The sequence below is a fragment of the Brassica napus genome, chromosome A3, assembly GCF_020379485.1.
Source record: "Brassica napus cultivar Da-Ae chromosome A3, Da-Ae, whole genome shotgun sequence".
Lineage (NCBI taxonomy): Eukaryota > Viridiplantae > Streptophyta > Magnoliopsida > Brassicales > Brassicaceae > Brassica > Brassica napus.
Genome location: NC_063436.1, coordinates 38226080 through 38298168, shown reverse-complemented (window position 1 = coordinate 38298168; position 72089 = coordinate 38226080). Strand labels below are relative to the sequence as shown.

At 36.3% G+C, this 72089-nt stretch overlaps 3 protein-coding genes and 3 long non-coding RNA genes across 11 annotated transcripts; 4 read left to right on the top strand and 2 right to left on the bottom strand.

Moving 5' to 3' along the window:
- Positions 1-554: 554 nt before the first annotated feature.
- On the bottom strand, positions 555-2287 carry LOC106395461. The gene is made up of 2 exons (XM_013835912.3): positions 1615-2287; positions 555-1438 (listed from the first exon to the last, which is right to left on the bottom strand). The coding sequence occupies exons 1-2, from the start codon at positions 1672-1674 to the stop codon at positions 824-826; spliced, it is 675 nt and encodes a 224-aa protein (XP_013691366.2). The 5' UTR covers positions 1675-2287; the 3' UTR covers positions 555-823.
- A 3772-nt stretch (positions 2288-6059) lies between these two features.
- LOC125607305 lies at positions 6060-10838 on the top strand. The gene is made up of 2 exons (XM_048777234.1): positions 6060-8407; positions 8626-10838. The coding sequence occupies exon 1, from the start codon at positions 6156-6158 to the stop codon at positions 7275-7277; it is 1122 nt and encodes a 373-aa protein (XP_048633191.1). The 5' UTR covers positions 6060-6155; the 3' UTR covers positions 7278-8407; positions 8626-10838.
- Positions 10839-14360: 3522 nt separating this feature from the next.
- LOC125607304 lies at positions 14361-18625 on the top strand. Its single transcript, XR_007338472.1, has 4 exons — positions 14361-14794; positions 14931-16365; positions 16467-16586; positions 16680-18625. It is a non-coding gene; the product is annotated as an uncharacterized LOC125607304 (long non-coding RNA).
- A 3619-nt stretch (positions 18626-22244) lies between these two features.
- Positions 22245-23186, bottom strand: LOC106393184. Its single transcript, XR_002654164.2, has 3 exons — positions 22998-23186; positions 22703-22806; positions 22245-22618 (listed from the first exon to the last, which is right to left on the bottom strand). It is a non-coding gene; the product is annotated as an uncharacterized LOC106393184 (long non-coding RNA).
- A 19735-nt stretch (positions 23187-42921) lies between these two features.
- On the top strand, positions 42922-44993 carry LOC106391691. 6 transcript variants are annotated; one of them, XR_007338459.1, is made up of 6 exons: positions 42922-43370; positions 43460-43549; positions 43828-43893; positions 44194-44298; positions 44381-44532; positions 44734-44993. It is a non-coding gene; the product is annotated as an uncharacterized LOC106391691 (long non-coding RNA). The 6 variants fall into 6 exon arrangements; XR_001278598.3 differs by having other exon boundaries at positions 42979-43370; positions 44405-44532; XR_002654451.2 differs by having other exon boundaries at positions 42981-43370; positions 43474-43549; positions 44405-44532.
- An 8846-nt stretch (positions 44994-53839) lies between these two features.
- On the top strand, positions 53840-54619 carry LOC106393182. The gene has a single exon (XM_013833914.2). It carries the CDS (start codon positions 53840-53842, stop codon positions 54617-54619), a length of 780 nt encoding a protein of 259 aa, XP_013689368.1.
- Positions 54620-72089: the final 17470 nt, after the last annotated feature.

Below are 72089 nucleotides of genomic sequence, written 5' to 3'. Positions count from 1 at the left end.
GCGTCTCTATAACGTGTCATCACACAATTGACTTAGCTTTTTTTCTATTTATGTTTTAATTAAAATGTTAAACTATATTATTATTATATGTCTGGAGGTACTGCTTCAGAAATTTTAACGCTGCTGATGCTCTAATATAATACAACCAGGCCTGAGATTTTTGTTCATAACCAAATATCCAAACCGGAACCGACCCGAAATGGACCGGTTCAGTTCTGTTTCGGTCCTAGGCAATTTATCTGATGGGTATTAGTGTTAATTATCCATGGGTATCAGTTCGGTTCCGGTTTTTACCCGAAACCAAACGGATACCCGTTTAACCCGAATTATATGCTTAAAAACATAGATTTGTATCTTCTGAGGGTCGAATCCGGGTTGGATAAGCAAAGCGACAACTGTAATACCACTAGACTAGTTCAACTTCGTTGTATTTAATACATATTACTAATATATATACTATTTCTATTTACTTTTCCTTAAAAATAAAATAAATAAATAAAAAATTGGTATATAGTTATTTTATTTTGTAAATATTTATATAATTCACATAAGAAACGGATATCCGGAACCGACCCGAAACCGGTAGTTCCCGATCCGAAACCCGAACCGAAATCTACTAAGTACTCATTGGGTATAGAATTCATTTATCGAAAACTCGGACCCGATCGGATCATATCCGAACCCGAACCGAATATCCGAAGTCCCAGCCCTAAATACAACAATCAAATCTTCCAATAACAATTGCTTTCTGTACAAATCACTCTCATAAAAATATCAAACATATCATTACACACTTTGTCTATATTGTTTTATATTTCTTTTTTTACTTTCTAATAACATGTTCTTCTCCTGATCTTTGATCAATATGTTTGATCCATTTTCTCTTGTTGTTGTTATCATTCTTCCCAGAGCTTCTTGCTGCAGCCACATGAGCAATTTCTAGACCACCAGAAACCGGAAGAGTCACCGTTCTCACAACGTTCCGATCACTAAACGCTTTTGTCCAACTGAAACAAGACGTGCTTCTCCTGTAACCGCTTCTGCACACCACAACAGCTCCTCTGCTACCAAACGCAGCGTTTCTCAAAACGTTTGCTGCAAAATCCTTTTGATCCCAATCAATTACCAAGAAATCGATTCCTTGCAGCATCTGCATCGTGTTCTCGGAGTTTCCTTCTTCTTCCTCGTTCATAATGATTGTTTCAGGCAAGGTGGAGCAATATTGTTGTGTCATGGCTTGAAGATAAGCGGCTTCTGATATTGCGTTTGGTACAATACACATGTGTCTTGCGTTTGTGTGTTGGCTCGCTACATTTAAGCCAACACTTATGGCTATGGTTTCTCCTTCGGACCATGTTTCCACGATTAGAGTCGCGTTCCACCCCGCTGCCATAGCCGCTACTAGCTCCGCCGGTCCTGGCGTTCCAAGCTTCTCGCACTACACAAAAACAAATTAACCGAAAATCAACTTCATAAATTGTAAACAAATGGCTAAAACGTGCAAAAATCAAACATCTTCGCCTTGAAATCTCTAATGTCTTTTTTTTTTTAAAGTGCAAAAATCAAATATTTCGGAAACTCAGAAACATGATGAACAGAAGATATGAGTTTTACCGATTTAACGGTGTCGATGTAAGCCTTTGATGCTGTTTCCGGTGACCATATAAGTTTCATCTTCTTATTATTCTTTTTTCTTGTGTGTTTCTTTTAACTTTTTCGTTGGGTCACACAGAGTCTAGCGTAAAAACTACAAACAATGTCTGCTTTTATAATCTATGAAGCACGGGGACGGCGGTTTGGTTCACGTACCCGTACCGGAAACGTTTCCGGGACGGAAACACCATAGAAACAGCACGGGGACACTTCGGGGACGGGATAGTTCATTTATGGAATATTTGAAATATTTTTTTTTCAATATTATTGTATCTTAAGCTAATTCATTTACCTTTTCCAAAAAATAAAAAGAAGTAAAATTTTAACTGTATTTTTAACTTTCAATCTTGTTTCTAAGTTTATGAACTTTTATTAGATGAACCCAAGTTTGATTAAAAAAATGTTTAATTATTGTTTTTATTATTATTATTTAAAATAATATATTGAATTATTTTTTATGTTAAGATTTTGGTGTAATCTTTTCTTATTTTGTCCATTATGGATAGCATATATATATTTTTAATATATATATATTTGCCGTACCCGTACCCATAATTTTTTAGTTTTGCCGTTTCCCGTCCCCGCTTCCGTACCAGTATCTGTCCCCGTATCCGTCCCGGTGCAACATAGTTTATAATAATAGCACAAGCTACGCTACATAAAAAATCTTGTTTGGATACTTTTTTCGGCAACAAGTGTTCCGCGTAACGGTCAGAGAATGCCCCTCATACTTCTGGTTTTATTTTGTTTATAGCCTATATTTTCTTGAAATAGAAACTATCACCCTAAGCTTTCTTTTGTCTCCAGCAATCCTAAATAAGAAATCTAAACTAGTCTCCACTGAAACGTATTATATTATTTGATCAGATTACCATTTTAAAAACAAAATGTAATTCTGATATTTTTATTAATTATTACATTCGATCAAATTTAATATTTTCAAGTCTTACAAAAACTATTTTACTATATATAATATGAAAATGTAAAAAAATTTAAATACAATGGCAAAGTATGATTGGTACTAAATCATTTTATGTTAGTTTCTTATTTAGTTTTTGAAAACTCTATTCATTATTCGATTATTTGACCATTCAGTTATATCTTCAAAATATTTTAAAATAATTTTTTATTAATAAGAATCCAAAGTCAAAGTTCTATAATCTCTAATCTCTTCAGTCAAAAAAAAGTTCTCTAATCTTTAAATTTACAGTTGCAAGACAAATTACAATTCTATAATAATAAAGAACAAATGTCAACCAAAATCGGCATCGGTCCTTAACTAACAAAAAACGGCATTCTGCAGTTGTGACTTTTGAGTATCGACTAGTAACATCCAAAAATTTTGATATGAAATGGCAGATAACATATGGGTTGAATAGTTCTCAAAAAAAGAAAAAAAACATAGGGGTTGAATCCGTAAGAGACCATAAAACGTGGGGTCTATGATTAATTTGTACTTGAGATGATTTATTCTCTCTTTCTTTTTCTTGAAGATATGTTGTTTTGTTATTAGATCGTTGACATTAAACATTTTGTCCAGGAGAATCCAACGTGTGAGAGTTTTGGATTTGGATTGTAACGAAATTAGACTAATAATCTCTGGTTAGTAGTCGGAACCGACTTAAATTATCCCCTATATATTATTTGAGAAGCATTACAACTTCTTTTTGTAGCCACATGTCATCACTAGGTTGATTCTTAGAATCATTAGAGAAATATGTTGGTCCATCTAATTATATAATAAACTTTTTATTAAACTAACAATAAATTCATCATTAATGTACTTTATTATTTCCTTTAATAAAATTTACGGAATTACCTAATGTGGCTAAAATATATATGATAATTAATGATTTTGAATAATAAAGATTTGATAAAAAAAATTAGTGTATCTTCTATCATATTTGTTTAATTTAGAACTATTAAATAAATTAAACAACCACAATAACCATATAATAAAAATTTAGATTTTTCTGTATATGTTATATTTTGAATTTTTAAAAACGACTTTAAATTACTAAAACTGTTAAAAACCTCACATTCAAATTTTGTGATCCATGGTTTAAAATTTCTGTTATGAAGAAATACAAATGATTACAAAATTATATAAGTAAAAATCTAATTTAACTAATTATTTTAATATATATATATATATATATATATCGTTTTAAATTAAACTATAAACCATATAAAATACATAAATAATTTAGTTTCAAAATTTACTTTGAACAATTTTTTTGATAAAATTTTTGAACGAACATTGACAACTTATTTTTAAAAAATATAAATTACTAAAACTATTAATCCCACAATAAAAAATTTGTTATCAGTAATTTAATTTTTTTTAAAGATACAAATGATCAAAAAAATATATGAGTAGAAATCATCATTTAATAGACATTAATATTAAAAATATATTAAAATATACTATGTATGTTAGTATCATTTAAATTTAATTACATATCCTATCAAATATAAAAAAATATTTTTTGGATTAATAAAATTGATTTATATGTTCACACCAATTTAATTATATATCTAATAGTTAGTGACTTTTAATTATTCAATATATATTTATTATTTCATAATATGTAAAAATATTTAATACATAAAATAATTTTTATATATAATGTTCATCCCGCGCAATGCGCGGGTCTTAACCTAGTTATATTTAATAAAACAATCTTAGAAATTTACTTGCTTTGGTATAACAATAGCTATTAAGTATTAACTATCCCTAATTGAACTGACTCGGTACTATGTATATTAGTATTTCTAAGATGTATTCCATGTACTATACAGGTTGGTGGTGTTTATCCTTTTTATAACAATATTTGTTTTATATGATAAGGTTTTAGTTAATTAGGTTAAGTTAATGATAAATTTCCACCACGCACGTCCTTTGTTAAACCAGAATCAGACCGATTCTTCCGTCGCTGGTTTTGGATTTAGTCGGCAACTCGTTTTGGACATTTATTTTGCCAAAGAATCAACAAATTTGATCACATTCATACACAAACTTACAAACCGGTTAGGTCAGCTTCCAGTATATATTTTTAAGTTCTTGCCGCCACAAAATAGATATAATAAGTTCATCAAAAGAAAAAATTCGGTCAGATCAGAATCTAATAACATAAAGTAGAGAGGGACTCTCCTCTCCTTGCGCCAGCTCAACAAATAGAGAAAAGATGTTGTGACATGTGTCCAATCAGTGAAACGCAGTGCGGCGTTTAAGTAGCTGTCTCTGGGTTTCATTGTTTTGTTGGGCTTTACAGCATGCAGCCTATCACGTATTTTAGAACATAATGGTAACTAAACTCCCCGTTTAGTATTAGGTTTATGCTGAGTGCTTTGAGTCATCACCTCTGGTGCCCCCAACAGCACAAAGCATAATCTCCTATGGGCTCCATAATCGCCTATGCCTCTTTTTCATTAAATGGGCGTGAAATGACGGGAATGCCCCTGAAAGGTGGAATAAAAAAAAAATGAAAAAGAAAATTCGAATTTGGGGGGGGGGGATTTCGGTCTGGGTTTCGGTTTGGGTTTGGTGTGGGTTTCAGTCGAGTCAACGGTCTGGGTTTCATTAATTCAGTTCCATTGAAACCGAATCAATTCAATTGGATTTCTGGAAAAAAGAAAATTTAAAATTAAAAGAAAATAAAATCTCGCAGCTCGATGAGGAAAGCTCCTCTTCTACAGCTCCCACCCGAGAAGAAGCTCGTTATTGTCTCAGGTTCGCAGCTCCCTCACAGCAACTGCGTCTGTTATCGACGTCGATAGCTACTCTGGCGACGCCGTCGAACCGCAACGTTTCCATCGGCTAGCATTCTTTCGGATAGGTCGTAATGCAGGTTAGTTATTCTCACCTTACCGAGCTGCAAGATAGAAATTTGATTTAGAGTTTGTAATTGAAAGTGTTGAAACAGCATTGATTCTGGGATGATTTGGTTGATTTATATATGAAATTGTTATGCATTGGGGTGCGTGAATTGTCTTAATTGTGAGTAGCTTTGCCCGGAGATCTCTCCGATCAATCAATCGTACATACATTTGAGTTCTTGTTTAAGCATTAAGCATTATTTTGTATAACTAGGTATAACAAGTAGAACTGATAATTGTTGTAGAGTAGGTAAAACTTGGTAAAACTGTTGACAAGTCGGTAGAACTAAGAACTACGGGTATAACTAAAACTTTTTTATTTTGTTCTTGCAGGATACAATGATGAAATATGTGAGCGTCTATTTCAAATTCAAAGGGGAGATCTCTTGTGTAACCTTGAAGACAACAGTGGAGGATATAAGTTTGACAATGCTAGAAGAAAAGTTGTATAAAAAGCTTGCGTTGGATGAAAGTAACGTAAAACTGGCATTGAAGTGTATGCCGATGGTGTATGGATCTGAAGAACATCAAATTATTCGTGATGATGATGATCTGTTTGGTTTCCTAACAATCGTTGATAAAGACAACCGTAGATCTCTTTTGTTAGTGGAGGAGACGAGTAGATGATTTATCCGCTTGCGTTTGGTGTACTCGACGGTGAGAATAATGCTAGTTGGACATGGTTTTTCGAGATGCTCAAAACTGCTATACCAGACTCTTCTGAATTAGTATTTATGAGTGATAGAAACCAGAGCCTAATCGCGGCTGTAGCTAATGTGTTTCCACAATCTCACCATGGCCATTGTATATGGCACTTGTCTCAGAATGTGAGAGGGCATGCTTGTAACACAACCAAAGCCGTAGTCGCATGGAGATTTATGGAGTTGGCTAGGTGTTACACGGTGGCTGAGTTCGAGTCTGCTTACGCATCTTTTAAGGTGAGATTTCCTCCAGCATACAAGTATTTGGAGGAGCATACAGATAAATGCACATGGGCTCGGGTTTATTTCCCAGGTGTGAGATACAACTTGGACACTAGCAACAGTGTGGAGTCAATGAACAGCGTCTTTAGGGACGCCAGGAGATATGCTTTAATACCATTGTTGGATACAATCATCAAAAAGTTTTCAGACTGGTTCAATGAACATCAGAAGGACTCTGTGGCTGGGTCGATTGATACCAAACTGGTTCCTCTTGTCGAGATTCACTTGCATAACCTATGGAGCACAGCTGAGAAAACACCAGTGCGTGAGCTTAATAGTTATGAGCTTGAGTACGAGGTAACCGACACTGAAAACGGGAAGAATTATGTTGTGAACTTGATAGAGAAGAGCTGTAGCTGCAAGGTGTATGATTATGAAAAGTATCCTTGTCTGCACGGACTTGCTGCTTACTTATATTTCCTTGAGGTTGAAGCTGCTCCTGGTCGTCGACGTGATGTGAAGATAGAGTATCATGAGTTGTGCTCGAAATATTACTGGACAGAACTTCGGACATTGGCTTATTACAAGACCATTTATTCTGTGCTGGACAGGTGTGATTGGAATGTACCAGATCACATCAAAGAGCTTCAGATCATACCTCCGGATCGCCTCAAGAGGAAGGGAAGAAAAAATAATAAGAGGAATCCATCTGTTGGTGAACGACGTAAAAGGACACAAAACATAAGGCGACCAAGGCAAAATTTCGGTTTCAGTTGGCTGTTGTTTGGAATGCGTAGTAGTAATCCCAGTGAATCAAACTAGATCTTCTGGTATGGATTTTATTTCTCTTGTGTTGCTTTTGAAAATATTGGTAAAACTAAGTATATCTTTTGTGGCATAGACTCGAAAGTTTGAAAGTTTGAAGAATTCTATGTTTAAGCGATCTAACCATGTATTATCTAAGTTTAAGTGTTTGTTTTGCAACCTCTGTTTAAGCGTTTTGGCAGTTATGTTTAAGTGATATATTGGAAAACCGCGGAAAACTAGTATAACAAGGTGTAACTATGATAGAAATCAGCATGATCCGAAAATTGCCAACTACATAAATCTTAATAGAAACACGGTCACCAAATATTATATAGCAGATACTGCTTCTCAAAATACATTAGTGAAGATAACAAATATTTACAAACCTCATAATAAAAAAACTCATTGTTTCATTAAAAATATATCATCGTATATAGTCTTTCAAAGAGAACTTTGTTAATAAGATCAGCTTATAAAGAAGTATTCTATAGTTTTCATGATTTAAAATATGTTATTGCACTAATCATTTATGCTTACATGGTAATGCAGAAAAATGACAAGTAGAACTTTCTTTACAAATTAAAATTATACGTAAAACTAAAAAATGTTGAAATCACGAAAAGTAGAACTATGAAGAAAATTGGTAACACCAGAAACTTCAGTATAACTAAGAGCAAATATTTCGGAGGGAGAATAAAAAAATTTTCGCGCCTAAACGAGAAAAGCCAAAATTTCCAATTATTTTGGTCAAAAAGTAGATTCCCTCTGCTCTTTTATCTGTGTCTCATTTTTTCCTATCTTTTCCCAAACACTTTTTCACTTCCCCACCACTCTCTATTTCAACTCTCTCTCACTATTCATACACTCTCTCTTTATCCATTCTCTTTCTATATTCTCTGAAGATTCACGGTTTTACTCTTTCCCTTTTACTGAACATGACTCATCCGTATGAAGAGATGAAGGAGATGAAGAGGCTGAAGAAACATTACGACATGTTAGGGTTCGTTGCCGATGCCCAATATGGAATTCCCACCCGTTGCCCATGCGGTGGTGAAATAATGACGAATGTTTCTCCAACTCCGAAGTACAAATCAGATTTCGATACCTTGCCTGGGAGTAGGTACTTCACCTGCAAGAATTATGAGGTAATTTTTCTCCAACTAAGGGAAACTGATATAAACTCAAACTGAGTTTATACTATGGGTGAAACTGTGTTATACTCTAAGTGAAACTATGTTATACTCTGGATATTTATGGGTGAAACTGTGTTATACTCTGGATATCTATGGGTGAAACTGTGTTATCCTATGGCTGAAACTGTGTTATGGTGAAACTGACTTCCACTCTGGTTGAAACTGTGCAGGACGATGGGTTGCACTTTCGTCAGCCATGGGCTTTTGGTGTTCAGCAAGAAGTGGAGCGCTTAAGGGGGGAGGTGAAAGAGTTGGCTGAAGAGATTGCTAAGCTTAAGAGGCTCATTACCTCGACCTCCCATCCATGAGATTCTCAACCTCGCAAGTTCTGAGTTCATGTGCTAAAAACTTTGTCTTCCCTAACTATCTATTTTTCTTATTTCGGTTAACACAAGTCTTTGTTTGTTAAGAGAGAGGACTCTTGTTAAGACTTGTGTAAGTTTATGTGTTCAAACTTATGTTATGCTAAGCACTCTTATGTTTATCAATTGGTACTCTATGTTTAGACTTTCATCATCAACCATTATTCTAAAAAACTAATTTCCTACACATTCCAATGATGTGTACTCTCTTAAACTAATTTACTAGACTTTATCAATTGGTAATCTCCTAGACTCTCACTCGACCTACACAATAAAGTAAAAGCATCCACAACAAAGATTTCATAACATAGTTAAAAGTTCTAAATCCACATCACAAACAAGAAACACATCAAATGACATCGTTTGTCTACTTCATCAAAAACATAAAACAAAGTTCTAACACACCAAGCAAGTGAGGCATCTCTGCTTCACTTCTTCCTGCGTTTTTGTTTCTTTGCTTTCTCTTGTGCTGGTGCTTCTTCTTCTACTGCTTTAGCTTGTGCCTCCTTGACAAACTCCTCAAGCGGGACCAATCTCCCATCCAATTGGTCAACCTTCTTGTCAACTGTACTCATCAGTTTCAACGTTCTTTTCACCAACTTCATAACATCTCCCAGTTGAATTGACTGCTCACCTCCTTCTATTCCATCCCCTCCTGCAGCTTCACTCGCTTCTGCCTGTTTTTGGCGCGCAGCTACATCCTCGTCGTGCATGTCTTGAAAAAAGACCTTATAGCCTGCATCCAGACACTTCTCCCAACTGTCCACAGCTATATCAGATTCATCAACATCGTCTTCATTTTCCAAAATGTCATCCAAGAGCCTTTCTTCTTGTGGAGTTCTGGTCACAAACACAATTAATTTTGAATCTTAGCAACTTAGTGAGACCATTGTTCCGTTCCTAGTCCTAACTTAGTTCAACCATAGTTCCATTATCTAGTCTTACCTTAGTTCTATCCTAGTTTTACTTTAATCCTACCACTGTATTACTCTAGTTCTACCACAGTATTACTCTAGTTCTACCACAATATTACTCTTGTTCTACTTTAGTTCACAGGTTAACTTACGGTTGTGTTAGACAATTCCTTGTTTATCGCCGAAAGTGACACCCCTGTCATTCCATTTCATTTGAATGAGGACTTGCACATCCTCGGGCAGTTGACATCAGCTTCTTCAACAGGTTCTCTGAACGCCAATCCTAGCTTAGGAATTGCCTCGAATGCAAGAAGCTGTTATACACAACATTTATAAAATACCATCAGTAAATAACAATAGCAATCAAGTCATTAATGGGATTTTGCATACCTCTAGTGGAACACAGAAACCCGAAAGCGGCCATAATGTACCCTCTTTCACCACCCCTCCAAAATGCTTCATTGTGTGAGAGATCTCCTTCAGCATGTAATCATAAGGGAATCTCCCCCATGGAAAGGCTTACACAAGTCAAGATCATCCACTGCTCTCTAGAACACCTCCAACACAAGATTAGCCTTGTGTCCAACCTTCGTTTGCACGCAAACAACATAAGCTAAGAAGAATAGAACCGCCATCTTCAGTCTGTCTTTGTGGGGTCCCATGTTCACGAGCTTCTTCTTAACATCCTCGAACCTTCTAAGTTCTCCTTCCTTCAATCAACGAACTTCGTCCCACCAAGCTTTTTGTAGCCGAGAGGATAGTTGTGGCAGAATAGCCCAGATATCAAACCGTGTTCCCTCAGCCCATAACGGATGGCAACACCATTCACAATGAACCACACTTCTCTCCGCCTCTCGCAACCGGCAGTATGCAGCAACAACATCCACATACCCTGAACCCTATGGTTGTTCTCGCTTTTCATGTGGAAAATGTGTCTGAATTGAGGATGCTCCGTGAACCAGTTCCACTCCGCGTTAGACCGCTTCGGTTTCAGATTGTGTAGCGTCTTAATCGCACTAGCTATCATGCACCTCGTCCCTAGCTTTATTTTTTTCGGTACTCAGATGGCTTGAAGAACATATTGGTTAGTTTGATTGCCTCGGGTGCCTCATTTCCATCCAAATCCTGCAAGTTATATCCAACTTATACTAACGTTATACTAAAGTTATACTCAAGTTATACTCAAGTTATACTAAAGTTATACTAACGCATACCTAAGTAATACCAAAACTGACAGTTTTTCCAATAGTTCTCCTAGTATTACTAACATTAACCCATTCGATTTACTATCTCTCCCGAATCATATCTTATTCAAACTCATTGTTAATTTGTTACCTGAGGTTCAGGTGGATTCCCATTCTCGTTTGCTTCCTCTTCTCCTTCTCCATTTGCTTGTTGTTCTTCCGAACGCGCATTCACTTCGTTCTCTCTATCTGGAGGTTCTTCTTCAGAATCTTCATGGTCCTGGTTAGAACTCTCCTTCTCTCCATCTGGTTTTTCTTGTTCTTCTTCAGAACTCTCATTCACTTCATCTCCAGAAGCAGTTTTCTCATTCACTTCATCTCCAGAAGCGGTTTCCTCATTCTCTTCATCTCCAGAAACGATTTCCTCATTCTCTTCATCTCCAGAAGCGGTTTCCTCATTCTCTTCATCTCTAGAAGCGGTTTCCTCATTCTCTTCATCTCCAAGACTTTTGTTCAGTGTCGTCGGAGCAGCTTCTGCAACCACATTAAACGGCTCCGTCATCTCCGCCGTATTCTCAGACGAGTCATTTCTCGTCTTCTCCGTCGCGCCATCCGTCGTCTGAGTCATCTCCATCGAGACATCGTCGTCTTTGCCGTCGGTTCATCCGTCGTCTTTGCCGTCGATTCAACAATCTCCACCGCCCTCGTTTCACCCTCCTCTGTCGTCGTCTTCTCCACATTTTCTCCGGAGCCCGTCTTTGCAAACTTCACTCTCGGACCCTCTTCCTCCGTTGGATTCTCCTTCCTCTTACCCCGTCGCGTTTCGACCACCATCGCAATCGGAAGATTTTACCGGATTCTATCTCCGATTCTCACCGAATCAAGCTCGATTTTGGAAACTAGGGTTCTTCTTTTGCTCGTGAGGAAAGAAAGAAAAAGATGATGATGATAGACTCGAAATGAATTTAATTGAGACAAATTAGATCTCCAAATACATTGAGAGGGTTTGCTAAAACCGACAGCTTTGGTTTGGTTTTGAGGGATTGGTTCGTTTGGTTAGTATGGTTACACGGTTAGATGATTCGGTTCAATTGATTTGCCCATTCAAACGGGTCAGGTCGGGCGGATGGGTTATACCCTGGTACAACTTGTAAATACTTCAACTATTCCCAGGGTTTTATGTCATTTCCGTATTTTTCGAATTAAAGAAAAATTATTTATTTTTCTGTTTATTAGGGTGTCTAATAGAGATTGGATTATCACATTTGGGGGCACCAGAGGTGATGACTCGAGTGCTTCTTGTGTCTCCAGATCGAAAGGCGACACCCCTTGCGCAGCTGACCTTCCGTCTCCTTCGTCGCAAGCACTCAAAAACCGATCAATCAATCATCTTTAATCCCCCCCCCATTAATCTATCACCCACGATCTGGATTCAATGCGATATTGTTGATGTGCAAGGCGTTCGAGTCGACTATAAAAAGGTATGCATGGTTCTCTCGGAGACTACATCTCATTCGTTCCATCAGAAAATACAGTGTTATGGCAACGTTTTGGTTTTCCTCTCCGATTTCCAGGCCGGTCGATCCTCTTCCATAGGCATGGGCATTCGGGGTCCCAATCGGGTTTCAGTTTTATCCATTCGGGTTTCGGTTTTTCGGGTTTATCAAAATCAACCCCATTCGGGTTATATAAAAGTTCGGTTCGGGACCGGTTCGGGTTTTATCGGATTCGGGTCGAGGTTAGTAAATCTTCAAGGAACCGGTATAACCCATTGTACTTTTGGGTTCGGGTCCCAATCGGTTCTTCGGTTTAAAAATACCTCATTTTTACATATTTTATAACTAAAACATAAATGAAATCGGTTCTTTGGATTTAAAATACATGATTTGTACTTATTTTAATAGCTAAAACATAAGTAAAACCGATTCAAAATAAGAAAAAACATCAAACAAAGATAAACATAGTTAGTGATAGAAAGAAGACCAGATAAATGAAATCATAAAACAAAAACTAAATTCTCATGAAATGAGAAACATTATTCAATGAAAACAAAACCAAAATCTAAAAACTTCAGGCTTCAACCGCCACACTCCAACATCAACATTCATGTAATAGATAATTATTTTAGAAGTTCAATAATATCCAAAGTATTTTGGATACATATTAAGAATTAAGATCATATTTGGTAGAAGTTATTTTTGTGATTTTAAATTTTTCGGGTTCTATCGGATATCCATTTAGGTCCGGGTTTGGTTCGGATAATACCCATAACCCAAAATACCAAAAAACAGGATCCATTCGGTATTTATGTCGGGTTCGGATCGGTTCGGATTCATTTTTATCGGATCGGGTTCGGTTCGGATTTTCGGATTCGGTTCGGATTTTCGGATTCGGTTTATTTGCCCAGCCCTACTCTTCCACCGTCGAAGTGCGCTTGCTCCGCTTCTGGGAGGCCAAAAACGTCCGCCGTGGTGGAGAACTCATGGGCGTCGACATGCTCTTGCTTGACTCTCAGGTTATGTTTTACATCTGCCGTTTGTTTTAGTTTTCCCGATTGAATGTTGTACACGTACCCACCGTCTTGAATCCAGATTAAATCCACGCCGATCATTTTTTGTTTTTAATGTTGATGTAAGATTATTTTGATTCTATATACTGATTTAGAAAGCTTTAGATGATTTTGGTTTCGTTTATAGATTTTGTTTTTGTTTGGTAGTGTAAGATTATTTTGGTTTCGTTTATTGATTAAAAATTGTTGAATCTTGATACTGTGTCGAGTTAAGCTTGCTGATGAGGCTGACAAAGCTGGTCTGTTACTCTGTCTTTTATAGGCTGGAGGTGTTGGCAAGACATACACATTCCAGCTCAGCGTGACCAGTTTCATTACACTGCAAAGCGTCAGACCTTCACAGTCTTACCCATCTTCAACGAGTCCCTGATATGTTAGTTTGTAACTCACTAAATATTCGGTCAAAATAACAATGTGTGTCTTGGTGTTATCAGGGAGACAACGGTGGTCTTGGAGATGATATGAACACTGGAAGCTCAACTTAAGTTGAATCTAAAACTGTAAATCTTTTTTTTTGGAGCACTGCTTTTTATTACATTTTGTAGACACTGTTGGTGCTATTGGACAAAATTGAAACTGTCAAAGGTTCAAGCAATTAAATGCTATTCAGAGAAATACATGTTTCACTTCCCACGTATTTTTGAAGCTTCATTGAGAACATATTGTCAGAGTGCTTTTATGTTCATAAACTCATATTCAATGTGTTTTTAAGCTTATGTTCAAAGAAGTTTTCTTAAGCTTATATTCATTGTCTTTTTTTATGTTATTAAACTCATGTTCATCGTGTTCTTAAACTAAACATTATGAAATTGTTATATTCAGATCTTAATTAACCATTTTCTGAAAGATTTAGTAAAAAAACTGTTTGTGATTTTGTTCTTCTAGCTTCCGAGTCTGCTGCAACGGATCTAGATCAGCTGCAGTCAACGTATTCATCCTACGTTATCATATCGTCTGGGTTCTTGATCATTCCTTACTGCAGATTCATCACCGTCAAAGCCGTTTTTACCAATTTCGCAGTGAGGCGACTTTACCAGAATGGATTTTAAGAGAAAAAAAATCTTAACTTCTGTTTTATTTTTTCCTCCCTCTGGTTTATCTGTTTTTTTACAGCTGTCTTATTGTGGTAAAGGGCTTGGGGGAAGTTGTGTGTATGATGAGAAGTGCTGCATATCAAGCTAAGAAGAGATGCAACAATGTACAATTAGCGCAAGAGACTGTAGCTCACCGCCAAGCCCATGCTTTGGAGCGTGTATGAATTTGCAATCAGAATACTGCTGGAATCTCTACTGATGATGAAGACTTATGAGGTAATATTTTTGCAATCCTTTTTTTTTTGGTTTTGTGATTGTTCCTTGAAGCAAGTAACGTCTCTTTGGACAAGTGAATTTTGTCCTGACTGGGTTCATGCTAATAGAATTCCCTCATTGTATAATGATGGACCAGATTGAAGCTTTTAGTCAGGACAGAAAGAGATGGAGGATACTTTAATGCTGATGGGAACTTTGTAGAATATGTTAGAGACAAGGAAGTCAAGGTGCAGATCAAACATTGGTTTAACGTTTGAGGAAAATGAGCAAGGTCAAACGTTGGTTTAACGTTTTAGGAACGTGAGCAAGATCATAATGCAAAATTTGAAAAAGAGTCAGCAATTGCAAGTCTGGTAAAGGGCACACAGCTTCAAGATGTCATCAGTTAATGTATACAAATATATCTATATATATAAAGGAGAGAGACAACTCTCCTTAGGCTATCCAGCTCATCGTATAGCATAGGGCATTTTGTGACACGTCAGCAGTGTTGTTTCTATGTATTTTTTCTTTTGCGAAAGTGAGTTCCGTTCTTGATCTTTATTGGGCTAGGTTTAATATACTTAAGTATCTGAAAACAAATCAACAAAACTAAGCCCAAGTAATACATTTCATCTAAACCTAAAGCCTCGCCTCTTTTCTTCTTCTTCTATCTTCGTCGCCATTCAACGTTTTCCGACTTTTCCACTTCTTCTTCCATCATAATCTCTCATTCCCATTAACTCAAACCATTATTTCATTCATCAAAACAAAAACAGCTTAACTCACATCACCCTTCCACTTCCCTGTCCCACTCTATATAGGACGATGTCGTCATATGAAGCCTTCACACTTCTCAAACCACCACCAAGAAACCACCTTAAGCTACATTGGCGAACACATATTCTTCAGTTCCACAGTTACATGTGAAGAATCTTATATTGCAAGAGAAGCGACTGGTTCGTTTTCTCCAGAGCTCAGGTACGGTGATGATCATGAGGAAACAATCGATTCCGAGGAAGACGATAACTACTGGTACTCTTTAATAGTTCCTACAATCGATTTGTTTCCTCATTAATTGTTTTTCATTGATGGTTCTGTTTACCTAAAATATGATGATTTTACTTTCTTAATGAACTCTAGAAAAAACCACTCTTTATGTCTTCTTGGGATGATTAACTTAAAAGGAACTTCTCCTGCTGGCTTGATTGAGGTATGTTTTCCTTCATGCAGGTCTCTGATCGTATCCTTCTGATCCAAATTGTTGCAAGATGCAGCACCTACCTAAGCATTCCGAAAATTGGGTACTGGTAAAAACTCTTTCTCTGACCTTTTTATCAGTCTAATCTCCTAAATTGGATATTTTCACTTGTTTAAATTATCTGAGACCTTTGTTAGACATGTTCACTTTCCTTTGGCAGTTGAAAAAGCCAAGTTCTGCTACATTGCTGCTTTTTCCCCTAGCATGTACATCACTAGACTCCATACAGTAGGCATGTGAACATGCCGCTGCAAACACCAAGGTAAACAGAGGCTGAGCTATGATCCTTCACTACAACCAAGTTCATTGATACTGCTCACATATCTGGCAGGTGATCACGATTAACCTTCATGTTCCTTATCTGTGAGTTTTTCATAGAGGTTCAGGAGAAGTACATGTCGTTACCAAATCTAATACTATTATATCTTACAGTGTCCAGAGTAATCATTGGAGATGTAGAGATAAGCAAGACTCTTGCTTGAACCAAGTACATGGAGTATGCTTTGGAATGAGACTGAGGCAAGAACCTTCTCCAGGGTTCACGGCTGGGAGGTAAATTGCCATTTTTTTGCCCTGTATTTTTTTTTTAAATTAGTATTAACAAAGACAATTTAGAATTAATCTGTTTGGTTATTTTTTGTATAGACAATACAAGACGGCTGATAGCAGGATCGCCAAAGGGACTTTCAGCCATATTGGACTCATACATCGTCCAGTAAGTCTCATTGCCCAAGCATCTGGAAATATTAGCTTTAACCTTACGGTCATGAAGCTCCCATGACGCAAAACTCAAAAGTATAATATTTTGGTAAGAGTGAATGGTTAGCTAGAATTTTTTGATTCAATAATGAAGTTCTTTTTTTATTTCTCTGAAACAACTACGTATGTTGGTAGTTCTCTCATGATCTCTGACAAAGATTTATGAAAATAATTCTTCTTTCTGTATAAAATAATATGCATGTTATAACAAAGTGAATACTAATAATAATATCATTTGCAGGGACAGCGCAATGCCGCGCCACTATGCTCAACATGGGATTTGCAAGTTTGTGTCAGCCTGCAAAATTGATCACTCCATGACCTCTTATTCTTCACTCGCTGACATGCCTGTTGCGCCTTAACCTCTTGGGTCTTGATTACTCAGCACATTAGCTCCATCATCATCCTCCTTGTATGACCAACACACAAAGATTCACTCTTCGTGCTCCATTAAACCCAAAACCACAACAAGTGGTGGCTCAAACTGTTGCTTATGAAGTCTCTCCGTCTTCTTCTATCACCGTCGGTGTGAGACAATTGGATCATGTTGAGCCAAAATAGATGACCCATCTAGCATTGAGGTTAAAACTTCAAGCTAAAGAGACAAAACTCAAAGGACAGAACCTCACTCTATTCTTTATCTCTATTTTTCTTCTTCTTTTTCATTTGTCAAATTACCATGAAGTCCAGGAACTCAGAAGCATGAAAGATCTCCACAAACTAGACAGATGTTTGAGACTAAGTAAGATAGATTGGACAACGATTTTTATTATTTACATGTAAAGAAAAGAGAAAACGAAAGGGTTTGTGTATTTATTCTTCCTTTAGCTAGATCATCTTATTTTCTAAATCTAAGCAATGATTAGAAGTCTTACTCATCGTAAAAATGAGTGATCCGGGTTCATTTATTCTGTCTGCTATTTTCCCTTACATTATGACATCCAACTTTCTTTTGCGCGTTTGTTTCTCTTTCAAAACAAATGGTTTCACTTTTAAAATTTCAGAATTTTATAGCTTGATACATAACAAAGAATAAAAGCTCTCATAAATAATCTTAAATGCGGTCAACTGATTTGCTACATCACTTTTTGTTTTTTGTTTTTGAGAAATCAATTTTCATATGTTGCAAAATAAAGTCGGTATCAATGACATGTAATTAAGTAACAAAGTTTTATCTTTCAGGCCTAGATGTCTTTAATCTTAGTTTCAAAGTACTTTCCCTCAAATTATTCATTTCTACATCATTTTTATTTTTCAAGAGTTACAAACGTCCATGTCTCTTTTTATTCCGGTTAAAGATAAACACGTCCACTCTACACAATAAAAAAATTTGTATCGATATGAAAGAATGAAAATCTACTTTTTGGGTTTGATGATTCTAAAGAGTTATTCATTTCTACATCATTATTTTTTTCCCAGAGTTACAAACGTCCATGTCTCATTTCATTCCGATTAAATATTAACACCTCCACTGTACACAATAAAAAAATTTGTATAAAGAATGAAAATCTACTTTTTGGGTTTGATGATTCTAAAAAAAATTTGGTCAACCAATAAGTTCAAACCAAAGTTCATAATCTATTCAAATCAGTTTATGTCGTTGGACGGTTGTTTGTTGTTCTTCTAATACAATAACATGGTGTTGTCACATACTAGATATAATTGCAACTACATTCTAATCGGCAAAACTATTAAGAAATCTACACATAAAGTTATATGTATTTAAACTTAGGTCTGGGACGGATCGGGTATCCATGCAATTTTAAGATATCCAGATCCTTATCTAGCGGATCCATAATTTTACTATCCTCATTCGGATCCGGGGTTTGCGGATATCCGGGTGTCGGATATCCTTCTAAAAATTATAATATCCAGCGGATATACGGATCCGGATTTGGATCTTTAAAATAAATAAAAATAATATTAATATATATAAAATAGTAACAATAATTTAAAAATAAAAAAAATATAATGTTTTTAATTATTTCTATGTATAATATTACAAAATTTACATAAAATTTAAATATATTATTATAAAAAGGAAAATATATTAAATAAAATTAGTTTGTATATATAGATATTACTATTTTTGAAATAGTTATTAATAAAATTTACGGATCCGGATATCCGGATTAAAAAAATCAAGATATCAGGATTCAGCTTTGACAGATCCAACATTTTACTATCCAGATCCGGATTCGGCCTCTCCGAATATCCGGATTTTCGGATCAGATCTCGGATTGAATCCGGATCTCGGATAAAAGTCCTCGACCATTAAACTTCATTCAGGGAAATCCATTAAAAATGATCTTTTAGTTGATTATGTATATTATTAACTGTTTTGATATGAAATATTGCTTTAAGATTTAAACTACAAACTTACATAACATTAGAAATTAAATTGTACTTTATAGAAACTCAAGATTGGGATTTTTTTTCCTAAGAGTCCAACTAAAGAACAAGAATACTATTTTCTGATTAACACTGAACAAAAAAAGACTCGAAAAGATAAAAATAGTAGATTACTCAAAGATAATATGATTTTAGTATTTAGTTAAAGGACATTTTTAAATAAGAACATTGTTAGAGACACTCATAATCACGGATAGAATACATTCAGATATACCACAATCAAAAATAAAACTTTACCACACCATTTAAAATATATTAAAATACTACACATAATCTCAAGCAAATGCAAGAAAAAAGAACATATTTCCATTAAAAACATAATTGAAATGAATACTGAAAATAAAATAGTTGATAACAAATAAAAATTCAAACACGTAAAAATTATAAACAAAGGTCAAGTGTTAACAAAAAAAAAATATATATATATCTAATTAGAAAAGAAACTATATTTATTATATTCAATTTAAAGTAAAATTTTAAACTTTTTATAAAATTAAAATACATTTTAATATAAAATAAATTTAGTGTAAATTCACCCGCCCGTAGGGCGGACCAACCCCTAGTATACAATAATTAGTCATTTGTATTGTTATCCATTGGTCGCTTACAATGACGTTGTGAGTCAAAAATGCATAGGACAGGCCAACATTTGAAGAAAAAGGGATATGCTGAGAGTATTAGAAAGTTGAGTGCTTTATAAATTTGATATATTTTATCTCTTAGTTGATTATTTATTGATGTGAGTTATAAATTCATGGTTGTCCTCGATTTTTTAATGTTACTCTGTAAGATTTACGTAATATTTCCACAAATATTAATTTGATAATTTGGCAAAATATTTTAGAAAATCAATGTAAAAACAAAGTGAAAAAATAATTTGTGTTTTAAAAATATAGAACTTAAAAATCACGACAGAATAAAATTAAAATAAGTACTAAAAACTATGAGAAAATGATCTTGATATCTTGGTCAACTCTAAACACTATTAAAAACACAAGGGTCAATAAACCATTTTTTACATTATTTTCAGAGTTTTTTCTTAAATACAAGTAAAAAAATTCACATATATAAAATTCACATGGGTCAACTGACCCATATGCCAAAGGGGTGGCTTCGCCAGTGGTTGATCATAAATAAATGATAATATATGATGATATAACTGATAATTGGAATAAGGTTAAAAATCGATAAATTGTACAGAAAAATTTTTTTTATTAGAAATTATATATAATAAAAAATTATATAATTATAATAATTAATATATAATATTATATTTTTTTTTAAATAAAGTATATATTAGTATAGTTTGCAATTTTTTTTGGCTCGATTGCAAATCTTTATACTGGTTAAATAACATTTTAAATATTTTATTATAAGTTACGTAGAATTAGGGTAATAAATAAATATAATGAATCTAATAATCTAAGATATAAGTAAATATTTTAAATAAATAAAGTTAGTTTTAATATTACTAGAGTCTTTGTCCGCGCTACGCGTGAAAAGTGGGATATTTTAATTTCGTGGTTGATTTGACATATTTTATTACTACTAGTAATCTTTATATTAAGAAAAATTGGCTATTTCAATTGTGTGTTTGATTTGAAATGTTTTATTACTATTAGTAATTTTTATGAAGTATTTGTAAAGTCAAAGCAATTTATTAAATTACTAGGTTAAGACTTGCGCGGGATGAACATTATATATATATATATATGTTTATAACATATTATGAAATAAAAAATATATATTGAATAATTAAAATGTCACTATCTACTACTTATATAATTAAATTGGTGCGAACATATAAATAAATTTTATAAATCAAAAAAATATTTTTTCTATTTGATATGATATATAATTAAATTTAAATGATAGTAACATATATATGGTATATTTTAATATTAATATTTATTAGATGATGGTTTTTGCTCATATTTTTTTATATCATTTGTATCTGTTATAGCAAAAAGTCTAAATTATTGATAACAAAATTTTCACTGTGGGATTAAAGGTTTAAGTAATTTATAATATTTAAAAAAATTAAGTTGTCAATATTTTTTCAAATTTTTTATCAAAAAAATGTTCAAAGTAAATTTCGAAATTAAGATATTTATGTATTTTTTGGTATATAGTTTAATTTAAAATGATGCATATATTTATATATCTTTTATTTTTGATACTTATTAAATGAGACTTTCAATTTATATTATTTTTTTAATTATTTGTATCATGTCATAACAAAGCTTTTAAATCATAGATCACAAAATTTGAATGTGAAACTTTTAACAGTTTTAGTAATTTATACTCATTTTAAAAAATTCAAAATATAATATATAAATAATTTTTTTTAATTTTTATTATATGGTTACTATTATTGTTTAATTTATTTTAATAGGTTAAAATTAAACAAATATAATTGTAATACACACTTATTTTTATCAAATCTTTATTATTCAAAATCATTAATTGTCATATATACTTTAGCCACATTAGGCAATTCCGTAATCTTATTTAAGGAAATAATGAAGCACATTAATAATGTATTTATTGTGGTTTAATAAAAAGCTCATTATATATTTAGATGGACCAATCTATTTCTTTAAAGATTCTAAGAATCATTCTAGTGATGACACGTGGCTACAAAAAAAATGTTGCAATGCTTCTCAAATAATATATAGGGGATTAGTTGCTCAACGAGGTATGTAACATGGTTAAGATAATACTTCACGACAATTGGCTTCTTTGATTTCAACAGGCTTTCCCTCGGCCTCAGACTGGAACCTTCTTGAGAAGTTGAGGAGAATCTTGCACAGAGAAATGTTACGTTATACAAAGATTGTGTTAAAGGTTGCAAGAGGGTAATCAAAACAGAGCAAGAAAAGGGTAAGAGATGGAAGACCTAAGTTGTTGTTAAGGGTTTTAATGAACATGAGCTTTTGCCTGGACCATTCTCTTTCAAGCTCACTCATCTGCTGCTTCAATCGCTCGTGTGAATCCTCTCTTTTTTACCATTTTTTTCTTACTTCAATATATTAAGAGTAGAATGAACACAGAATTCGGTTTATAAAAACACAGAGTCAGATGAAAATTCAGGACTCAGTGGTTAAGAGGTAAAAGAGTTGGAGATGTCTTCCATCACACCTTTTCCATCTTGAGCATCATAGTAGAAGAAGTTCTTTACCGGGTCTCATTTCCCTGATACAGCTTTGATCACTTCCTGCAATACAATCAAACCTCTCACGTCAGTCAAATCACAAGTTTCCAGTGAGAGGATATACAAATGACAAAAGAGAGTGAAGGAGAGAGAACTGTGCTAATATTCCACCTACAATGGCACAAGCTGGTGGGAATTCGATAGTACCACTGATAAGTCTCTCCAAGAGACTATCTGGTATATGGCTCTCGCTCACAGACTGTCGCAGCAATATTCAGTTTCTCAGTGAGCTTTGAGTGACATTTATAACGAATTGAAAACATAAAACAAAAGAAACACTCACGTTAGCCTCACAGAGTTTCTTTTTGATTTCCAAGACTGTGGCAAGATCAAGCAGTGAACACTCTCCATGTTTACGCCCTTCACTCTCCTCAAACACTTCTATAACTGAAATAGTATCACCAAAGATTACTGTCTTTGAATGTATCTATCTCTTTTAAGATCCCAATTATAAATTGTGTATAGGTAGTAATAACTGTTATAGCTGTCTTTGAATGTATCTATCTCTTCTATTGAACCTATTCTCCACCATGAAGTCAGAAACGATAAAAAGGTTATATTTCATTTGATTTACGAACCTGAGATCAGATGTAAAGTTCAGCTTAACGTCTATTCTCTCTCTGTCACTCAATTGCAGGCTATGGTTGCCAAGAGAGAAGATGAAATCAGCAAGGCAATGAGACGTTTCTATGAAAAGCATGTTACATATTCTGCTGTTTCTATGCTTCTCTTCATCCTGCATAAACACTTAAAAACAATCCTTTTTAAATATTAAAAAAACAAAGCCTGCTCTGAAGTCAATCATCATAAGTTATGGGAGTGATGTGTTGGCACCTGGCACCATACCGTCAATGTGATTTCCTTCTCCAGAAGGTATCTTTCACTGAAAACTAAAAACTTTAGAATATAAGAAAGAACATATCACCTATTGTGTAAGGGGATATCTAAGTACCATGATATTTGTATATGTGAAATTATTTCACTAACGGAGGTCGTCAGATCGATTTGGATCAAAATAACGGTATCTTGGGGATCTGTAGCCTTGATTTCTTCTGATACCGAGACAAACAAACAAATCATCTAGATTTAGACAACTCACTGATTCATGTTCCACGTTTCAAACTTCAGTAAAAGAACTATAGAATTTACTTATAGTAGATTCTGTTCCAAGGGATTCACAGCTTGTGACTATCCGGTGGAGACGGGAGACTTTCCGTTGGATTCCATGGTCGTAGCTCTAATCCAAGAGAGGCTCCAGCTTTGACTATGTTTTGTGTCTCCCAAAATTTTATCGTCCTGGTGAGATGTCGTTGAAATACATGGTGACAGGAGATTTTCCGGTGGTAATCTGAGACTTCGTGGTGGATTTAATAGCCATTGATGCCGTTTCTGCCGAATAGTTTTTTTTTTATTTAGGATGGATTTAGGTTTAGAGATAGAACTTTATACAGGAGGATTATCAAGGAGAGGTAGAGAAAAACTTTTAAAAATCCCTTTAACATCGTCATTGATTAAGAAAGTAACGAAAAAAAATAGAAGTTGGAAAAAATGATGAAGTGGAAAAGTCGGGAAGCTTGAAGACGGAAGAAGCAGCTTTGTCTAAATGGGCTGACAAATCATTTTAATAGATTCAATGCGAAAAGTCCACTTTTTTTCAACTGTACCTACGTGGCCATATAATAATCTATGATTGGTTAATTTTTCAATCTGACGTGTACACCCTTAGATGGCTTAGTATCCTCTTTTTAGTATAGTTTTGATTCTAATTAAATTTTTAAATATCAAAACTTCATATCTTTAAGCAAAATGAAAATCGGTATCAGAAGAACTATAAATGAAAATACTTTTAAAAGAAATTATTGATATTTAGAATACTTTTATGAAAAATAATTATAAGAGTTTAACTAAAATAACTAAAGAAATCCCTTATATATTAATAGAGGAACATTTGAAAAGTTATAACATGTATTTTGTATTAATTAAAAAAGTATCCAGCTTAGTTGTCAACTAATTAGCATATCAATTAGTATGACGTGGCAGCTCTATATTCAATATTTCAATTAGAAAAAAAAAGTTGGTCCAAAAGCTATGTAAAGATTTCGCTAGGATATATTAAAAATTATAATCACATTACGCTAGCCTACGGGTTTGATACCGAGCGTGAGAAAAAATCATTTAATGGAGTAACTGTCGATATTAATGTGAGACTGGCTTTGTAAAAGAAACAACCCGCGAATTCTTAAGTTAATGCAGTGAAGAATAAATATCAAATATACTAAACTTGATAGACACTTCGATAATAGGGGATTAAGGAAAATCTTTACCACCAAGGCAAAATTTAATTACATTTATTTCGGAATTAATGTAAATTATAATAAATGCAAATCTTAGTATTAATGGTGAAAGTTAACGACCGTAATGTTATGTAGGTATCAAGTTTGTATTGAAAATATATGTTGAAAAAAAATCAAAGAGCCACCGCTTTCTATGGCAGGATTATAAGTGTTGCATTTGACACAAAAGTAGCTATGCCCCATCACATTTTCGCAACTCGGCATGAGGTAAATATGGAAAAACTATATTTAAGATGCAAAAACCGGACCAATTATCTACAATATTTTTTTTTATATTTAAGATGCAAAAACATGAGCAACTATCTCATTTTGATAGCGAGGATTTTCATTGTAGTACAAGAAACACGTTTGCAAACTATCTACGATTTAGTAATTTAAATTAAAGATGTTCAATTCAGTAAAAACCAGACCAATTAAAACCAAACCAAAGTGTTGTAGAAAAATTAGTTTGATTTGGTAACACCATATAAATCGGATAGATGTTATTTCTAGAAACCGTGGTATATAGATATGGTTCAATATATAAACCGATCAAACCATATAAACCGAATAAACTGATTAATTAAAATATAATAGTATAGTTTTATGTAAATTACATAATATAATTATTTACATGTAGTTTATTTTATTTATATGATCTTGATATTTAAGACGCTAATTTGAATAATTGACATATATTTGTCTTAAATTTAGTATATTATTAATCATTTTTCTTTTCGTCTTATAAATATGTAATAACTATAATTTATTTAACAGTTATTTTAATAGTTAAATGTAATAGAAAAAACATTCTATTTAATAAATTTTATTTTAATCATACAAAATTAAATTGACAAAATATAATAGAAGATAAATATAGTTTAAGTTTTTTTTGGTATAAAATTGAATAAACCAAAAACCAACAGTTTATAAAACGAACCGAACCGAGACCAAACTAAAATTGATTGTATACAAACTGAACCAAACCAAAACAGATATGATTTTAATATGATATCTAATTTTTATAAACTAAAATATCAAAAGAACTGAGCCGAAACCAGATCAATATCCGGATTAAACAATCCTATTTTGAATATATGATTTTTATTTCTGTATTACCCTACCCCACACAAAGTGTGGGTCTCATCCTAGTAATATCTTAAAATGTAAACTTACAAAAACGATATTCTAAAATACCATTTGTAGAAAACATAAGGAAACTTTAAGAAAATTTTGTCTAAGTAAATTAATTTGATATCTAGACTAACTTAATTGAAAAAAAAATCTTAATTCTAATATATATAAGGCAATATTTTGAAGTTGGAGATGATTGAAGAATATTAGTAGATGCAGATAGTGGATATCAAATAACTCTACGTTGAAGTTGGAGTTGATTGAATATTTTTAATGTTATCTTCAATGTATAAAAAGTGTAATTTATGATTGAATCTCATATATATTTTACCGTTTTAGCAATATGAATTTCAGTTGGAATTATAATCCATGCAACATCTCATTTATAATACAGTTATCCGCATTTTCAACAAATAAAAAGACGTCAAAGATAATGATTAAATATAAACAAAGAGACCTATGGACATTGTATATACAGTGGAGGAGCTGCAGAAATTGCAATGGTTAGACTAATAACTATAACCTTCACATTGGCTACACCATGGTTCAAACACAATAAGCTCAAGTTTCTTGGAGCGGAGCAAATTTATTGATCTTTCAGACATGTTACATAGATAAAATAATCAACTAATTACAACAAAGGTTAATTGGCGAAATAGCTAAGTCTGGGAGAGAAATTAAGTATATGAACATGATTTTGACATAATTAAATGGGTAACAATTGTCTCTCACCTCATCCGGTTCTACCCTCCACGCTTACAAGTCTTCGGTGAAAGAGAGATAAATAGATGACGTTTTGCAAATTAAATAGATGACGATGTGATAGAGAAAGAGATGACGTTGCGGGAAGGAGGAATGGATGATATTCACCATGCACTGTGCAGATCTTAAGGACAGAGTAGAAGCCACGTCCTCATGAAAATAACCGCATGCTATTTACTGAGTTCAGTAAATATGTGGATCAGAATAGACCACCCTCACAATATATCGTGTATTCCATATATTTTGACAGTCTGTTCATCTCGTTGTTAAGTAAGAAAAAGACATTGACGAAAGTGAAAGCAGAGAACGAGTTAATGCTCAGCAGATTCGAACAGGTAATCATCAGTAACAACCAACTAATCCTTGTATTTATATGTATTTGTAGTTGATGATCATTATAGTATTTAATATATATGATTGTCTCAATAGGGAATGGACCATTTGATGTAGTTCTGAGATAGTAATTTTTTTCCTCCAACCTGCAGATGACAGGGCAGGATAAAGTCTTGCTTGTACATGGGACGTGGGTCCGTGATAGCGATCAACGGTGGATATTTGAACCTGACATAACGGCCAAAGTAGAACATTTCATTCAAATTTTCTCCGGGATGACAATGACAGAGTTATTGACTTCGGTGAGAGAACGCTATCAACTATCATCGACAGTTGCTACGCTCAAGCTTTCATATCAGTATCCCGAATGGGTGAGCTTTGGAGATGGAGAGCTCGAAATGCCTCAGTACATAACCGAGGACACAGAAGTCGGTGTGTTTCTAAACATGAGGAGATCTATTGAAGAAGTTCCTCTATATGTCTCTATCTACCGCCAATCACATGGAGGGAAGCAACTTACTAAGGGGCGCGAGATAGAACAGAGAGTGCCTATGGCCAAGGATGTTGGAGATGGAATCGATGAAGAAGACTGGCATACCTTTGCACTATCTGAAACCCCACTGACCATTCCACTCACTCAGCCGAAAGCAAAGGCGATTCCACATGAAGTTCCAGACTATTCCGTTTCAAAGGCGGTGCGATCTAAAGAACGACGGAGTACTATTCCACCTTCTCCAGGTGGAATAGTAATCATAGAGAGAGGTGATCCCACCCGCGCTACCAGTCGTCAGACAGGCACGAATGATAGGGGAAAAAACAAACGTCCTGTGGAAGAGGTAACAGATTCAGAGTCTGACTCAGATGATGACATGGTCGTTCCTGTTGTTCCCCCAGTTGTTGGTGAAACCGGAGAAGGGTATAGGCCAGTCCGGAGACGTCTATTATTTGGAAATGCTGGAATTCCAGACACTGACGGTGGAGTTGGAGATTCAAACTCTGGTTCAGATGATTCTGAAGAATTACCAGTAGACGATGGTCTACACTGGGGTAAATTCGATGAAGCACTCCACGAGATGCTAAACAACCCGTATACGCCAACTTTTTTTGGAAGGGATGCTCCACCTGTATTCAACAATCGGGAGGGAAAAGGTAAAAAAAAAACACTTCTAAGTAAATACAAATGTAAAGCGACATGATAAGGAATGAAATTTAATAGAATGGATTTGTCATGCTGCTGGCTATACTATAATCATATAGTAGAAGCTAATTCCATACTACATAAAACAATTGACATGCAGCTGAATGTTTCATTGACTTTGTAGGCGTTGACACGGCTCTGGCCGACATCCAATGCGAGGGAGATGACTTTTATGTGGGTCGCGTTTTCAAATCCAAAGCCGACTGCAAAATCAAACTTGCAATACATGCTATAAACCGGAAGTTCCATTTCAAGACCACTCGTTCAAGCCCTTCCATACTACTTGCACAATGCGTTGGTGATGCATGCCCATGGCGCGTGTATGCGGTCTTGTTAGATGCAAGTGGGAACTTCCAAGTCAGACAAGCTAACCTAGTTCACTCTTGCACCGTTGACGATCGTAAAAACTACCACAAACTTGCAACGACTGTCGTGATTGGCCAGATATTGCAATCTCGTTTTGTTGGTATTAAGAAGGGCCCCACTGCCGCCGCAATAAGGAAAATATTGCTAGATGAATTTCATGTCAACGTTTCATACTGGAAAGCTTGGAGAGCTAGAGAGATGGCGATGGAGCATGCAATGGGGACAATGGTTGGAAGTTATGCACTGATACCTCCATATTTGGCACTCCTTCAGTCTTCTAATGTAGGAACCGTATGCTACCTGGAAAGTACGGATGAAGAAGAAGGTGGAACACGGTTTCAATACTGTTTTGTTGCTTATGGAGCATCGGTGGCAGGGTATTCGTCTATGCGGAAAGTTATTGTTGTTGATGGGACGTCGCTTAAAGGGAAGTATGGTGGGTGTCTACTTTCAGCCTCAGCACAAGATGGGAATTTCCAAATATTTCCCCTTGCGTTTTCTGTTGTTAATAGCAAAAACGACGATGCTTGGGAATGGTTTTTCCAGAGGCTACAAACTTTTGTTCTGGATACCCCCGGGCTTGGTTTTCATCTCTGATCGCCATGCAAGTATCGCCACTGGACTAAGGAAGGTAAATATCCAGACAATCTTTATTGAACATTAAATTTAGCACATTCCATTTTTTTCAACTATACTATATGTAACGTTCACCGACTATATAATATATTTGTACTTGTACAGGTCTATAACCATGCTCAGCATGTCATATGTGTTGTCCAACTGTGGAGAAATGTGATTGCAAAATACAAGAGTAGCAGACTCGCGAACCTTATGTCCGCTGCTGCAAGAGCTTTCATCGTGACTGAATTTAATAAGAAGTTTAATGAAATTCAGAAAATCAGCCCAAATTATGCGGCTTACTTGGTTGATATAGGTAACGATTATATCTGATATTATATAATATCGAACAATACTATACTATATTGCTTTATTTCTATTCTATCTAATACAATATAGTATTAAATATAAAACTGCCCAGTACTTATTAATGTTGTTAACAGGGTTCGACCAGTAGACTAGGGTTCATTTCAGGGGGACTAGGTTCAACGTCATGGATTCAAACATAGCTGAATCCTGGAATGGGGTGCTTAAGGAAGCACGTGAATATCCCCTCATTACCATGTTTGAGTACATACGTACAACTGTTATGTCTTGGTTCGCATTGCGTTAAGCGAAATCAACCCGTGAGCAAGGAACTATCACCCCAAATGTTAGGAAACTCGTGGAGGAAAACTTTGATCTCTCCACCGCTATGGCTGTACGTGATATAGCTGATCTTGAATACCAAGTGCAGGACCCCACCGGGGAGTGCTTCACAGTTTTATTGGGTCCCGGTACTTGCACATGTGGTGAGTATCAACTAATAGGGATACCCTGTATGAATGCGCTTGCTTGTTCAACCAGGGTTGGATTTCCATCTGATGCGCTGGTGGCTCCGGCTTACCGTGTACCAACATGGCGACAAGGCTTCATCGGAAAAATATATCCGGTCCCATCTGTTGGTGGATTAGAACTCGGATCTGGAACTAGAGCTCCATTACTTCCACCGGCAGTACGCCGCCCACCTGGGCGTCCTAAGAAAGTCCGCATCCTATCACGTGGGGAGTACAAGGTAAGCTACTCTACCATTTATGGAATTTGTAATTAATGAACGGAATAGTTAGATCAACTTATGGAATAGTCATGCCGAATAGGTAATTGTTCAAATGGACTAAATATAAAGTACAATATGTAAATATTGTCGTAATACCTATTAGTATGGAACATTATATATTCTACATTTAGGTAAGAATGATAGCTGTTTAAATTTGGTTTGTAGAAAGGAGGAAGCTCGTCAAACAGGAAATGCAAACGTTGTGGCCGTTCGGGACACAACAGGGCATCCTGCCGCAACCCAATATGATAAGCTATAACTATGGAGAAGGCAGCAGAAGGCAATTCGTTGAAATCTTTTGGGAATTGGGTGATTATGCAGTAGCCAGTGTCGTATAAAGACCGGGCATGTACAGGAAGTGGAAAGGGGGGAAAACAGTGTTTTAACCAAATAGAATGGTATATGCTTTACAGTGATATATCTATCTACTTAGTATGTACATATTATGTTATATAGACCCCTTTAAATCACAACTCTTGTGGTTGTTGTACGGAACACCTCAGACCTTCTCTTTTGTCTAATATTAATAATGTCGTTCTCCACTATTTGCTCACACCTTATAAGCCTTAAGCTTTTAGGTTGTTGTTTCTATACCATTTATTATTAGTACTATACTATAACTAATACCTTTAAACCGTTAACAATAGAAATCCTAAACACAACATCTCCACCCTTACGAAAAACTAAATTCTAAATCCAATACAATAACACCTTTTAATAATACAAAACCTAAACATCAACACCCCCACCCTTATTGAAAACTAAACCCAACAATCCAACCCCAACAAACCAAAGAACACATCCTCAACACTAAACCCAATACCTTTACACCCACTAACAATAAAAAAAAACCTAAACACAACAAACCAACCCGTAGGGAAAACTAAACCCAAACCCCCACCCCACCCCCCCTAAACCCTAAACCCAATACAATACCCACTTGTATGATACAAAACGTAAACACCAACAGCCCCACCCTTTTTGAAAACTAATCCCAAACCCTCCCCGACCCCTTGATCCTATAGACAGTACCATTACTCCTTGTAACGTGATTTTATCAACCGTCATATATGGAATAGATAGTATCGGAAGATAATTTAAATAGTATGGAATATAGATGGAATGTGTAGAATTTACATAGGATTTTGGAGATGAACATAAACTTGGGTATGACTCAAGATAGACTGACTTATGATAACCTTCGTTACACATGTTGTACAATCAGTACTATAAACGGTAAACACTAACTGCTGAAAAATATACTATTTTAATTGCATGGAATAAAGAAACCTGGGACTGAGGACATCATAAGTTAAACATAAGAAATCATCGTTTGTTATTCTGAAGAAACAAAGTATCACAGAGTAAAACATAAAGAGGTAGGAGAAAGGAAATTCAGCAACACAATGTGGATTACATCAAACACGATTGAACATAAAGTAGTACAGTTCTGAAAACGACTAAAATGCAGGATTAGGGGGGACCACCTTAAACATACCCAGGGTAGAGATCGCATAGTTCTCCGCTGCAACACGAACCTCCTCTTCAGTGAGAGCCATATCAATCAAAGGCTTCCCCACCGCAGCGATCTCTAACAGAATCAGTGCCACAACCGCGGCGTACCCTAACAACAGGAAAAGGATTATTAAAAATACTACGTGGAATGCTATACTGGTTACCCCATATAGTATAGTAGGGTATGCGTATGGTATAGTATAGAGCGTGATAAAGAAAAATTTCAAAGAGAGGCGACCAATACCTGGATGTTCAAGTAGAACTGGTATGTCTAAGCGAGATATGGGGAACGGAAGGTAATTCAACTCACGAGGTCGGGAAGTTAGACAGAACCTCGATATCATGTGAGGCATCATAATCGATATCAGGTTGACAACATCTTTCACCACAGAAATAGGAGGACATGTCTGGTTCGCGTCCACCACATATATGGCCCACATAGGCAAATCTACTATCATACCAATCCAGTGTCTGTCTTTAACCAGAATCAGAGTGTAGATAAAGTCTACTTGCGTAAACCACTGTGGCCGGTGCATGAACTGACTGCGCAGAGACACCGGAAAAGTGAAGGTGGACTTATCTTGCATGGCTTCAAAAGCAGAATAACTTCGGATTAGATCGATAAAGAAAGTTGGAGGGATGAAGTCAAATTTTGAAGATGGATTGCTGTCATGCATGTTTCTTATCCAACCTACAACACGATCCACAACCTACAAAGTAGACATAAATAAGAAGGAAAACATATAGACAAAATTTATGTGAAGCAGTAAGGATTATAATGTACCTCATACGAACAAACACCAGTGCAATTGAACACATCATCCAAAGAAGCAATGGAAATGATTGACCCGAGGGATGGTGCATTTGATCTGAAGGAAAGTGGTAATACAGTTAGTTGTTTATTTCATGACTATACCATATTATATCATATGGAATATATAGTTTTCAAATGGAATAGCAATCATGAAATGCTTTCCACTTACTTTGCCTCCGACATTGTCTTCAGAAAGGCCTCTCTTGCAGCTGGGGTTGGAGGAGTAAATGGGGAGAAGCCACCTATAAATGTAGGTTTTTCTTGAGGACGAGGCTTTGGGTTACTTGGCTCAACCGCCACCTTTTTAACCCGTTTAGGAGGTGGAGGATTATCATCCATTTGACGCGCCACTTTCTTGTTTCCCTCTTTCTTACGGACGGCGGATGCAGGAGGAGTGTAGCATTTCGTACTTGTATGCGTACGTTTACTAAAACGTCTGCCACCATCGGCTTGACCACCGGCTGCATCAGTGTTCACTCGTCCAGCCTATTAACATAAAGTTATCACCTCTACAAACACACTTTACATACGAGCTGGAAAGATGCTAAAGCATTATACATGAACTTTAGTAATTGTAACATCATCTTCATCCACATCCTCACCCTTATTCCCAACAGCAACCTCGCCGCGATCGTCATGCACACCATCAAGACCCACTTTCTCCGGAATGACATCTGCTGATGTCTGAGGTACATCAGTTCCAGAACCAGTGGAGGGTCGGATCGGGTTCTGGCAATGTAAAGCAAATAGAATGGAATCAATTGAAAAATAGAGTAGTTATATAGATTTAAATATGCAATATAGTATAGACAGCTTACTTTATCAATGCCCGTTTCTGATAGAATTTTATTAACGACGCAAGACAATGGGTCATCAACGCGGCATTCCGATGATACATTCACTTGGTCCTAGATAGATTAACCACATTTGTCAATTTATTGAGCCAATATACATTATTACACTACAAGAAAATAATGTTATTGCAACTATAATTTTTGTCACAATATATAGATTTTTCGTCACAATTTTTTTATTGTGACTAATGTGTGACAAATTCAAAAAAGTCACAATAAAATGGTCACAAGTCATGTTTTGTATCAAAATCGTCACACTTATAGTGACGATCTACTACGGTAGCAGATTTGTTACCAATTGTGACGAAATATAAAAGTCACAAAAATGACACATTTTGTTACGGTTAAAATGTAACATATACGTCACGAACCGTGACAAAAAATTAGTGACAGATTCGTTAGAAGTTGTTACCAAATTTATGTCACCTATTAGTCACAAACCCCCGGCCGAAAAAAAGTCACAAATCTGTCACGAATGGTGACCAAAAGGTAGTAATAATATTGTCACAAACTTTTAATTTGTGACGTTTTGTTGATACTACTATAGTTCATGATTATTAATAATCTGAAAACTGTTGCAAATTAGTCATATATCGTGACTACGTAATTATTTTTCAAATATCTATAATACATACAATGAAACACATAATAAAACGTTAAATTACCACCAAGAACTAGCATCCAAATCAAAGAACAAAGTAGGTTTGCAAAGATAACAACAAGAAAAAAGCCTTAACAAAATACATAATAAAAGATACTAAGAACATGTTGTGAACGTATTCCATGGAAACTGGATAGTGTTGGTGGTGGATCCAGACCTAGACATTCAAACTTGTGATTGACTGAACAAGCTTTTCCATATTTTCAAGTCTTTTTTTTTCAAACTGTAGATTCTCTTTACAGCTCTGTTTAAGCTCTGCTTCCACCTCTTGCAATCTTTTTGTTATTATTTCCACTTCTTCAGAAGCATGTGATTCATTCGATGGAGCTTCAATAGATGGTAAAACCTTACTGTGTAGTGCTCCAAGTCCAAAGACATGTCCTTGTTTAGATGTTCCAGCATCCTAATAAAAATAACAAACGTGTGAACAAAAACTAAAGCCATGCAAAATTGTTGTAATAATTAATGAGTATGATATTTACCACTGTACATCACAAAAAATCCAGGTGCAGTTAGTGAGTAACAAACAAACCACAATGACTTGACACTTAAGAAACACATATCACTACTACTATTTTATAATCGTACTTCAATTATATATTGTTTATCATTAAGGACAAATAAGAGAAATAATCAATAATATAACTAACTGTAAATATTTGGCATTAATATATATCACAAAACATTATTCAAACATTACAGTAGCACAAAGGTTAGAATGTTACCTTAATAAAAATTTCGTTTTTCTCACACTGATCAAGATTCTCAGGTGTCACATTCTGTAGACCAGAAGATTCAAGTTGTCCCAGGCGTTCTTGTACATGCTTTTCATAAGTGTCTGCAACCAATCGAGCTCGCTCATCAACGTAAGTTCCGTCCGGTTTTTGATGTGTTTTCTTCATCACAGCAATAAAAGAGAAGTCTTCGTTGTTTGCTTCCTACAAACAATTAAAAAATACATCGAAAATAAATAATACAAAATTATCAAGAGAAACTAAGAATGGAAATATAAACATTACCAGCACATCCTGAACTTTGGCATATGAACATAAACCAGCTCTATGTTGATGTAGATCTAAACCATTGCGATTAGACAATCGAGAAGCACGTGCACTAGCACTCGTCTTTTTGGCTTTCGGTGATCTCCCATAAGAGCGTCCACCTATTGTTGGTGGAGCCATCTAGAAAACCAATTTATAAGGATACGATACGTTGGTACAGTTTTAGCAAGGATACGATACTTTGATACAGTTTTAGCAATTCAACTTCAAACCAACTTCTCAAAATCCAACATCATGTAGAAATTACCTTTCTAACTGAAGACGACGGTGTTAAAAATATTTTTTAATTCTTTTTTTTTGCAACTAGTATTATTTTTTATTTATTTTAAAATTATGATATAAATTAACAATATTTTTTTTCTTTTTTTTTAAAGATACTAAATATAAAATAACTAATTCATATTGTTTGGCGAACCTACAAATAATTCAAGAATAACTCTTTATGTTTCATTTGCTACAAGTTCTTTGTGTGTTGTCTGTAAAAAAATTTAAAATTTGGTATAATACTTTAACAATTTACCAAAAACAAAAGGTTAAAATACTTTGCAGCAAATCTCAATCACCAATGATATTAAGATTCTTAGCAAAAGAAACACAGATATAATGGTTTGATTAAATTTTATAATTTGATCATATATAGAGAATCTAATCTCATGTTTACAAATAGAAGTAACGGTTTAGTTTTTGAAACTGAGAAAAAAACTTTTTGGAGTAAGAATCGATGACTCTCCACTATTTATATTCACGTGAATAAAATTTACATGTTTTATTAAAAAGAAACTGATTTTAACAAAAATAGTCATAAAATTTGATGACGTTCACTTTATAACAAATATATGTGAATTAGTGACTGAGTTATGGTCGCATAATTACTAACAATATGTAAGACGGAACTTTTCGTCACTAGTTTGTCATTATTTATGACATTCTTTTGTTACTTTTTATTATGTTACAATATTATGACTAAATAGTTACTATTTTGTAACATAATAGTTTTGTCACAAATTTGTCAGAAAATTGTCATAATATTGTGACAAATTATTTTGACACAAAAATCGGTCGCAATATCAATATTTTCTTGTAGTGTTATAATATTAAGACAAAGCCGACAATTTGACTGCTTATCAGGTGTCTACTCAGTCTTACCACATCAACTCGAGATGGAGGATTGGCGGCATCAGAATTATCAGGGGATACGACGTTTACCGAAGGCGAAGGATTCTAAATTAAAATAGTATGGAAATGTCAGTGACCAATATCAACATGGAAAGGATCTACTGGCATCAACTGCATAGAATGGTATAGAACACTACATAATTTAAAGGACAAACCTCCACGTTTATGGGGTCATGTCCAATGTCAGCATCTCCCCCATGCTCGCCCCCTGTCTCAGCTCTAAATTCGGCTCCATCAGTTGAGTCGGTCTGTTTACCCGGAGATAGTCCTCCACCCCTTTCTCCTTCATCCAGATTCTGTCCCAAACCAACCGAGGCGGTCCCTGTTGCAGCAACATTCTCTCCATCTCGTGGTGTTGACTGGAGAATAATACAAACAAGTAATAAGATATGGAATAGTCTGGTGAGATTATGGAATGACATACTATAGAAGAATAATTTCATTGTATTGAGATTAACCTCGGGAGCACCAGTATGTGTAGTGGGTCGATCGGGATTAACCTCTGAATAGTTGAAATCATCATTCTGACCTGGGAATGGTGACGAATGTCTCCCAGGACTGAACCCATACGTTGCTAACAACCGTGTTAGCCGGAGCGTTTCGAAAACGATTAAGGGTTACTACGACGGGGCTTATCCGAACTGGAGCAAGACACCAAATCACGTTAAGATCACTTGGTTTAAAATGTTTGCGGTAAGATTTTTAAATTTAATTAAATTTTCACTTTTAAATATGTATATATTTTTTAATATTATTATTAATTGTAATTTCTTCAATTTTTTTGTGTTTCAGCAAAAGTGGCATTGGTCTTTGGGAATCACCGAGATGGTGAAGGCGGAATTCGTTGCAAAAGCAAAGATCCGCCTCTGCAACACAGTCTCCGATTGGAAGGACAAGTGGGAGATCGACGGGTATGAGGGAAAGTCCACTGAGCTCACGAAGGCTGTGTGGGATGGCCTCATCGCCTATTGGAAGCACCCCTCTTCGATCAAAATGGCCAATTCGTGCTCGGCTTCTCGAAGAACGAAGGATAAAGATGGTAATTTGCCCATGCTTCACAGAACCGGCCAAAAACCTCATGCAGGCATCCGTCTAGAAGCTGTAAGTTTTGTTTTAAATATTTATTTTAAAATATTCAATTAATATAATTTTTTTATTATTTTTTTGTAGTTGGAGAAGACGGGAGTCTTACCAGCTCTGTCTGACCTATTCAAGATGACTCACGCCACATCCGACAGAGTTTTTGTGGATCCTGCATCTGAGAAACTCTTCCAAGCAGTGGCTACTCGGATTGAACAACGGGAGACACAACTAACTCAGGAGTCTCCCGATGGATTACCCGTCACATTGTCCACCGAAGACGCCGACAGAATCTTCGAAGAGGTACAACTTAAAATTTTTGTTTACATTATTTTTAATATTTTAACATAATTAACTATATTAATATATGTTTTAACTTTATTGGTGGCTCCTAGAAAGAAGGGACGAATAGTCGGTATAGGCTCTGTTAACAAAGTTACAAGGGTAACTTCGTCATACACTTCGAGACGGGATGAAGAGACTTCTCAGATGAAAGCTCGAATGGATAGCCAGCAGGTTCGTTTAGACTCTCTTGAGGATTTGCTAGACGTGATGGCCGTGGGAAACCCGGTTATGCAGAGAATGTTGAGTCAGAGACGAGCCGCTCTTGGGTTGCCAGTACGAGATCCCCAAGAGTCCGATCCAACCCGTCAACAGCCGAGCAACCCCACCGACTACTTCGATGATATGTAGTTTTTTTTTATATTTCGGTTTGTATTATGAATTTAAATATTATGACTTTTAAATGCTTTTTTAAAATATGTTTTTTATTTTCATATTTTGTTTTAAAATTAAAATTATTTTAAATTCTGAATTTTAAGTAAATTCAAATTTATATTTGAGGTTAAAAAAATATTCAAATTTATATTATATATTAATAAGAATCGATGTAAACTCCACGTAAACATTTACGACTGATTAACGTCGAAAGATTTACGAGGGTTTTACATCGAAAAGTTTACGTGTTCTGTACATCGAAACCATTACGTGGAGTTTACATCGAAAGATTTACGAGGGTTTTACATCGAAAAATTTAAGTGTTCTTTACAACGAAAGTGTTTACGTCTGCTTTACATCGAACCCATTACGTGGAGTTTACCACAAAATATTACGTCTCGTTTACGACGAAATTGTGCCCTGCGCTTTACGAGGAATATGTTTCGTCGTAAACTTAACAAGTCATTTACGACGAAACATCCGTTACGACGGACGTTTTACGACGAAACGTGTTTTGAGGTTAATTCGTCGTAACACCCCGTTTACGACGAAGTTACAACGTATATTGCCCTCGTGAAAAATATGTTTTCTTGTAGTGCATGGGTTTATGGGCATTTGATGGACATCCACATTAATATTCATCACAAATAACAAATTATTGACATTTTAGCATAATTAGAACCAAGAAAAACAGTTAGTTCAATTTAATTGAATATGTTTTAAAGGGAATGTTCAAATTGGTCTCAAATTTTATATCTAAAATGCTAAAATTATATGTCAAACTAAGTTAACAATATAATAAAAAATTATGTTTAACTTTTATATATATAAATTATAAACCATTTTAAGTTTTAAAAATCAGTGAAAGTAAAAAGTTAAACAATTATTATGATTTAGTTATTTATACATTATATATATATGTGTGTGTGTGTGTGTGTGTGTACATATTTAGAATATCCCTGATTATATTGGTTAGTGAAACTCTAATTAAATTAACACTTTTTATTTTCTACTTCTTCTTATAATAACATATATATTAAATTATAAAGATTGTTATAAAATATATTTACAAATTACTATAATGAATAAAACTAAATATAATTAAATATGATCGTGTTTCCTGTATTTAAAAAAATAAAATAATGATTTAGTTGAAAAATATATATAATTTAATATACCAAAAAAAGAAAAATTGAACTGATCTAAATTGTATTGAAATCACATATTTAATTGTGATAATAAATAATTTTGTTTAAATATAATAGTATATTTAATTTTCGTATATATATATATATATATATAAGAAAATGATCTAAAATGGAAACAACACAATCACTAATTGTACTTTGATTATTATGTAAATATTTATATTAATGCACAAGCACATAAGAATCACCTTGTCAGTCTAACATTAAGAGTCGAGTAATTCAGATTAATATGTAGCACTTAAACTATGCAAAATTATACTTCAACTTTAACCAAATTCAATTTTTTCTTTTGCCAACAGAGCTAAATTAACTAGAAAAAGACACCAATTTAGAAACCTACAACCAATTTGAGTCAACAATGGTTTTTCATTAATTTTCTCATAACATATTTGCATTCATGATCTGATTTCCAGAGAAATTTCTAACGCCTAGCTTTTTTCTTTTACAGTTTACATCGTCTTGATTTACTGCTTAATATAGTTGCATTCTAAAACCTATATCACTGTGTCTTCTATCTTGGTTCAAACTAAGAATTGAAGTGTATACATGGTCCTCGTGGATTCTATCCCTCATTTCTACAGCGTACTTTATTGTGCAGTTGCATTTAGTTTATCACAATGAATAGAACCGGCAACAATAAAAGCAGTTGAAAACAGTATGAGAATGGTAACATATATAGTATCCATTAAAGAACAGATGTTTTAATAAAAGCATGTATAATAAATTTCGAAATAAAAATAAGATATTTATATATTACAAATTAAAATTAGATATGCTAATATAATCTAAACAAGTATTCCATTTATTATAAATTATATATTTGAAAAATTCTGCAAATTATCTCGTATTTTTGTTAGCGCAAAAGAGTACAAAACTTTTGGTACTTGTCGTTTAAAGAAAATTAAATAAACTATAATATTTATCATAATTCAATAAAATTTATAAATTATTTTATAAATAACTATATTTTAGCGTAATTAGTTTTAATATAAAAAATACTCCTTTAAACCTTAGTTCTATATATTATATCGATATATAAGTGGATATATTTGTGCTCTTTTCTATATTTTTAATAATCAAAAAGAATAAAATAAATTTATCCACAATTCTAACCATATCAAATTACTTTATTTTAAATAATAGATGTGGTTCAAGAAGAAATTAGTCTTGCACTTCACTTTCATCTTCTTTTGTTTATTTAGTTATAATAAAAGTAAAGGCAACAAAAAAAAAGTTGAATGGTGATAAATTTCTGTTCCGAAGTTTGTTTACTTTCCACTAATAACATTAAAAGACATAATCTACTATTTTTGTTTAGGTGTGTGTTCATGTAAACACACCAAACTAAGGGCAGTGGCCTCCAGCAAAGAGAAAGTCGTTTCGTCGAAAATTAGCTTTATTGGGTTTGAGTACTTGATCTGAGCTGCATGACCAAGTATGGGAAACAGCTTGGGTGGTGTAAGGGGAAATCGGCCAATTCATACATCAACAGAGGGCTATGGTTCCGATCAGTACATACACTGATGACATATGCTAAAACATACATCAACATAGATTTATTTTAAATTACATATACGAACTAATAAAAATAGGCTAAATCATACATTGACCTCTTTTCCGTTAGTCAAACGTTAATAGATTGGTGACATGTCATTAACGGAAGCGTACGTGTTGCTGAGCTGTCTATTACGATTTAAAATATAAATTATTAAAAAAACAATCCAAACACGTTGAAGGGGGTTTCTAACCCGGGATGAATCAGTGAAAATTAAGTCGCTCAACCACTAGGACAAAGTAACTGATTGTTTATATTCTCTATGGTTTTAAATATATCTTTAGGAAATATTTAACTATGATATTCTTCTTCTACGACAAAGGAATACACTCCTCGCGTCACAAGCCTGTGATGCTACTCGTGGAGGAACTTTAAAAGGTGCATGGACGATCCACCAGCTGTGATGACCGCAGTTTTGCGAAGGATTTCGCCGAGAAGAATAATTGTAAGACCGAAGTTGCTGATCCACTAGTGTTGTTTCAGGTTTGGTAACAAAGTGATCTCGATTAGGTACTCGAGGAGTGAGACTAGCATTGCGAAAGCATAGTGTTTGGTGATTAAGAGTGAGCTTAGAGTTACTCTCGATTGTTACGGAATTTATGGTTCTGATACCACGTGTAGAGTTAATCGTAACTCTAACAAGACTTTGTTGTGGGATTCGTAGCTTATGATATTACTCACTGCAATTCCCAGGTCCCTTAATCTTTCCCATTGATTCAATCCTTGTTCATGACTCAAGAATATTTCACCCAGTCCACGGCCGCACCGCTACATTTGGGGTGGATCCAGGATCCACAACATCCACTATGAAGTATTGGAAAACACCTCTGATGTGGTTTACAAGTTCATTACTCTCTATGTCCTGGGTATACAAACCCTAGAGACTATAAAGAGATTCAAGAGAAGTACATGGCTAAGAGCTAAGCCTAGAACAACATATATATGTATAGCTTACTCTATCTCTCTAAGAGACGCCATGGAAGCACTCCCTGGATGCTTGAGGCTCATGCCTCAAAGAGACTTGGCTTTCGCCTTGCTTAGAGATTCCTGTCGCGATTTCTCCTTCTTTGTATCAACACTTGACCTAGTGGGCTTCAATGATTAGGCCCATATGTTGTCCGCGCGTGACTTGTGCAAGTCGGCCTAGCCGATGAACAAGTCTGATGGGCTTGACCAAACCTCACATCGATGGTCCGTGAATGGCTCTGGCGAGAATGTATTCTGATGCGTAGAAGAAGATTATCGCCAGGAACATTTGTGTTAACTGCCTGAGTGCAGTGTCAGTCAAGATCTCTGTCATTGACTCTTTACGAAGCTTAACTAAGACCTGAAAAAAAAAACACAAGTTACAGACCAGAGAAGATGTTATTGAGTCCTATGAAGGAAGTAATACTCCAAATATGGAAAGCATTCAAGTACCCAAAAACTCACTGGACTAAAGATATCTTTAAGCAAAAATCTCAAGAACATCTCAATCAATGTAACAAAGGCCTCAAAAGTAAAGAAACTTTAACTCCCCAAAGATTAAAAATGATAACTTTCCGACAGAGAAGCAAAAGTAGAAAGGAGATTATTTGAGGGGTTTGTGTGAAGAAGGAACGAGACTGAAAATATGGCAACTCACCAAGGATGAAGAGTAGCAGATGGGAAGAAGAAGAAATAATTAAACATTTAGTAGTGATATATTTCACACCATAAAGAATATAAACAATTAGTTACTTTGTCGCAGTGGTTTAGCGATTCAATTTTTAATTCGAACCCCACTTGAACGTAATTGACAAACTTTTTTTTAATAATTAATATTTCAATTCGTAATAGACAGTTCAGCGACACGTAAGCTTTCGTTAATGACATATCATCATCTATAAACGTTTGACTAATGGAAAAGAGGTCAACGTATGATTAACCTATTTTTATTAGTTTGTGTATGAAATCTATATATATAAAGTACAGTTTATTCTCTTCTCCTTGCGCCACGTCAGCAGCGACATAGATAATTACGTTTGACACGTGTCCACGTGAATTTTATTGCTGTCGTTTGGGGAGTGTTGTTAATGGGCCTCTACGAGTTTTATTGCTGTCATTTGGAGAGTTTTATTAATAGGCCTCTACGAGTTACATTGATGTTGTTTAATTGCGGCCTACATGATGCGTTTTTTTGTCGTGACCTGAAAAAGTGAAATATCATCTTCTGCGATGGATCTAGGGTTCATCCTTTTCTCAAGATCCGATTAGGTCAAACTGTAATGGAGGTGCTGGGAGGTTCTCTTTGTCAAATATTCGTATTGAATCTCTATGTCGGTTTCATTCATGTTGTTCCGTCTCCGATTCAACGTATATAATACGTTACGAGATTCAGTGTTTATCGTCATTAATAGTCATCTTTACTCCTTAGATCCACGCCATCAACAATTACTCATTCAATTCTTCTTAACTCCCTTCCAGTCGGTGAAACGTTTCGTATATAAAGGTCAGTCTTCTTCCCATGATCATCATCCTCACCGAATCCATTTAATGTCTAACTTATCTATCATTTTTTGCTGATTTCCCACCGTGGAGGTGTGCCTCCTCAGGTTTTGAGAAGCCAGAAACGAGCTCATTGGTGACTCTAAGGTGATTCTGTTCAAGAAATTCATGTTCATCATAAAGGTTGAACACACGGCTGCGTATAGGATCATAGTTATGAAAAATCTATTTTTCTTCCTTGGGAGATGGTTTTGAATCCAGTTGTTTTCAAAATTCTATTTTTGGTTTTGAATCGGTTGTTGATTATGCTTTTTTTATTATGTTCTTAAAACTCATGTTCATCGGAGTGTTTGAACACACGGTGGCGTTAGGCTCACTTATATATAAAAATCAGTATTATAATTTCCCTCTTTTGGAGATGTCTCGACAGTTGTTGTTTGTTTTTTTTTTCCTTTTTTTAGCGTTTTCAGGCGACACTCATGCTAGCAACCGTGTACCATCCCAACTGAGAAGTTCCAGTTTTGAAAGTATGAACAACTACAGGCTCTAGCTAATGCTGACTTTGATTTGCCGGGTTTTGTTTCTCAACTATTAACGTCCCAACATGCCTTTCCTTGAAAACAGATAAATATATATATCATGTTTACTTAACTTATATAACATTTGTACTCATGATTATCAAAATTTTGTATTCATATCTTTAGATCATCATAGTTAGACTTTTTTGGCGTTTAAACTCATAATTATCAAAAAGAATCATCCTTGATTTCAATCTTTTTGGTTGCTTTGAATTGTAACCTCAGTGTTTTTTTTTTATTTTTTACAAGATCGATGCTCCACTGAATGAGAGGAATGGAAGAGTTCTAATGATGGTTCTACTTCTCTACCACAATGGAGCTGCGAAAATAGGAACAAGCTTACAGTGAATTAATGTAAGTCATAAGAGAAACCCATTGTGTCAACAGAGAATAGTCCAATTTCTTAAAATCATTTTTTTTTCATTTTTCCATACAGGTCTGATTCATGTGTTTGTCACAGGTTTTTCTTAACTCTGATTGTGCTATATACAATACAAGTGCTGCTCTCAAGCTGTCTGATTATTTTCGAATGATTTATAACTCTTTGGATGAAGATGAGATGCTAAGAAAGCTAAGGAAGTTTGCAAGGTAACTATCTTATTATAAAAGATACAGTCATGTGCCAGACATGGTCTAAGCATAATTTTTTTCACTCATTGAACTATCATATCTCTATTATTTTAGTGTTAGTTGGACTTCTAAGTAATCAGTAGTGCTTTATTACAATCAAAATTTGATGTTCTGTGACAGATGTCTAGATTGCAATGTTTATTTTCTAATATTGGGCAGGTTTGGTGATCAAATTTGACTAAATGGGAAGGCTTTAGGTGACAGAGAAACAAAGAATTAGTAAAGATAAGTTTACAATTGTAAGAGCTCCCCACATGCATCAAGGTCTGTAAAAACTAATATTCTTGGCTTAGGATATGCATCACTTTCCCATTTTTAGATTCTTTCACCTTATTTTCAAAAGGTTTATTACTTCCTTCACTATTCACTTTAAAATTGTAGTTCTATTTTATAAATTCATAAAATATGTTCATTAGGTCTTTTAAATTTTTTTTTGTTCATGCTTTACCTCATATTTGTTATTGGCCATACTCTGCGATTTTTTCAACAAGTTGAGAATAAGGTGTATAGATGTTTCCAATTTGTTGGACAAAAGTATAAATGTTTCCTTTAAAGATCACTAATTTTAAAGAAAAGGAAAAATATGATCTCAAAAGAGCAATGACAATGTCATGTAAAAAGAGAAGATCAATGACAATATAAAGCTGAATTAAAACCTCAAAAAGATAGTGTTTAAGAGCGTTCAGGTTAGAGGGAGATCATAAGGATGGAGCCACCGCAAATGATCCAAGACTCACCAAAGAGATACTATTTCAAAACAAATTGGGTTATGCAAGTGAAGAAATTGACTCACACGTTTGATGAAATTAATCTATATCCATTCAGTAGTACACACAACAATAAACAGAAACTGCCAGCAAATAAAAGACTTCTTGAACCATATGTTCACCAAGGTTGAGACCTCATAAGAAGAGTAAGAAAAGTTTATATATTTTCTAATTTACTCTTTGACTTTTCATAAAAAAATTTTAAAAAAATTGAAATAAAAATAACAAAACCGAATAATACATATATTTAAAAATAATAATCAAAAATTAAGATAAACTAAATTTTTTTTACTTCCCACCCGTAGGGCGGGCCTACCCTAGTTTATAATAAATCTATGTCGATGTATGTTTTAGCACATGTCATCAGTGTATGTATTGATCGGGACCGCAGCCTTATGTTAATGTATGAATAGACCGATTTCCCTTGGTGTAAGCGATGTTGTTTAAGTCTGTCGCATACAAGATGTTATCCACAGTCGTTGCTGCGCGTAAGGATTAATTTATTTTTTTAGTAAATTATTCTATAAATTAACATGATTTTAGTAAATTATTCTATAAACTAGGGATATAGCCCCTGCGCAAGCACATGGTCGTTGACGTTATTGTTGCTAATTACAAAAAGTCTGTAGGTGATTGTAGAACCTAAAACCTACACTAAGTATTTGTTAGTGATCGGGAGTTCGATCTAGGGAAGACAAATGATGTAGGATGTAAACAGTTTCCAATAGGTAAAAATGGACTTTATTGATGAATAAGATCGAATTCAATGAGTTGAACTAGATCGAATGATACAAATGAGATCGATAAAGAAATGATCTAAGATTGGGATGAAAACAAGATCGATATATGTGTGTAGCTCTCTCTAGGGTTTTAAACGTGTCCTTCTTAATGTCGGTTCTTCTTCCTTTATAGTAAGTCGACCTCGTGATCTTCGTAACTGCTCCGCAATCTCCGGGACCTCGAAGTCTTCGTTTTCGAGCTCGATTGCTTGCTATGGGCTTCAGTTCCTTATGGCCCATATCTTTGATCGCGGCCCATTAATGTACTGACCGAAATTGGGTCCAACAGTGATGATGCTGTGTTATATTGTGGTTTTTGATTTGGTAAGATTTGTATTTTTTTTTAACAAAAATATGAAGAAGGGTCCAAATAAGCTTAGAAAACAGTGGATGTTTAGGACACCACAATGATGCTATTTTTCTAATCTTTCGATGTGAACGTGTCGAGATAACAACATTTTGATCTGCGAGAATCATGTCATAGCTTTATTAATAATAGAAAATCAAAATAGAAACTCTTTCTCCGTGAGCTATAGTTTGCAGGATAAATAAAAACACAACCATGTTTCAAACAACAAAAACACATGATAGAAATTCAACTTCACTCACGACTGCGTTTGCGGGTTTTGTTCCAACATTCTCAAGTTTTGGTATTGTAAACATTATTTTCAAGGAAATCATGTTGACACAAAGCATCAATCTCACAGACGGAGATATGATCAGAAACTTACAAATATTTGTTCGCATGCTTTATTATAAATAAAGTCAATAATGGCACCCCCAAGGTTCTTCTTTTCTTTATAGCAACATATATAGCATACGCTGGAAGAAAAAATTTACATGTTAAGAAAAAAGCGAAGAACTAAATCTATTCGGCAAGATTCATCATCAGAAAATACCTTCAATTTAAACCTTCTTGCAAAATCTTCGGCTCAGCCAGATTTTGAAAGTAATCAGTCTTGGTAAAGATCATAACCTAACCAAGGAAGAAAAAACAAAAGATTGAAGTATATATATAAAACGAAACATACATAGAAGGTAACATATGTGGTCAGATAATCATAACCATCAGACAGTTTTTTTCACAAATTTACATGCACAAACCTCCAAAAATCTTTGGATTCACTGTAATGACCACCATTACAGACTGAGATTTATCCCCAGAATGCAAAAGATCTCTAAAATTTGAGGTAGACTCGTCCCACAAATATGAGTAAACAGTCACAGCTCTGATGTAGGAAATATAAAAACTTAATTGTAAGCACGTAGTAAAGAGTAATATGGGAAATATCTTGTGGTATGTTGTTTACTTACGGGTCAATAAGGAGACGGACCACAACTCAAGTTGTTGCTGCATTGTTGGTTAGGTCAGAGCCCTGGACGGAACATATCTGGCCGATACATCTGCAAGGTGAAATCTAGCTTAAAAATTTGAAAACACAAAGTAAACAAAGTTACAATATAAAAACATACCTTGGAGCTCTAAGTTAGTGTTGGAAAGAGTATGAAGGTGGTCATACTGGTGAAGCATGAACTTCTGAAGATTAATCACATGATAGCCGGTAAGGACTTCCTCAACAGTTGCTGATGGGATGAACAAATGATGTATTGATGCTCAGTTATATTGTACATGTGACTGCAGCGTGAAACTTCGAGCCGATCGACCTAAACCCAGCTGTTTACTCAGAAGGGTAAGATCTTAGCATACGCCATTGGTGTAAGAGAGGAAACTTTCCACATAGGGATACCCCACTTCCGCTATATGTGGAGGAAGCAACACAGAGGATTTGGTTTGCATAGGAGGTGAGAATAGACGAATACCAACACAAGAAAAAATCGGCGTACTGAGATTCCCATGATCCTTGTATGAGAAGAAATAAGTGGAATGAGGCTGTTGGTCGTAGGCAGGGGCGCTGTCGGACCACCAAGTCCCCAAAGAGGTTTCTTGTGGATATAGTTTACTGACTAAGAGCGGAAAGCATGTGTCTCGTGTTGATGACAAGGAAATTTTAGCTTCTCATCTGGTCCCAAACCAAATTTGATTCTAAAAAATCAGAAAATAAAACCAGAGCGAACAAACTGAGAATGCAAGTGCAAAACAATGACATATATATAATACTTTGATAATGTTGCTCATGTAATATGAAAGCAAAGTTGAAGCTCTTGCAAAAATCATTTAACAATTAGAATACGAAACACGACCAATCATGAACTGCATATTTTTAACTCAAGAAAGTGTATTTACATGGAAAGATTGAATACTCTGCAATAACCTGCAGTACAGCTAAAACAGATTAGTAAAAAAAAAAAAATCAACATTATGAACATAAGAAAGAAAGAGAGTAGTGAAGTACATACTGCAAGAGAACTGCTTCTTGAGAACAGGTAGGAAACTGTATTATCCTGAGTCCTACCATTAATAGACACTACAAAAAAGCATATCGCTATCTGGTGAAAACCAAAAGATGGTTATATCTAAACAATCTTAGCTGGTTGAGAACAATAAATAGCAAAAAAAAAGGTCAAATCAGCAGGTTCGTTTACTCACCAACCATGTATGAGTTTGCAGAGTAACTTCAGCCAACAAAAGAGCCATCCTAAAGGTAGAGACTGCCACCATCAACCTCAAGATCTTCACCACGTGCATCGTTTTCCTGAAGCAAAGATTATGTAAGATGTAAGTAAGGCATCTGGGTAGATAGCAGAAAACAACAGTAAGGCAATGCATTATCACAATAAGCCCATAATGGGAGCTGGGTATAAACACAAAGCACCCAACGTAAGACTATAGAAATTACGTTCAAGCAATGAATCCCAAGCTCAAGAGCTAACCTCGGTCTGAACGCCGCCGCCAGAGTGTTGCGTCCAGAGGGCTTGCAAAGATAAGACCAGCCGTGACTTTCTTCCCCGTAATCTTTACATGTCGAATGAACTGCACTGCACACCCATAAGAATACCTGCAGCAATTCATTGAGTGCGTGATTGTCAGCCTTCCAAATCCATAAGAGTACAATCTATATAGAAACTTATTTATACAGGAGAAAGGTAACTAATTTATTTTTATCTTTCTTCAGCATATATCGAAATTGATTATATAAAAAGAGCAAGAGAATTTGATGTTCATGTCTGCTCATTGCTATGGTTAAATTGACGTGGAAACTGACTCACATGTTCCATGCCTCCAAAAATCAAATTTCATCATTAGAAGAAAACATATGTAAACCAATATATGCATACAACTCACACCTAAAACTCGGGTTGATCAGTGAAACAAAGAGTTTAAGCAAATTAAAGGTGCTACCATAAAGCTGAAACATGAGGTTCAAAAGCTAATTAACATATTCAATTAGCATAAATTCTCAGTTGAATCAGTAAAGGACAGAGATTTTATGCAAATAATATATGTGATTTAGTTCGCATAAACTTGCAAACAAAACAACTAATTGGTAGGAAAGCTATTACAAAATTAAATATGACGTTCGAGACTTTAGAGAAAAGCGAATATGGATTTTCCATTTACCTTATGGTTGAGACGAATATCCTTCATGCACGAAATAAAATCAGAGCAGAATATATGTAATTATTTGAAAATCAAGGGCTCGAGATGAAAATTAGGGAGCAGAGACAAACTAACGCTTCGGTTTTTGGAAGAGCAATTAGACCATGGACAAGAGTAGAAGAAACACAATCTTTGCTCGAAATAGCTATGGTACTTTGTTTTCCTGTTTGGATCCCTGAGATCGCTTGAAGCAAAGTTTTTGTAGTGTTCTTTCAGTGAATTTTAATTCTCTAGTTGCATCTGGTTTCCGATAGAAAAAAAGGGGGTCGAAGAGAATTATTATGTCAATCAATAATAGATGAACTGAATTACGCAATCAAAATCATAAATGTTAATCACAAACACAGTTTCTCTTTGTGAGACCCACATAATGCTGAGGTGGATAGTCTTATAGGAGAGTAGAAACTGTACTATTATTATATAGATTTCACCTAAAAATATGAGATTTGATTTTTTTTCTTATACTAAGATTTTACCAAAACACTCTATAATCACTAGAATTTTTTTAAGCTCTCAACTTAAACTATTTTCAGTAACATTGGATATCAAAGTGTTTTATGAAATAACAAATTCAATAACATTAGATTTTAAATAAGTTTTAACATTCAAGTTTGAATAACAGTAAATTTATTGTTTTAATACAAATCAACTCAATTCTTAGTTAAATACACCTCCTCTGAACACAGCTAAATGTAAATGGCTATGCCTTTCATTTACAAATACGACTCACATTACGTGCATGTCAATGTCTTCATATCCGGCATGGACACATTGTTGAATTGGTAAATAGAGTGATCCGTCATATAATTCGATTCAGATTTAAGCAAAAAAAAACATTAATTTTAAATTTAGAATTTGGAAACTAAAAAAAAAATCTCAAAATGTCACAAATTACATGTGACCTTTAATGGTTGAACCGGTGGGTGACCATTATCTATAACAATTCTTAGTTAAATACATCTCCTGTGAACACTGCTAAATGTAAATGTCTTTCAATTACAAACACGACTCACATTACGTGCATGTCAATGTCTTCATATCCAGCACGGACACACTATTGAATTGGTAAATCGAGCGAATTCAGATTTAAGCAAAAAAAAACATTAATTTAAAATTTAAAATTAGGAAACAAAAAAAAATCTCAAAATGTCACAAATTACATGTGACCTTTAATGGTTGAACCAGTGGGTGAACATTATCTATAATCATTCTTAGTTAAATACACCATGTGTGAACACTGCTAAATATAAATGGCTATGCCTTTCAATTACAAACACGACTCACATTACGTGCATGTCAATGTCTTCATATCCGGCATGGACACACTGTTGAATTGGTAAATCGATTGATTCGTCATATAATTTGATTCAGATTTAAGCAAAAAAAAGTGTTAATTTAAAATTTGGAAACTAAAAAAATCTCAAAATTTTACAAATTACATGTGACCTTTAATGGTTGAACCGGTGGTGACCATTATCTATAATAAATTTTAAATATTTAATGTTAAAAAACTAGAAGAAGAAATAATTTTTTTTGGTTTGTCAATTTTTGATATTGATAATAAGAAATCACTATGGCACTTAAAGAAAATTAAGAAATTATAACTAAAAAAATTGGTGTAATTAGTTTTTTTTTGTTGGACATTTATTATAATCCTGCTATTTTTCTTTTGATTTATTTTGGATTGGATGTTATATTTATAATTATTATTTATTTTAAATATTTATATACATATTAACTTATGTTGTGTTTTTTATCATAATTTTTTATAAATAATATTTTTAAATTACTCTTTTGATATTATATATTTCACATAAATGGAATTGTATACTAGAATTTATCAGTTTGCTTACTCGTGATTCAACCATAGTAAATTTAATAACCCAATGAAACATGCTCAAACTTGTTAAACAATATCTTGAGAAAAATAACTTTTGGCTAATTTAAACCTTGATTTCTGTCACTATCATCAAAGTCAATTCACCTTGTGAATGATTTTTATGATCGTTTCATCCGTTTTCGTGGATTTCACTTATTATGCCGCATTATTGTCAGTGAAATATATCCATTTTAAGATTTCTTAAAAAATATGTATATTACTGGACTGTTTCAAAAAAAAAAAAAAATAACACAACCAACTACATATATAATATATATATATAGATAGATAGATACTATTTTAACTAAAAGTTTTTATTTTCTGATTTTAAGGTATTTTCATGTTTTCTTAATGTACATATTTTTAAATATGAAAATTAGCCAATACATTAGAATTCTGATGAAGTATGCTTAAAATTAATTGTTTAATAGACTTCAATTTTTATTACACTACTAAAATATGATGTTAAATTATAATTTTTTTATGTCTTTTATAATGTTATCTTATTGTGTAGACATTTTCATCCATGATTTTAACTACCCTCCTAAAAATATTAGATTTAGATCTATTAGTTATAAAATATGTAATTTTATGTTTCTATTCAAATAAAGTGATAGATTCAAACTCTATGTGTTTGATTTGCTATTATTTATCTTATAAATTCAATTTTTTTTAAAAAAATTTCAGATTGAAGCTATTTTCATGTTTTTAAAATGCACAGATTTTCCAGATTTGAAAATTATTCGATATAATAGACTTCTACTTCAAAATTAAGGCTAGTATAATTCATACTAAACCATAATTTAGTATAATTTATTCGAAATGGATCTTGGATCTGGAGGAAGCTTCTCAAGTTGAGAGAGTTGGCTTATCAATTCATCCGGTTTGAGATTAACGATGGTCACACTGCATTTTTTTGGCATGATGACTGGTTGCAGATGGGGAGTGATACCATTCAAATTACCCTAAGGAATGTTACTCTCGTCAAAAGAGGTTCAGATGTAGTACTTAGGGATCAAATCCACAAGGAGCTAGGGAACAATTAAATCTAGTGTTTATTAATTTTAAGAGTTGTAAATGTTTAAATGAAATAGCAATAGTAACAAGCGAAGTAAATAGTAAATGTAACTTGGTTGGAAATGATATTAGGTGCAGGGCCACTATTCAGGTGTTGGAGATTATAATATCTATAGATGCCTAATTGTTGCATGCATGATATGTTAGGACTCAACCGCTTAACTCAGTGATCAGCTGTCGCATGTTTCACTGGTTAACAAGCTAGATCTCGTGTCTCAACGGTTAGTATGTTGACAACGAAAGAGTGTCGATCGATTGTCCTATTGGGACGTCGACCGATACACCTTTGCCTACGTCGACCGATAGTCAGTTGAGGACATCGATCGGCGGGTTCTAGCCAGGCCTATGCGCGAGTATGATATGCCCTATTAAGATATTGAATTAGCGGTTAGCCCTCTCTAGCAGTCCTAATATGATAGATAGATGTCAGGATGGGATAATAAAGGTGCTTGAGTATGCAATCCTATGATCAAGTTCTAGTTAGCAAGCCTAAAACAAACAATGAATATAAATCTATCATAAATATCACAACAAGGCAGATCTATAGTTTGGGGCTAATCCCACAAACCTATCTGAACCCTGGATCTAATAAGTGAACTACTCAGACATAGCAAAGCAATTCATAACAATGAAGAAATAGAAATTCATAGTATAGATGAAAAAAAAATGAAAACAAGGAGTTCCAATCATAAGTGATCTTCTCTCCAAAACTATCTCTTCTCTCTCAAAGTAAAACTGTAACAAAAAGCTCTCCCTTGCCGTCAAAACACTTAGGCAGTATATAATCTACTAGGTTAAAAACTCGTCAGAGCATTTTCGTAATTTGGCTTGGCTTTGGGTTTTAAGTCCGCTGGATCCAAAATGTCGCGTGTCCAATGTCTCGACATCGATCGATGGTACTTGTGTACATCGATCGATATTAATCTTCATATGTCGAGGCATCTCTTTGTGTCGATCGACAGCACTGGATGCGCATCGATCGATTGTTCTTCCTCTCGTCGACCTCTACATGGTCAGCTCGGGTGAAATGTCCTTTAAGCTCCAAAATGCTCCAAAGTCATAGCTTTACTTCGAAATGCACCTGAACCTGAAAACATACCTAGAAGAGTAGAAAACATAGATATATATATATATATATATATAGTAAAAAACTTATATACCATGGATGAAAACGGGTCAAATCCAAAGTATATCAGGGAGACTCATGGATATCACGGGTGATGTGGGTACGTATTACCTTGGAATTGCGAGAACCGCTCAAGTTAGTGAAGCAGTTCTGGGTCAGCAATGGAACATCAGGGGTCACAGGAGTGGGCATAACCATGCTCATCATGCCCATATCCAGAATGAAAGGGTACCACTTGATGAACATGGTAGAGACGTGGTGCTTTGGAAGCATGCGGAGAACACATATAAACCACACTTCTCTTCTAGTAAAACCTGGGATCAAGTATGGGTGAAGAATGATAAGGTGGTCTGGAGCAAGAGTTTATGGTTTCCACAGGGCGTTCCTAGATACTCTTTTATTGTATGGCTGGCAATAAAGGATCGACTATCAACTGGAGTGCGTATGAGGGCTTGGGGCATACAGCAAGGTTGCTTGATGTGTGGAGAAAGGGATGAGTCGAGGGACCAAATCATTTTTGCTTGTCCCTTTACTTTCACTATTTGGAACAGACTTGCAGGCCGGCTGTGTGGGAGAAGGATCAATCCTGACTGGAGTCTTACTTTGCAATTTGTTACCAGAAACACTCTTAGCAGCTTGGACAAGATACTAGTTCAAATGGTGTTTCAGACATGCATCTATTACATGTGGAAGGAGAGGAACGATCGGAGACATCAGAAAGGTTATCACAGTACAGAGCAAGCTATCCGAATCATCGACAAGGCCATACGGAACCGAATCAGTTCTCTACGATACAAACCAGACCATAAGTTAGCTGGGTTGATGCAGCGTTGGTTTGAGGTTTTTGATTACACATAGGTCTTTACGAACATTTTCTTTGTATAGCTCATAGCTTATAGTTTTATCTCCCATTGTAAATGCCTATTCTTTTACTTGATCAATAAATTCTACATTTCATCAGAAAAAAAAACCCCATAATTTTAAGTTGACTTCTTCAGAAGTCTACAAAATATAATTTTGAATTCTTTGTCTTATGTATTTTCATAATTTTATCTTATTTTGATGGTATACTCATCCTTGGCTTTCATCTGTCCCTCCCAATAGGATTTGGATCTACAGATTTTAGATGTGTCTTTTCTGTTTATACTTAATGTTAGATTCAAAAGCTTTTGTTTGCTTTGATAATATTTTAGTTCAAAATATTTTTTTTACAGTTTGTTTAAGATTTAAAGTTATTTTCACATTTGTTTAAAATGTACATATTTTAAAAATATGAAAATGATTCATATAATAAAATTTTGATGAGTCTACTTAAAAGTTAAGGCATAAATGTGATTTTTTGAAAATGAAGTATACTAAACCATAAATTTTAAGCAGACTTCAAATGAAATTTACAAAATGTGATTTTAAATCTCATATCTTTTTTATAAATTTAATATTTTATTAACATAATTTTATTGTTTTGCAGATCTTATTTGTTGACATCATTAGAAGACTTCATTAGTAGACTTCACTTGAGCCATCAAGATTATGAATAATCAAATAAAATCTAGAAGAATTTTATAAAATTCCTTTGTAATAAACTATCATCATAAAGTATTTGTTTTTAAATTAATATTTTGATGCATAATCCTTAAACCTAATATTCATTTTAGTTGTGTTTCAATTGTATGATATTATTATTTTTTGTTAGCTATCAAAATGATCACAACATACTTTAATCAACCAAAATATGAATCCACCATGATTGTAATACACAAATATATCAAACTCACTTTTATGTGTGTGTATGTGTATGTGACGAAATGATGAAGGTGAAATAAAATTAAAATTAGAAAGTATTTAATATTCCATAACTTTAAATAAAAATATAATTAAAAATAATTACCAAATCAAAAATATTTGGGACTATTATTGTTTTTGCTGATTGGCCAATGTTAATATATAAACCAATTAAGTATTAAGGCACACAATATAAAACATGTCATATTAATACCAAATTAGTATTCATGAATAGTGAATGTGGAATAATATATTTGAAAAGAAATAACATGAATGACCAAAATTGCTTTTTTTTTCAAGTTATTTCTGTAAATTTTATAATAACATATAGAAAATATGTATAGTGGAAACAAAATAAAATGCAAACAAAAAGTATAATGATTTTTGTTTCCAAACAGACAACTAAAAGTTTTCAAGCTACTGGTACGCCTTATCAATGCCCGCAGGAATGGCCTGCTCTTGGTCCAGTACTTGACAAAATTGATTTTTTGTGCTCAGAGTTCTGTTCTACCTCTATTATTTTTATTCGCCGTTCTGATAACGTCCGTGCGGACTGTCTCTCCAAGGCAGGACGATGACAAGCCTCAAACTTATGTTTCCTCGGGGTTAAGGCTCCGTCATGGCTAGCTCATGAAGCTTGCGTGTTTTAACCTTTAGCCATTTAATAAAGTTTATTTTGATGCCAAAAAAAAACTAAAACATCAGAATTAATCAAGAAAAGTCATTTATGTAAACGCTAAGAAACAAATCAATCAAATTATGCTTTGAATTTGGCTGAACGGGGTTTGGTGACTAACCCAAGTAGCCGGTTTTGCTTCTTCGCCGGTTTTGGCAGTTTAATTCAAATTTGAGTTTTAGTTCAATCCAGACTTGATTTGATAAACGGTTCATGGTTGAACCAGCCTGTCCGGTTTTCAAAACATTCGTAAATGCATTTTAAAAAGAAAGAGAAAAGATTAGATATTTTTTCTCTCTCTTTGACGGCGATGAAAAGAGCGATATAGGGTTTGGATGGTTTCACGAAGATGGGATCCGGGCATTGGAGCAGGAGTGTAATACCCCGTCTTAAAAAAACCCCTAATTTCGGTTTTATGGAATTTCTCGGGGAAGCCGAAAGCTCGGGAAATTTTTATTCTCAAGGTTAAGGTTAGTCTGGAGTCTATTAAAAATTCTCAGCTCATCAGATGGGGAGCGGAAAAATATTCGGGATTGATCGCCGGACGAAAATTCACCAGAAGAGCCGAAATCGCGCAAATCGACCAAGAAGCTTGAGGTGGCTTGATCTAAGGGATCAGGACGTAGTGTCAACCATTTAACCTGCTGAGTGTCAACACAAGAAGGGGGTGTAGACATGCATGAAGAAGTTCCATGCAGCTTGACACACAGAAGCACGAGGTGTCGCAATACCTGCAATCTGCGCATGCAAACCGACGTGCAGAGGCTCGTGTGTCGCGATGCATGAACACCAGACATGCTGAAGGGCAAGTGGACGTGGAAATGTCTTCTGGCATGGCTAGAGAGCATGCAGAAGGGCATGTGGACACCCATGTGTCGCCACGCATGCGACCGGATGCATGTAGGACGACACACAAGCGATCGGTGGCTCATTCTTACTGGCCGGCAACTTCTATATATACCCAGTTACCCTGGTTCACTTTTACTCATTCAGACACACCGAGTACAAAGAAAAACGTGTCTAGAGAGAGAGAGAGAGAGAGAGAGAGAGAGAGGAAAAAAAGCGAGGTGCTTTAGAAGTATAGACATTTCTGAAAACCGATAAACAGTCGGGAAGTTCCGAAAGACGGCCATAAGTGAAAGAATGTTCTTTTCGTGTTCTGATCAGTCCAGACCAGTTCATTCAAGACATTGAGGTTGGGTTTTGGGATTTAACATCACGGTACCAAGACGAAGATTTGGAGGGGATAAAAGGGTTTGGTAAACTTTCGGAATCAGAAAGTCAATCCACATCGGTTAATCACTGTGCGTCATAGTTAATTGTTTGTTAACGAATATTTAATGCAGGTTCCTGACATCAGAGACGGTTTCCGAGCTAGGATAGTCGGACCGGTCTAGGTGTCAGTTTGTGGATCCGAGGCTTGAGACGATGTCTGAGCTAAGTGGATAGCAAGACTAGTCTAAGCACCTGGATTATTGTGATTGTGTGATTATTATATGTTGTTATAGTGTGTACGTCGTGTTGCTACTGTTGTGTGAGAACCTCTTGGTGGTTCTAGTAGTAGTTTGCAGGTCATTGCTTCCTCAAATGGTACCACTAAGCCGGTCGTGGTCCAGAATGTGGTGGGCTCGGTTGAACTTGGCTTGATCACCAAGGCCGAGTGTCACACGTGGATGGGACAGCCCTCGGCGAGTCTGATAGAGGACCGGGGCACGGCGATTCTGATTGAGGACCGTGACCGGGAGATTTCCAAGCGTCTACGCCTGTGTGGTGTAATAGTGAAGGGATTTTTGGTGTAATAACCCTCACAAGCATATATAATTTTGGTCGAGAAAAATCCCGCTCGACCAGTTTGGAGTTGGTTCGACCAGAATTAAAAATAAAAATCGACCCGGTGAATTATTCTTGATGGGACTGTCTCGAGGCCAAAGTACCTACTCTTAATAGTTCTGACCGAGTGTTAGTTATTATGGTCGAGTTTTATCTAAGCTGGACAAGAACCGATGGACGAGAAACATTTTATCGAAAACTGGTCTTGAATACTTTCAGCTGCTTGCGAGTCATGTGCATGTCATGTGCTGCCTGGCTGCTTGCTTCCTTCCTGACCTGCACACCTGCACATGTGACTCGCACCTTCCAGCTTGCTTGCTACATTAAAGTCATGTGAGTTTGCACACCTGCTTGAAGTTTCTTCATGGAAAGGAAATGACATTACTTCATGGGAAGGAAAGTGTGATTCAGCTCACCACATGTCTTATACTGATCTGAAACTTTTGTCCTTTCTTGCTGACTCTTCTCCTGCTGTTTCCCATGTCATTTATTACCTTGTCCTCTTACTGGTCAAGCTCATTCATCTCAGAAACAAGAAAGAAAAAATCAGAGAGAAAGTGAGAAAGAAAGAGAGAAAAATCTGTGAGGAAAATACATGAAAAATTCAGAAAAAAATAAGAGAAGAGAAGTGAGCTTGGACGACCCTTTCTCACCCTCTTCTGACTTTAATCAGTGAGTATTGGTGTGGTTAAGAGCTGAATATTTGGTGTCCTGAAGTTGAGAATCACCCAAGTTCTTTAGCCTTGGATTTTATCAGTAAGAACATATGGGTTTGATGAGTCAGTTTTGCTTGAGCTTCAGTTCTTGTTAGGTAACCAAAACGATTTGGTCTGTTTCTGATCTTGAACCTATCATGGGTATCTTGTCCTGATCAGGTTAGATGTGTGTTCAGATTGAAGTTTACACAACCAAGTTCATCTTAAAGCTTGAGGAAATCGGTAAGCCATAGCTACTACTTCAGAGAAGTTTTGTTTGAAACAAGTGGAATGATTTGTTAAGCTTCCTGTACAGATTAGTTTTTAAACATGTGTGTGGATTGATCTTGGTTCAGTTATGCCCCTTAGATATTTTTTTTAAAGGCTTAGCTGAACTGAATTATCCTTCAACCGAACTGAACTGCTTTGAACTAAGCTGATTAGAGTTTCTGTTGGAATCAACCTGACTGATCTTGTATCCGCACATTCTAAATCAGGAGTGAAATGGAGTGTTATTAGTTGAGCTCGAGTCTAGTCTTCCCTAGCCAATCTCATCGAATCAAAGGTGAGTCTAGATAGATGATTGATGAGTAGTGAATGAATATTTCTTGATTGAACGTACTAATTGTAGATGATTGATAGGCTTTGTCTCCTGATCAATATTGAATTGGTAAGGTGTTTACTTAGTGTAAACACTTATTAAATATTTATGAATGATCATAGAGGTTTATTCCAAACCTTAGTACTTGTTCTCAAGTACTAATACATTTGTATAGTATTAATTATAATTAAGTATGGAAGTATTAGTCCCGCACTCCAACATATATTAATAATATCTCAAGCAATCAACTTCATTTGTATGCAGTGGAAATATATTCCATATCTGGATATTTATATATAAATAATATTCTTACATCATTGTGAATCTAATCATATACCTCACTTCCTATTCTCGTCTCTCATATCATTCATATAATCATATTTATATATATATACCAGATCCGAGAAACCACAAAGGCTAAACGAGTCTAGCGAGTTAGCATCACTATCATCGCCATCAGATATTCAAAAATTGAACATCGTTGCATGCAGTTACACGGCCTCCAAAGTGCGACCCCATCATCGTGTCTTCGTGACCTTGTTCCATATCGCAAGACCAATTCACGGTAATCATCATTCATACGGGAATATTTTGGAAGACATGTCTCACTGAGTAAACTAGTTACTCATGACTCATTTGTGATGCAGGTAACCAATAGGTGGGAGACCTAACTCTAGGACGGGAAGGAACATCATTAGCCAGCGGTAGTTTTATTATCCTTGCAAAGTCATTTTGATATTTCTTATGTATAAGATTTGTTGACCCAAAACCTCGAGGTTAATTTATAACAAATTTTGTAAGATGATTTTGAATGATATATAAATAATGTTTTTTTAAAGTACGGGTTCCTTATGATATTAGTCCTTGTCCGGACGAACTAACTATCAGGTATTGCTTTCTCGGGTTGAAAAGCCTAGAGTGGTATCCGATAGGAGCGTTGGTGTTCTTTGATTGTTGGTCTAAGGCGATCGGAAGTATTCTGAGAACCTCAGATCGACCATCGAGGAACATCGACCATGTCATTTCTGGTCATCTACGATCGGGGGTGTCACAAAGGTGGTATCAGAGCATGGTTATACGATGCTAGAATGGGACTTGTTTCAAATGTTTTTCGAGCCAAAATGAGTCACAAGGATAACTAGGATATGCTGGCTGGTTCCTTCATTTTAGAATAGATAGTCATGGGTAGTTACCTAACCTGATCTTTCATAGCAGAAGCACCAAGACAAGCTTGAACGGGTGAACCGTACTTATCGATGCTGCTATCATCATGCTCGAGTTTTCTACCCTCATGGCCGGGTTCACTACCGTCCTTTTAGGAGTCATTAACGTCATGTCTTCCTGCCGTTCTTTTGATTTCTAGTGGGGGATGCCAATTCTTTAGAGAGATATATGGGACAGAGTTGATACATTGAATATATTTCCGGACTTGTGTGTTATGAATATCAAGCTTATGCTGAGACGTACAAGCACCAGAGCTGTACAAGCCAAATTGTTCTGTATTTGTTTCAAGCTTAGGATTGGACGAAGAGATGGTTTGATTGTATTACAAGATGATGGAAGCACCGGAAGCATTATGTTTGCAATGAGACATCATGAAGCTTATGATGCAAAGAAGAAGAAGTTGGGACCACAAGATACTGAAGAAGGACTAAACCGTTCGAAGTATACTTTGGCTTGAGGCAGATTTGGGATCCAACACTCAGAGCTGAATATTGACGTGGCCGTTGTTAAGAAATAACAAGAAGGATTTGGCAGCAAGCTATTTGGAGATGAACGCTATGAGTTGTTGGTCGAGAGTCAAGAATTACTGCAGGAGTTGAGATCGGGTTGGACAGATTTCAAGAGTTCAAGAAGTAGTATTTTCTACACAAGGTATGGGACCAATTGAAGATTCAGTTTACGGAGTTGGTACAATGAGATGTTTTCACCAGGTGGTTCAGGTCGAGTTAATCATATACAACAATTTCAGCATCGAGATACGTGGTCGAGTGAATTGGATTCATCGATTATGGTTTGGAGAATAAGCCAAAGATCATACGGAATATATTTGGAAACTTAGCCAAGAATTTTGGAGTAGATAAAAGACCATGGAGTTTCAAAGCTTCGAGGAGATGTTAGAGTATGACGTGAATGTTAAAGAAGCTATTATTTCTGAAGAAGTTAACCAAGTCATGCAAACCGTTTATTTTCCAACCGCTGCAGATCAAAGGTCAGTTTCAAGCAGTGAGTTAAATAAGTCGTTGGGGATGATTTTGGTTGTACATTTCATCAGATCCAAATTGAGGACCTTGAGCCATTATGGTTGTGACTAGCAAGGACAGAATGGTCGTGATTGTCAAAGTGTGAGAAATCCTGGAACGTTTACATCATTCACACTTTGGTGGTTCTTGTGAAGAGTTAGGATTTTAGGTTACCCTTCCTCATGAAGTTACCCGATCTATGTTACCTATACCTAGGATAAAACTTGTTGAACTTGTTCGCTTTTCCTTACCGTTAGTCCACATCCAAGTGTTAGGCTATTTGGGTAGAGCCGACACTTTATAGTTGCCTGGACCGTCAAAACCTCTGAAAGGTCCAATCACAGGTTTACTTCTTATCACATTGTGTGTTGTGTGCTTTTTAAAATTTTATGAATGATTAAAATTAAAAAACAAATGTGAATTGTGATCAAGGTGTCGTAAGAGACCTTGCCTATGGATGGAATTTTCCGTCCATATTGTGTTTGATTCGGGAACCACACGTAGTTGTAGTTTCCGAGTAGTGTCATAGTTGTAAGTAGGATTCACTTTAGTGAATTGAAGTACCCGTTCTTATTCTTGGAAGTACTGGCTGCCAGTTAAAATTTGTGGTATGCCTTTCCCCATTCCATAGTACTTCCGTTAGAGCGGTGTGTTTCTATCTAGAATGAGATTGGCTATCTATTTACCGAGATCAATTAGGATATTAAGGAAAGAAGTCTTTTGAAGAGGACCAGTTATTGTTGGCCTACAATGGTATACTACTAAGTGTTCGAGTATCACTCAAATCAGTCTGGCGTGTTGAAGAACTTTTGGGAAAAGGTGAAGAAGTGTACTCTAGTAACTTGATCGTTTAAAAAGTAAAAGATGAAAAGGAGCAGAGTAGAAGACAGTCTGATAATCAGGGAAGATGAAGATGTGGTTAAGGCATTGAAAGGATGGTCGACATCTAAACAATAGTGTTTTATGGGATCAGTCCAAGCAATTTTGTGTCTTTGATAGCTGCCTTGAGAGTGGAAGATTTGCTTAAGGATGGAGAAGCGTATTTGGTAACAATATCTGCTAGTGAAGGGCCCACTAGCAATGGAGTTGAAATTATGGATATTGCGGTTGTACAAGAGTTCGAGGATGTGTTTGCAGCGTTGAAAGAGTTACCTCCACCTCGGAGTAACCCTTTCACAATTAGCTTGGAACCTGAAGCGAAGCCGATAGCAAAGGCTCCCTACCGCATAGCACCTGCGGAGAAAGGTTTCATAAGACCTAGCTCTTCACCATGGGGAGATCCGGTCTTATTTGTCAAGAAGAAGGATGGTAGCATGCGACTTTGCATTGATTATCGAGGAATCAACAATATCACCATCAAAGATAAGTATCCTCTTCCGAGGATAGACGAGTTGTTGGATCAGCTAAGGGGAGAAAGTTGGTTTTCGAAGATTGTTGGGGTCGAAATCGGTCACGACGAAATCAATGTCTGAAAGTCCGTAAAAATCAGCATGAACATTTTTACGAAAAGTAATCTTCGTAAAGATATCTTTATGAAGAGCCTTGCGGTAAAATCTTGTTCAAATCTCAATCGAACCACTAAATACGATTGTCCGAAGGCAACGGACATGTATCCAAATCGGCCGCGGACAAGCTCGAGTATGGCAATCGGACCGCAGACAAGCCAAGCTCGATCGATACGCGGCGACCAAGCATGCACACAGCTCGGTCGCAACGTAGCGACCGAGCATCCGTCCCGCTCGGTCGATACGTAGCAACCGAGCGTCCGTCCCGCTCGGTCGCTACGTAGCGACCGAGCTCGAGCCAAAGCTCGGTCGCTACGTAGTGATCGAGCTCTTCCGAAACGTCGATACGACACCAGTCCATGCATTCTCGTCTATCCTTTGATGCTATCTCCCGAAGACCGTAGTGAACTCAGTTCATGTTTTCCGCCATTCTAAATCATCAATCAAAGTTTGCGGTAAAAACCGCGGAAAGTCTGTTCTTTATCGAAAGAAGTCGCAATAAACGTTTCGAGTCAGAATACGGCCTAAAGGGACCTAAGACACGACTCGAGGCCCATCTTACGATTTCTTAACCAAAAACCTGTAAATTGTAGGACGGTTTACGCTTGGTTCGCAAGAGAAGATAAATGTCAAGTTTCCGCGGATAAATACGGAATTTTGAAGATAATTACGAAGATCGGAAAAATGGAATATCTCCATTTTTATGCTATGACGGCTTAAGGGCAGAAGAGTAAAAGCATAAACCGACCTTGGAGCGAGTACATAAAGAGTCCTAGGCGAGAGGCATGGGGGGAGGACTTTTTAGACTCGGAATTCTCTGCGCTTAGAAACTTTAGGCTTTATTCTCGACAAGTTCGGTTTCTATGTCTGGCACTCAATGACTAGACGAACTCGCCCAGGCAGTTCGATCTCTTGTCCAGCTCTATCAATTGAACTACGTTCGGCTTGATCCTCGAAAGGGGTACGTAGGCAGCCTTTAACAAGGTTCAGTCCCAAATCAATCAAAAACCTTTTTTGTATCTTTTTCGTCTTTTGTTATCGAGCTGCGACTCAACTAGATTTGAGCTATTGGGCTGCTAGAACTAAGTAACTCGCTGACAGCCTTTGCGGCCAAAGCTTTTATGATCTATTGTAATGATCGCAACGCTCTCACGCGGAATCGAAATAAGATCTACTGTTTTCTCTAAACTTGTTTGTTATCTTTTCATGATTCCCGCATATATTTGGTCACTTGTCGTTGGCTCTCGCAGAGATCCGTGACCTCTGGGAAATTAGGGTTATCCTAGTTTCCCAATTTAAACGGAAATTGACAGTGCGAATTTCGGTTCCCACAGTTTGGCGCTAGAAGGAGGGGGGGTTACGGATTACTCTTACTCATGGCCACAAAACGCTTGATCGAAACGATGTCTGGATATATCAAAGACAAACTCGCAGCACTGACTGCTCCTATGGTTAACGCTTACGCAAATGCCGTATTGTTCAATAAAATTGAAAACTTAGTCGCGACCTTCCGCCACAGGAAGAGCACTAAAACAAGCTCTCGATTTCTCCCTGTAAACACGAAGGAAAACGATAAATCTTATCAAAACCCGTAAGTTTGGATCATTACCAAACAAAAAGAAATCTCCACGCAAAAGGGTTTTACCAAAACAAGTTTTTCGAAAACATTTCGGAAGCGTAAAGCTCGTTCTCCCAAAAACCGCTGAAAAACCCCTAGGTTAATCGCGAAAATGGAAAGGCAACAAATCGATTACACAGCTTGGTCGCTACGTAGCGCCCGAGCATACACACTGCTCGGTCGCTACGTAGCGACCGAGCACGCACACGCTCGGTCGCTACGTAGCGACCAAGCACACACACTGCTCGGTCGCTACGCACACGCTCGGTCGCTACGTAGCGACCGAGCACGCACACTGCTCGGTCGCTACGTAGCGACCAAGCACGCACACGCTGCTCGGTCGCTCGTAGCGACCGAGCACGCACACGCTGCTCGGTCGCTCGTAGCGACCGAGCACGCACACGCTGCTCGGTCGCTCGTAGCGACCGAGCATGCACACTGCTCGGTCGCTACGTAGCGACCGAGCACGCACACTGCTCGGTCGCTGAGTAGCGACCGAGCACGCACACGGCTCGGTCACTACGTAGCGACCGAGGTCAAGCAACCTCTCCACTCGCTACGTAGCGACCTGTAAGGCCTAAGAAAGGTCCTCCGTGGGGTTCTCTTTTGAATCCTCATCGAAACGCTTTTCGTTTCGTCTCAATCGGAGTTTCCGTTGAGATTTTACGACGAAAACAAGTAGGACTCTTCTTGGCTCGCTTCCACTCGCTACGTAGCGACCTGTCAGACCTTCACTCGTTATGTAGCGACCGGTAAGGCCTCAGAAAGGTCCTCCTTTGGGTTCTCTTTTGAATCCTTATCGAAACGCTTTTCGTTTCGTCTCAATCAGAGTTTCCGTTGAGATTTTACGACGAAAACAAGTAGGACTCTTCTTGGCTCGCTTCCACTCGCTACACAGCGACCTGTTGTTGGGGTCAAAAGCGGTCACTACGGAATTATCACCCGAAAACCCTTGGGAATCACATTTCCGAAAGAGATAGTAAAAAGAAAGATATAATTTTCGTAAAAAATAACCAATACGAAGTTTTTACGAAGAAGTATCTTTGAAGATTCAAAGCAAACGAACCAAGCTCGGTCGTTGCGTAACTACCACACATACACGCTGTCCGGTCGCTACGTAGCAACCAAGTCCGAGCCGATGCCGGTCTCTACGTAGCGACCGAACATCCGACCCGCTCGGTCTCTACGTAGCAACCGAGCTTTAGCCAAAGCTCGGCCGCTACGTAGCGACCGAGCTCGGCTAAGCTCAATCGCTACGTAGCGACCAAGCGCTTGTCCCGCTCGGTCGCTACGTCCCGCTCGGTTGCTACGTCCCGCTCGGTCGCCACGTAGCGACCGAGCTCGACCCGAAGCTCGGTCGCTACGTAGCGACCGAGCGCTCGTCCCGCTCGGTCGCTACGTAGCGACCGGGCTCGAGCCAAAGTTCGGTCGTTGCGTAGCGACCGGGCTCTTCCGAACATCGATACGACACCAGTCCATGCATTCTCGTCAAACCTTCAAATGCTATCTCCCGAAGACCATAGCAAGCTCAGTCCATGTTTTCCGCTATTCTAAATCATCGATCAAACTTCGCGGAATAGAAACCACGGAAAGTTCGTTCTTTATCGAAAGAAATCGTAGTAAGCGCTTCGAGTCGGGAGACGGCCCAAAAGGGCCTAAAACACGACTCGAGGCCCATCCTACGATTTCTTAACCCAAAGCCCGTAAACCACAGCACGGTTTATGCTTGGTCCACAAGGAAGGATAAATGTCAAGTTTCCGCGGATAAATACGGAAGTTTTGAAGATAATTGTGAAGATCGGGAAAAATGGAATATCTCCATTTTTATGCTATGACGGCTTAAGGGCATAAGAGTAAAAGCGTAAACCGACCTTGGAGCTAGTATATAAGGAGTCCTAGGCGAGGAGCATAGGGAGAGAACTTTTTCAGAGCAAACTTAGCACTTAGAGCAATTTAGGTATTTTTCCGTTTTTGTTATTTCGAGCTGCGACTCAATTAGGTTTAGCCGTCTTAGGGTTGCTAGAACTAGGAATCTCGCCGACAAGTCTCGAGCCCAGGCTTATACCTTGTTGTAAACGCTCATACGCAAATTCGGAATAAGATCTTCTTTGTTCTCTTTTTCGATTTCTTATACTTTATCGTTGTTTTTCTCGTGTTCTGATTGCTTGACGTGTGGTAATTAGCAGATATCCGGGTCCTCTGGGAAATTAGGGTTTTCCTAGTTTTCTTATTTAAACGGAAATCGACAGTGCGAATTTCGGTTCCCACACCTGTCAGACCTTCACTCGCTACGTAGCGACCGGTAAGGCCTCAGAAAGGTCCTACTTTGGGTTTTCTTTTGAATCCTCATCGAAACACTTTTTGTTTCGTCTCAATCGGAGTTTCCGTTGAGATTTTACGATGAACACAAGTAGGACTCTTCTTGACTTGCTTCCACTCGCTACATAGTGACCTGTCAGACCCCCAGCTCGCTACATTGCAACCTGTGAGGCCTCAAAAAGCTCCTTCTTTGTGTTCTCTTTTGAATCCCGATCGAAACACTTTTCGTTTCGTCTCAATCGGAGTTTCCGTCGAGATTTTACGACAAAAACATGTAAAACTCGTCTAAAATCCTTCGCTTACCCTTACCTCCAGCTTTGTGTTCTCCTTCAAATCTCGATCGAAATGTCTCTTGTTTCGGTCGGAGTTACCATTGAAACTTTACGGCCAAAAAAAGCCGCAAAGACTTGTTTTCTCGCATGGATTCCGATTAAACGTATAAAACGGCAACGGTTAACTTAACACCTTAGCCGCCTCAACTATACGATTACGTTGAACCTTTTTACAAAAATTGACGTCGTATCTAAGGAGAAGATAACAGTCAAGTTCGGAAGATAAATGTCACGTTTCAAAGGATAAACACCAATATCGGAAATGGCGAACATACACGAGAAGAGGAAAGGGAAATGAGCAAGCAAAACTGAGAAGAGACAAAACTGCATCTTCGAGAGAACTAAGGTATTTCCGACTTGAAATTTTTGAAATCAGACTTGGAATTTTGGTAGGAAATTACTTTGAGGCTGCCATAGAACTTTATGGAACGTAAAACCTAGGCAGATAGTCTAGCGAACTAAGTCTTAAGCGATTTTTCCTGTCTCGATATATTGTTCCATAATTGTTCATCCAGATCATGCAAACCGATCTAAACTCTCCGAAAGTCAAAAAACGATCGCCACGCATATCAAGCTTGCTTCCTAAAGAGAGAAAAAGTTAGAGACATGAACGTCGTCTTAAAACCGATTCGTTTCTGGCAATTTTCTCGGAACCGACATATTCCAAGTCGTCAACGTGGAAACAACCAAATCACAGTCCAAGCGTCGTCTATAAATCGTCCTGAATTATCGATCATTCCTGAAAAAAGCTAGTCACGGAAAAGCATCGAAAACATTTGCGACGAAGAAAACTCGAGAATAAATGTAGCATCGTGCACATTAAAAGGAGCACTTTCCTCCCGATGTTTAGCTAGATCCACCTCTGGTTGACCAATTCGTTCAAGAAACGAATGTGTCATGAGAATCCTCTCAAAAAAAACCTATGAAAAACGTTCTGCGACTAGATCGTATTGAAAAAAACTTCGGTAACACTCCATGAGTAACTCCAAGCAACTTTCACCTAAGATCAAAATCACAGCAGGAACGTTTCTCGTAAAACCCGCAGAAACAACGCTACTTTGACATATGTATACATATCACTGATTTACGACCTTCGTAAAACCGGTTATATGATATGATAAATTATCGTATAGCCCACAGTCGGAAATCATATGATAAATTCTTTGTAACAAAACTAAGTCCTAACAACCAAACGGTTAACGGAAAATCTAAACTTTTTTGAAAATTGACCAAGTGCAATACGCTCCACAATTCACTTTAAGCCCGCAACGTTTTACCCATAATACGCAGCATGTAAGGAAAAAATTCGTAACAAAGCTTCTAGAGCTATACGAAACATCCTAAAAAATGCACGAAATAGATCTCAAAAAACATTATGAAGGAAAACGCTTCTTCCGTTGGATAAATTTACGCGACACCTCAATCCTAATTCCTCGATCGCAAATCAAATTATTAGAATCGCAAAGACTCAAAATGGTAGTTTTTACCGTTAAGTTTGTTGCTGATCACAACAAACTCTTCACATCCTAAACAGACTTAGCCATCTCGTAGAGATAACTTTCGTACATCCGACACAAGGATAATAGTGCTATAAAAGAAACCCAAAATTTTTGGTCAGCACTTCCAGGAGGCTTAAAAATTGTCCTTGGAGAGATGCTCGGTTCAACCATACAAGTCGTATAAGCCGAGAACCTATCGCGGACTTTAAATCGGTATGGAATCAGGATGAAACTGAAACGGGATACGTAACTCGAATTAGTCATCACACCCTCTAAAACCAGGAGTAAACCTAGGTCTTGCCCTAAACCCAGCGCACTGGTCTCTAACATCTCTAGGCATAGTATCAAACACCCTGATACGAGATCCCAAAATTTGTCTCTTTGCCAATATTCGAGAATCTTCAGAAATCCTGCAAGTTTACGCACTGCGGAAAACTCTCGAAACAGATTACGAATATAGCAGTTCACACAGAGTTAGATTACGAGATGACAACTCGTAGTCTTCCTTCTACACCCATACAAAAGGCCATCGGCAGCAACACTCCTGATAACCGCTACATAAAAACTAGACCGTAAAGGTCTCGCTGAAAAACTAGTCATAAGAACCTTAACTCCAAGACGAACTACGAAAGGCTTGATCCCTTCAACAAGGGTACGTAGGCAGCCGTCATAAGGCGCAGCCCCAATCTTATCGCGTTCTACTTTTAGAAGAGCGAGAAGACCACTTTTGACTGACCTTTTCAACCATTAATTCTGCCTAACTCACCTTACTTGCCTAACTTGCCAAGCCACTCGCTAGAACCTCACGCTAGAAGCTCATGGTTCTAACGAGCTGGGGAGCTAATTGTTGGGGTCGAAATCGGTCAAGACGAAATCAATGTCTGAAAGTCCGTAAAAATCAGGATGAACATTTTTATGAAAAGTAATCCTCGTAAAGATATCTTTACGAAGAGCCTTGCGGTAAAATCTTGTTCAAATCTCAATCGAACCACTAAATACGATTGTCCGAAGGCACCGGATATGTATCCAAATCGGCTGTGGACAAGCTCGAGTATGGCAATCGGACCGCAGACAAGCCAAGCTCGATCGATACGCGGTGACCAAGCATGCACACAGCTCGGTCGCTGCGTAGCGACCGAGTCCGAGCCTAGCTCGGTCGCTACGTAGCGACCGTAGCGACCGAGCTTGAGCCAAAGCTCGGTCGCTACGTATTGATCGAGCTCTTCTGAAACGTCGATACGACACCAGTCCATGCATTCTCGTCTATCCTTCGATGCTATCTCCCGAAGACCGTAGTGAACTCAGTTCATGTTTTCCGCCATTCTAAATCATCGATCAAACTTTGCGGTAAAAACCGCGGACAGTCCGTTCTTTATCGAATGAAGTCGCAATAAACGTTTCAAGTCGGAATACGGCCTAAAGGGACCTAAGACACGACTTGAGGCCCATCTTATGATTTCTTAACCAAAAGCCCGTAAACTGTAGGACGGTTTACGCTTGGTTCGCAAGGGAAGATAAATGTCAAGTTTCCGCGGATAAATACGGAATTTTGAAGATAATTACAAAGATCGGAAAAAATGGAATATCTCCATTTTTATGCTATGACGGCTTAAGGGCAGAAGAGTAAAAGCGTAAACCGACCTTGGAGCGGGTATATAAAGAGTCCTAGGCGAGAGGCATGGGGGGAGGACTTTTTAGACTCGGAATTCTCTGCACTTTGAAACTTTAGGTTTTATTCTCGACGAGTTCGGTTTCTATGTCTGACACTCAATTACTAGACGAACTCGCCCAGGCAGTTCGATCTCTTGTCCAGCTCTATCAATTGAACTACGTTCGGCTTGATCCTCGAAAGGGATATGTAGGCAGCCTTTAACAAGGTTCTGTCCCAAATCAATCAAAAACCTTTTCTGTATCTTTTTCGTCTTTTTTTATCGAGCTGCGACTCAACTAGGTTTGAGCTATTGGACCGCTAAAAATAAGTAACTCGCTGACAGCCTTTGCGGTCAAAGATTTTATGATCTATTGTAATGATCGCAACGCTCTCACGCGGAATCGAAATAAGATCTACTGTTTTCTCTAAACTTGTTTGTTATCTTTTCATGATTCCCGCATATATTTGGTCACTTGTCGTTGGCTCTCGCAGAGATCCGGGACCTCTGGGAAATTAGGGTTTTCCTAGTTTCCCAATTTAAACAGAAATCGACAGTGCGAATTTCAGTTCCCACAAAGATCGACATGGCGTCGGGCTATCATCAGATTCGAATTTCAGAAGGTGATGTCATGAAGACTGTGTTTAGAACTCGTTATGGACAATACGAGTTCGTAGTAATGCCTTTTGGCCTTACTAACGCACCGGCGGCCTTCATGAGATTGATGAATGAAGTCTTCCATGATTATCTCGACAAGTTCGTGATAATCTTCATCGATGACATTTTAATATATTCCAAGCCAGAGGTAGAGCACAAAGCACACTTGAAGCTAGTGTTGGAATGGTTAAGAAACCAGAAGTTGTATGCCAAGTTCATGGACCCTATGTAATATTTCGGGCTTGTGAACTTCATTTTTTATATATATGAAATAAAGTATGTTTTATATTCGTGACGGGTTGAATCTGATATTAGGTTAGTCCAACCTAACACAACTCTATGATTCGGTACGGGTTGCAAAGCCTCAGGCCGAAGATTAGAGGAAACGAGTTTTGAATGGATATTCTAGGTTACAGAATTATGTTTTGTGACTTGGAAAGTCTATTCTAAACCCGTTGTGACACTTTCGGACTTGGCAGAGGAAGGTCGTTAGGGTATGTTCTTGTTTGATTGTTGCCCGACTGACTGACCGATGTCTAAAACGGTTCGGGGGTGTTACAAGGAGGTTGGGTCGATTCGATCTGGCAAGATCATAACCTTGATACTTGGTATCAAGGCTTTTACGCGGCTCGATTGAGGTTCTATTTGGGTATCAAAAAGGGGATCTGCGGAAGCTTATGGAAAGCGAAGATCTGGTTTGAATGGCAACGAGTTATTTTCTTCATCAAGACGAAATCACCAACCGATTCAGGTTGTAGATTGGATTATGATTCTTTGATTTCATTTTTTTTATCGAATAGTGATTGTTTTCAATAATCACCGCTTGGGATCCAATAGGGGATGGGGTTTGTGGTTGTTTTGGGAAATGAAATTGGACAGTATCAATTTACAGCGATACGAGGGGGGAGATGAATATCTTTTG

Bases quoted from the DNA above. Each gene is read 5' to 3' on its own strand.
- LOC106395461 (XM_013835912.3), bottom strand. From the start codon at position 1,674: ATGAAACTTATATGGTCACCGGAAACAGCATCAAAGGCTTACATCGAC. The intron at 1,439-1,614 runs GTAAAACTCATA...GTTTTTGTGTAG, and splicing joins ACATCGACACCGTTAAATCG to TGCGAGAAGCTTGGAACGCC.
- LOC125607305 (XM_048777234.1), top strand. From the start codon at position 6,156: ATGATTTATCCGCTTGCGTTTGGTGTACTCGACGGTGAGAATAATGCT.
- LOC106393182 (XM_013833914.2), top strand. From the start codon at position 53,840: ATGGATATCACGGGTGATGTGGGTACGTATTACCTTGGAATTGCGAGA.